This window comes from Zea mays, chromosome 2 (assembly GCF_902167145.1).
Source record: "Zea mays cultivar B73 chromosome 2, Zm-B73-REFERENCE-NAM-5.0, whole genome shotgun sequence".
Lineage (NCBI taxonomy): Eukaryota > Viridiplantae > Streptophyta > Magnoliopsida > Poales > Poaceae > Zea > Zea mays.
The window spans coordinates 213,293,424-213,363,625 of NC_050097.1; the positions used below are offsets into that span (position 1 = coordinate 213,293,424).

Sequence of the window (70,202 nt, forward strand, 5' to 3'; positions counted from 1 at the left end):
AAATAAAAACTAGTTTATACATTTAGCGTATCAATGGGCTCACATAATCAATGTTCGGACAACAGAACTGCTTGTCATAGTTTTCGTCGATGACAGCACGGTCTCCACAATCGCATCGAGGCGGTGAGTCCATCCGTCTTTCTGTTGCTACCTCCTTCTCCTCATCCGTTATTGGTGGAGGATTCGGGGGAGGAGGTACCCAACGCTTAAAACGCTCATGACTGGTCTTTCCACTCAACCAATTAACGAAAAGAAGATATCGAGGGTCAAATTTATCAGGACCATCGATCCACTGGAAAAAGAAACACCTCTCATGTCCCTAAAATAATGGAAAGATGCACTATTACATATCTACAAAAAAATGAATGCGAACAAAATTAAGTGATAAGTCATAAGCTACGTACGTCCAAAGTGCCACAAAGGTAGTAGCAGCGAGCAGCCGTGTCTGGATGTTGTGATTGATGTACCCAAGCCAGTCTGCCACAGTCACAGTTAGGCACGGGGAGTTCAGGAGGAACAGGAGCATCCTTACTAGATACGTCCGGATATAACTCCCGAGGACGACCTCTCTTCTGCCACAACGCCTCTCGGTACATGTCTTTCATCTAATAAACGATTATAATTATCACTTATACCTAATATGCTTTATAATAAGTTTACACAAACTAATAATCGAAATGATAATATAATAGGTGTATACAAATTATTAAACTAAAAACCTAATATACAAAACGAATCAGTTCGAAATCATACCTTGGTCTACGAAGTGAACCAACTCAAATCTTTGAATCCAGGAAATTTTTACGAAGTTTGGAAATGGGATGAAATGAGCTGCTCTCGGCCAGCCGCGCGGGCGTTTTTATAGGAATTCGTAGCTCGGCGCCAAGATCTGTGGCGCCGAGCTACGAGGCCGCGCCACCGCCACGTCAGCGCCAGGTCAGCCCTAGACGCAGCTAGCCGTTGCGGCCACGTCACATCTCGGCGCCTAGCTCGGCGCCACAGCCTATGGCGCCGAGCTAAGGGTCCAAAACTGCATTTAAAATTTTTTTAGGTTTAAACGTGAATTTATTTCTGTTTAAGGGCTAAAATACAAAAAATTCGGGCGCTTGTGCCGTCGCGGACTCGCGGCGTCGCCGTACAAGCTGGGGGATTCCGTACGGGGCGACATGTGCCGCCTGCACATGTCCGTCATTCGAGCCAGCAGATTAATATAAGCCGCTAGACTTGACTCCTTTACAAACTGGAGCTAATTCATTAAGCTCGTGAGTCATAATAAAAAACAATATACATATAATACAACAATATAATTAATTAATAACCAATTTAACAGTACAAAAGCGTAATAATACTTACAATTTCACGACATCGATTCTACACCAAATTAATATATAGGTTGTTCGCTTCGGATTGATGTCAGTTGTTTAGACTGTTGTAGTTATAATCTATATAAATAAAATGCTATAAAAGTAGTAGAAGCTGGTATAAAATAAAGCCCTTATAGTTCACCACTTTTTAGTTTATCCAACAAGAGACTGTTTTACTGACAAGCTGACTCGAGTTTAGCTCGAGCCAATAAATCAAAAGTAGAGGGCGTGTTCGGCTGGCTACAAGCCGACACTGTTGCAGCTGTTTGGATTGCTGCAGCTGCAATCCATAGAGAGAAAAATACTGTAGAAGCCGCAGCCGCAGCCGGATTGCAGCCGCAGCAAGCCGCAGCGAACAAGCTGAGAGACTAGAGACTGTTCTGTCCCCAGGCCTAGTGTGGCGTGAGCAGTGAGCTGCTGGTGTCGCTCACAGTTTACCTACCTACCACCGTTATTTTACCATCAGTCATCTCCTGCTCCTGTAGCAAGTTCCATCGACACTTTTGGCCGTCTGCTGTGGACTTGTGAGTCGTGTGATGACTGATGGGAGCGGTTGCTTACAAAGAATAGGTAGCAGAACCCTCTGAAAAAAATATGACCTCGCGTCCACAAGATCACGGACACGTCCTACTAGTACATGAAAACTTTTGCTGGTATCCAAACCCTAACGCATCCATTAAAAAGCACGATATGCCTTGCTTGTAGGCACAGACAGAGGCGGTTGCTATTGCAGTGTTTACTTGGAAAAGATCGTTTGGTTTCAATTCAGCTTTCAACATCTAGCACCGTGGAAGCAAGCCGGACGTTACGATCGATGACTTTCTGTTCACTAGCTTGATGGACGACGCTGGCCGCGCGCGAACGCGTTCGTATCCACCTACCGCCCGGAGTAAAATCCTTCAGATCTCCCTGTCGCACTCTGTTAAACGTGAGGATTAACAACAGATGACAAAACGGATATATAATATACGTTCTTTTTTATTTATCATGTTTTAGTGTAAGAATAAACTAGCAGACGACAAATATTTAAAAAAAATAGATGTAACATATATTAATAAATTAACGCTTGTTGTTCCTGTACAACCCTTGACGTGCTGAAACTACCTAGCATTATTTTATAACAAGAAAAGGCAGATGACAAAAATAGATGTATTTCTATGTGCACGCCAAAGAAAAATTTCATGACCGATTCTATTTATAAACTCTAATTAAGTAGTACTGCAGCATGCCATGTGAAGCAGGTCGGAGAACAAGGGACAACATGGCAAGTTGGCTCAGTCAAGTGATACATCAAACCTGTAAACAACTACTCCCTTGATTCACGTTTTGGGGTTTTATTTTTTATGGTAGTTTTTATTATACACATGGAAACACACAATATGTCTAGAGATATGAAGTAAAACAGTATATCAAAAAAAACTAAAACGTATTATTATAATTAGTAAAAGTGGGAGTATTTGTTTTCGTAGGGTCTCTCCTTGGATCAGTACTAGAGATGGCAATGGGTACCCGCTACCTGAAACCCGGTGAGTTTTTGCTCTATTAGGGTATGAGTTTGGATCAATTTCTCTATTCATGGGTTTGTTAATGAGTTCAAATGGAAACCCAACAGATACGTGAGCATGTGTTTGTTTTTCCACTACCCATACCAGCAAACTCATGGGTTTTTAAAACCCGCCTTAAAATCAATATTCCTTATAAATATGTCTCATAATATTATTAATTGAATATGTTCTAATTGAAATAAACTTCATGTAACAAATTTTAGGCTAAAACTAGTTATCACTTGTTCCTTTTATGCTAGCTTATTAATGTATTGATTGTCATTTACATGATGAATTATTTTTTATGTTGATGTTAGTGGATATGGGAAACTCGTTGGGTACCCGAAACCGCATGGGTATGGGTTTGGGCAAAATTTTATACCTGTCATGGGTATGGATTTTTTGCGGACGTATTTTTTCTTCACAGATATAGATTTGGGCAAGTAATATCTAACGGGTTTTTACACATTGCTATCTCTAATCAGTACTCTCTTTTAAGTCTTCATGCAGTGAGGGTAACGGATAGCAGTTTGCAGAAGAATCAGTACGTATGTCGGCATGTGATGCCATTTAGCACTGAGCATATTTCTAAATCGCCCATGCTATTTGGCTTATTTGCATTGTAAAAACCTTTCCATTAGTGTACATTATGCACACACACGTTTTTATATTTAATTAGCGCCGACTCATTGAAACTATACTATTTTCGTAAAGGTACTTGGAGTTTTTTTTACTAGTATATAAAGGTCTTTACATCTCTTCACTTGTGCCTATAATTGTGATTAAGCTACCACAGTTCCATGATTGCTTGGAGGTATCATCCAAAAGAATCTAAGAAGAAAAAAAATAATCAATTTGTAGAACATGCATGGGTCATGGCCTACCCATATGGCTAACACTAGTATTTTGCCTTTTCTTTCTATAGATATGAATGGAGTACCATGGCAACTAACTGGCCTAAGCCTGTCTCCAGCAACGTTCTCTATATGCATCATCTATATCTGTTCTTTACAGTATTCTCTAAAAGATTCTATCTCCTATATCTACTTTCTCTCCAACAACTGTCGGCGTTTCGAGACCGGGGGTCCCTGGGCCGACGAGTGAATGTCGCCGCGTGCCCCAGCCCAGATGGGTCGAGCGCGAGGGCGAGCGCGAAGGGGGGAGAGCGAGGCGGCCGGAGACCGGCGTGAGAGAGGTTGGAATCCCGCGGCCTTCGTGTTCGTCCCGCGCCCAGGTCGGGTGCGCTTGCAGTAGGGGGTTACAAGCGTCCACGCGGGAGAGGGAGCGGGCGGCCCCAAGCGAGCGCCTGTCTCGTCCTCGTCCCCGCGCGGCCAACCCTCTCTAAGAGGGCCCTGGTCCTTCCTTTTATAGGCGTAAGGAGAGGATCCAGATGTACAATGGGGGGTGTAGCAGAGTGCTACGTGTCTAGCGGAAGAGAGCTAGCGCCCTAAGTACATGCCGTTGTGGCAGCCGGAGAGATTTTGGCACCCAGCTGGTGTGATGTCGTGGCCGTCGGAGGAGCGATGGAGCCTGGCGGAGGGAAAGCTGTCGGAGCGGTTGAATCCTTGCTGACGTCCTCCTGCTTCCGTAAGGGGACTGAGAGCCGCCGTCGTCACGGAGTATGCGGGGCGCCATCATTGCCTATCTGGCGGAGCGAGCCAGATGGGACACCGGTCTTGTTTCCTGCGGCCTGAGTCAGCTCGGGGTAGGGTGATGATGGCGCCTCCTGTTGACGTGGCTGGTCTGCGCCCTAGGTTGGGCGATGTGGAAGCTCCTCCAAAGCCGAGGTCGAGTTTGTCTTCCGTGGCCGAGGTCGAGTCCGAGCCCCTGGGTTGGGCGAGGCGGAGGCCGTCGGCTGAGGCCAGGGCGGAGTCCGAGCCCTGGGGTCGGGCGAAGCGGAGTTCGTCGTCTTCTGGGGCTGAGCCCGAGTCCGAGCCCTGGGTCGGGCGGAGCGGAGTTCGCCGTCTTCCGGGACTTAGCCCGAGTCCGAGCCCTGGGTCGGGCGGAGCGGAGTTCGCCGTCTTACGGGACTTAGCCCGAGTCCGAGCCCTGGGTCGGGCGGAGCGGAGTTTCCTATGGTGCCTTCGGCCGGGCCTGACTGCCTGTCAGTCTCACTCTGTCAAGTGGCACCACAGTCGGAGTGGCGCAGGCGGCGCTGTCCTTCTGTCAGGCCGGTCAGTGGAGCGGCGAAGTGACGGCGGTCACTTCGGCTCTGCCGGCTGGGGGGCGCGCGTCAGGATAAAGGTGTCAGGCCACCTTTGCATTAAATGCTCCTGCGATTTGGTCGCTTGGTGCGGCGATTTGGTCAGGGTTGCTTCTTAGCGAAGGCAGGGCCTCGGGCGAGCCGGAAATATGTTCGCCGTTGGAGGGGGGCCTCGGGCGAGACGGAAATCCTCCGGGGTCGGCTGCCCTTGTCCGAGGCTAGGCTCGGGCGAGGCGTGATCGAGTCGCTCGAATGGACTGATCCCTGACTTAGTCGCACCCATCAGGCCTTTGCAGCTTTATGCTGATGGGGGTTACCACCTGAGAATTAGGAGCCTTGTGGGTACCCCTAATTATGGTCCCCGACAACAACGTCCTCTAAATCACGTCCTCTATATGTAAATACCTATATTAAAGACATTTTTTAATTTTTAATTTTTGTACATACGTATTTATCATACTCTTAAATGTATTGTACATATTTTAGTTTTACTAAACCAGTTGTTTAAAATATTTAAATAGATAGAGAACCGTTTAGAGAAACTCTATATATAGAGGATCCAACAGCGTCATCTAAATTTAGAGGATCGTTTAGAGGACGTTGCGGGAGGGAGTCCTCGTCCTCTAAATTTAGGGTACAAGACCCTTTAGAGCTCCTTGTTGGAGCTAGTCTAAATAATGTATTTGTCTGGGGAAGCATAGCATTTAGTTGGGTTTCACAAGGGGCGGACAAACAAGGGGGCCTCTGTCAGTCCTTTGCTTTCTCCCTTCTGAAGCAGATTTTGGTACAGAAAGCACAAAGGGTTAATAAGAAAAGTTCCAACGGTATTTAATATTTTAATATAGTTATTGTTAGACCACCGTTCTCGAAAAGTTGGTTGACAAAATTAAGAACGTAGCCATTCTTTTAACTACTTCCATAGCCCCCCATATATATATATATGTTTAAGTAAATACTCCCTCTGTTTCGTTTTAGTTGTCGCTGGATAGTGCAAAATTGAACTATTCGGTGACAACTAAAAATAAACGAAGGGAGTAATGTTTAATAGCGAGGCTATAGTTAAATTATAGTGGCTAACTTCAGCTGTTGGTACGGAATAAAGTAGTAGCAGAGCTCTCCGCTAATGCTACGACCGGCTTTTAAAACACAAAAAATATCATTCTTTAAATAATGGTACGGAATAAAGTAGTAGCCTGCTCAATGTCGGGCAAATATCATCTGAATATCTATCCGATGGGGGATAGAGAGGGTCTTGTTATTCTTATGTTCCGGGTTGGATATATATCCACATAAAAAGAATAAGTCACAAATGTCATTAATTAACTTAATATTTTTATTTAAGGAGTTACGAAATGTTGCCAAATGTAGAGAGAAAATGAGGTTAGATAAGAAATTGCTAAATTTAAAAATTTCGTTTAGAAAACTGTTGGAGAGGAATTTTTCTATTAACGACCTAAATTATTGATTTAGGAAGTCTTTTAAATAACTAATGGAGTTGCTCTTAAGCTATATGTACCGATGAACCACAAACGAGACGCTACACACATCGAGTAACATATGAAAAAAAATCCAACATCGACACACTATACAATGCTGTAAAGTTTAGATAGACTATGGAAACGTTATTATATTATATGCAGCGTCTGCTTCCGTGGTACTGGAAGGCCCAGAGGTGAGATCTGATGTGAGTGATAATAGATCATGATCCAAATACCTCTTCATAAAATAGTAAGGTTCTAAATAAATTTTAGTTTAAAATGAATAGGAATAGAACCCGATCATAATCTGATTCGATCATTAAATTATATAGCGTAAAATTTAAAGTCTATTGTCACCTATAAATGTGGAGTTGGAGGTAGATATAGTGGGAGGTGGGAAAGAGTGAGGTGAAAATAAATAATAGAATATATATTAGTTAGTATAGGTAGAAATTTAAGTTAAATATTATCGCACAAGATTGTGATATATAGTAGATAATCTCGCTAAGTAGGATAGAATATTTTTTAAGTGAAAATTTAGAGTTTCGTGGATAGCCATAGCCTTCTAGCCTCTAAGGCTGTGCGCAACGGCAGCCTCTACGCTGCCCCCTCCCCTTGCATGGCGCGTGCAGGGGGCGCTCCACGCGCGCAGCGGTGCCCCCTGCACCGCCCCCTAGCCCGCCGTCCTCCTCTCTCTCCCCCTCAATCTGGCGTGTCACTGTTCATCACCCTAAACACTGTGCTGTGGGTCCACGAGTAATTGTTAGTAGATAAAAAATTGATAGTTGGTATAGAAAATGATATTTTATAGTGGTAGTGGGGTATAGGGGGAGTATTTAGGGGGAACCGCTGCGGGAGATGAAAAAATAGGGGGAAAATAGGGGGGAAAAGTGATATAGGGGGAAAAATTTAGGGGTAACGGTTGCGGATAGTCTAAGACTGGTTGCAACGGTTCACTCTTGGACTCCCCTCCCCTAATCCTGTAGCTCGCGTAGAGGCTACAGAACAACTCTTCAACCCGCAACGACGTCCTCTACGGCGCCCCTAGGTGGCGCTCGTCTTCTCTCTCACGCCAGATCTGGAGGAGCACTGTTCTCCCCCCACGCTGCTTCGCGGCGACACCTCCGGTCGCGCGCGCCAGAAGAAATCACCGGCTCCGCTTCGCGGCAGTTGCTGGTGGGTGTGGATTCGTCGTCGATTCGAGTCTGCGATGGCGGCGGCGATGGCGGAGGACACCAACCTCAAGCCGGTGGTGCAGGTCGTCGACCTCCGGAGCATCGCGGTCACCGGGGCCCCGGGCTCCGGGCCCAGGTTCCGCGCCATCATCTCCGATGGCGTCGCCACGGGGCACACGCTCTTCGCCTCGCAGCTCTGCGACCTCGCGCGCTCCGGCGTCGTCCGCCGCGGCTCGGTCGTGCAGCTCCTCGACTACATCGTCAACAACGTCGGTCCGACCCGGAACAGAAAGTATCTCTCTCTCCCCTCTTCTCTCCTCTTCTGCCCCTCCCACCCGACTGGATCGATCTGTGTTCCATTTGGTTGCGCTCTTGTGGGTTTGGTTTATGGTTCAGGCCTACCAGGCTACCAGGCATACGAAATTGGGTCTAATCTGTTTGATTATGTGCTTGTTTGTTCGATCTAGTAGTTGCGTGAGAGTTGCATTCCGTTCAATTGGCCGTTGGCTTCGGATTTACCAGCGTATGTATTCATGCATTCCGTTAATGTTTGGTTCAGTGGATCTGTTCGCGCCATCATTTCAATCCGTCCCCGTGAACGGTGTTGCTGATTGAATTGAGTGTGTACTTGCCTCTTAATTTTTTTGTCAGAAATATACTAAACCATAATAAAAGTTATGTTCATAACCAAATTGAAACTCGCCAGCCATGAACGGATCAGAATTTTCATCTTCGTGGTGAAAACATAGCATGTCTGTGGTTTGGTATCTAGCTGTGCAGCCGATCAGTTTATACTTGCCTCTTAGTAATATAGTTTTACAGAATATGATAATTTGGGATAATGGATATGTTCCTAAGTAAATTGGTGTTCACTAGCCATGAATCTGTTAGAAATTTCCTCTTCATGATAAAATAGTGCTCACTAGCCAGGAATCGATTAGAAATTCCTTCTTCACAATAAAAAGCTGGTTTGTCTATGCTTTGGTATATGACCTTGCGACTAATGGTCGGTGTCCACTAAAAATCTTCTGTGACAGCATTTCAAGATCGTGGACAGGAGATACTTGGTTGCTCAGCTCGAGAGCTCAACATTTTTAAAGAGAACAAAGATCCTCGCTACACAGATGTCTTGAGCAATTGCTTGTATCAGAACTATTTGTTCAGGCTAAAAGTGAAAGAAGAACAATACGGCGATGTACGACAAGTGAAAAACACTGTGGCCAAGGTGGAGAGGGTGGATCCTTTGGCTGAGAGTAAAATTCTGCTTGATTCCATTTCAAGGTTTATACCATGAGAGTTTTGTTCTTACATCTATCAGCTGCTGGTAAGTGTGTTGCCCGCTTAGAAGTGGTAATTAATATGTAGCTTTCCCTACTCACACGCCCGGAGGTTTCTTTCTCGGATAGAATTCTATCATTCAACGATCACGGTAAGAGGAGCCCTGGTCCAGGAGGAGAACACACTTAAAATATCAAGCACTTCCATTTTTGTCCATACAAATGTATACACGAATTTGTCACTTCGATGTATGTATTTTGTTCAAATGTTTGGATGAGTGGACATAGTCAATGTTCCCAGCGTGCATAGTTCAAAACAAAGTAAAATGATTTTTAATAATTTTTTATAACGAAACAGTGGAGATCAACTTGAAAAAAAATTTCTAAACTTAATGCGTAGCCGGCCAAGCGTTTGAAAGAAGAGGAAAGAAAATAGAAAATAAAGTTAGTTATGTTAGTTATGTGGAAATGTATATTTAATGTGTAGAGGGATATATAGAGGAATTTATAGGGGGGACGGTTGCAGGACGGGTAAATATAGGGGAGAGAATCTTGCTGACGTGACTGCATAGTAACATTTAGGGGGAAAAATTTAGGGGGAACGGTTGCGGACAGTCTAAAAAGGTGTCTCTCTAGTACTGGATCAGTCCCTCTTCCTTTTCCCTCTCCTCAGTCCCTGTCTGCTGCTGCTAGACAGCACAAACTGCGGTCCGGTGCGCTCTCCTCGGCGGTGGAGTTGGAGCTGCAGTGCAGGGGAAGAACCGAAGAAGCGAGCTAGAGCCGCAAGAATGATAGGCGCCAAGGCCAACGCCGCCGGCCCGTGCCCGGAGTATGCGGAGGTCGACCCCACCGGCCGGTACGGACGGGTATGGAATCGCCGCTACCACTGTAGCTACTCCTACCACCGTTGTTTGACCCGTCTGCTCACCAATCCGCTGATCCGTTTCCCTGCATCTTTCCTCCTTGTTTAACGCAGTTCAGCGACGTTCTTGGCAAGGGCGCGTCCAAGATTGTGTAAGATCCGGCGCTGTTCTCGCCAAAGCTGCGTGCTTTCAATCTTGCTTGCCCACTGAGTCCCTGATCCGAGGTGCGTGTGCGGGGACTGCAGGTACCGGGCGTTCGACGAGTACCAGGGGATGGAGGTGGCGTGGAACCAGGTGAAGCTGCACGACTTCCTGCAGAGCCCCGAGGACCTGGAGCGGCTCTACTGCGAGATCCACCTTCTCAAGACGCTCAAGCACCGCAACATCATGAAGTTCTACACCTCCTGGGTCGACGTCTCCCGCCGCAACATCAACTTCATCACCGAGATGTTCACCTCCGGCACCCTCCGCCAGTAAGCGACCAACCTCCTCCGCACCTGTATCGCCTAAAAGTTGTTGCGGCCTTTTCAGATTATTTTCTCTCTCTCTCTCTCTCTCTCTCTCTCTCTCTCTCTCTCTCTCTCTCTCTCTCTCTCTCTCTCTCTCTCTCTCTCTCTCTCTCTGCTTGATTGCTTCTTGGACTGATTGGTCGTAGTTACGCGTCTATTGATGATTTAGGTACCGGCAGAGGCACCGGAGGGTGAACATATGGGCGGTGAAGCACTGGTGCAGGCAAATCCTCAGCGGCCTGCTGTACCTGCATAGCCACAATCCGCCCATCATCCACCGGGACCTCAAGTGTGACAACATCTTCGTGAACGGCAACCAGGGAGAGGTCAAGATTGGCGACCTCGGTCTCGCCGCCATCCTCCGCAAGTCCCACGCCGTCCACTGCGTAGGTAATCCATCTGATTCGCACACTAGCGAGAAATTATGTTGCCCGATCACTACTGGCAATAGCTGCGCGGTGATTTGATGGCGCTAGATGTGTCGGATCGGTTGGACAGGTACACCGGAGTTCATGGCGCCGGAGGTGTACGAGGAGGAGTACAACGAGCTGGTGGACATCTACTCGTTTGGAATGTGCGTGCTCGAGATGGTAACGTTTGAGTACCCGTACAGCGAGTGTACACACCCTGTGCAGATCTACAAGAAAGTGATCTCTGTAAGAAGGCCCCCTGGACCCTATGAGCAATTGTGATTCTGGTGTGCAGTTTGAAATGATCTTCCTGACTTCAGCTAGTTGTTTGATTTGGTAGGGTACTAAGCCAGAATCTCTGTACAAGGTGAAAGATCCAATGGTGAGGCACTTCGTCGAGAAGTGCCTAGCAACGGCATCTCAAAGACTGTCAGCAAGAGAACTGCTTGAGGATCCCTTCCTACAAAGTGATGACGTGGTTGCTTCTTTGGATGGTGGAAATTACCATGTGCCGGCCAATTATATACCTCAGCCTTCATATTTAGGGCATACCTACAGCAATGGCTCCATGATGAGTAATGGATTCTCAGAAAGCATTGATGAAGATGCTCTCAGTGAAGACTGCGAGGATGATGACATGAAAGGCCAAGATGGCATTGACCTGTTCAACGAGAATGAAGGTGAGCTTCTTGGCAATGTGGATATAACAATCAAAGGGAGAAAGAGTGAGGATGGAGGCATATTCCTTAGATTGCGGATTTCTGATGATGATGGTATGCACAATTTCTATGGCATAAACTTCTGAAGTTTTGAAAAATCGTTTTTGGTATCACTGAAAGTTGTTGTTTTTTTCATATGCAGGACGGGTACGCAACATCTATTTTCCTTTTGACGTTGAGGCTGATACCGCACTAAGTGTTGCTACTGAAATGGTAGCCGAACTCGATATAACTGACCATGAAGTTACTCGGATTGCTGACATGATTGATGGTGAGGTCAGTGCACTGGTACCAGATTGGAGGCCTGGTCCGGGCATAGAGGAGGCTCCTGACACTTCATACTGCCACGATTGTGGATCCATCGTGTCATCGTGTGGTTCACTTTACGCCTACATGTCATCAGGCCGTCGAGGTTGCCAATGTGCAGAGGTACATGGGCGGTTTGAGGAGATCACGTTCGAAGCTGATGGAGAGCAGTGTGATTTGCAGGAATCTGCAGGCAGCTCTGATGATGGAGGTGGCCCAACAGAGCACTATGTCAAAGGCAAGGAGTCCACTCATGTGAATGGCCTTCTACAGATGGGTAGAAGAGATCTTTCTAATCAGCTTTGCTTCAGTTCATTCCAAGAGCAATCATGTTCATCTAACCATTATGAGAACGAAACTAACCATCACACAAATGGGTTCGACATGAAGCATGAGGTAAAGATTGCCAAGTACAAAGCACGGAAAATGGCACAGTTAAAGAGGGCTATCCATCCATCTCTTGACTTCGACAATGCAAATGGAGTAAATAGGATGAAGCCTTCACTGAACAAGCTGCAATCTTTCCATATTGGAAAGAACCACAGTTTCCGGGTACCGACCGGTGACCGAAGCCCGGGTAAAGTAAGTACGGATTACCATTCTAATTTGAACAGCCAATTATCGCATAGCAGGCACCCCGATCCAGGAGCCCAAAGGGCCTGGCATTGTGAGGTCAATGCAGCTGGGAGCTCTGATTGTATGTTTACAGCAAGGCGCTACTATGCCGGAGCTCAGTTGCCACCAAATCTCCCGCGAACAAAATCTGTACCCCTACATGCTGTCGACGTCTGAAATGCTCTTGCCCTGTAAAGTTTATAGTGTACATCTGTTTTGGTTCTTTCTGTACCCATTATGAAACGTAGTTGCTGAGAGCAGGAGACTGAATGTGACGAGGTTGCATGTGGATTACGGCTGAGCTGTTTGTAAATTTCCATCTTGTGAATTCAGAGAGGTTAGATTGTTCGAGTCCAATCCACATCATTTGCCTCACTGGGGCAACCAGTTTTATCCTCTTTACTATAGGCAAGAGCCGATTTCCGAGATGCAAAATTGCTGTTAATCAGGCAGAAACAAGGCATGGGACTCTATCCTTGCGTTGGTACTAGATGCCACCTACCTCTCCTAGTTCCAGTTGAATATACATCAAATCTGCATTGCCAGCCTATGCATTTGCATTGCCAATGCCAACTGCTGCATGGACGCTGCACTAATCAATTGACGCTTCCATGACTCCATCCTGACCGTTCGGCATTTGGCAACCCCATGTTCCTTTGCCGCTTCTTTCATGACAGAGCTAATTTAGGAACTTCATTTTCTAAAAGATTTCTATTTTTCTAAGAAAAATGGACTAATTTTCTCTCTAATCCTATTCGGAATTGGAGATGATTGATATGAAAAATGAACTAATTTTCTCTCTAATCCTCTTCAACTCCGAAGGGGATTTGAGTTTCTAAACTAGCCCTTAAAGATATATCTTTCGCTTGAGACGTAAAAAGGGTGTATTAATGACAGATGTGTGAGCATCACTTACAGAAGTTGCTTATAGATTTTTCCTTTTTTATGGCCATGTACTTACTTCGTCCAGCAAGGGATGCCCACCACATGCTGCCTGATAATTCAGTTGCCTAGATCGAGATCGCTATACGATACGCAGCCATTGGTTCCAGATCCTGGGACAGGACAAATGTGTCCATATATATCGCCATAGATAATTTATGAGGAATTAGGAAAATAGGCGGTCTTGTTTGGAGTTCAAGGAGATCTTTTCATCGTCTTCTCTCTGTGTTTGCCCAGGTCATCAATTACTGTTTACGCCTGGATCACCAACAAGAGGCACGTTAGCATACCTAGTGCTAACAAAGCACAAGCGAAGAACTGGTCGTCGTTGGATTAGAAAACCGATATGAACTGGGAATGCTTTTACCAAATCGAAGGAATTATAGCTAGTCGTGAAGCTATAATTAATAGCGTTTCCATTTGATGTGGACAAGTTTGTGGTCATGAAAAGCGGTGATGTGAAGACGGGCCAAAAGTGACAGTTTTAAGGAACTCCAAAAGCTCTGATGAAGTGTTCCATAACAATAAGGGCTCCTGCAACTAACCAACCAACCTTCTGAAGGTAGTGCGGATGCTTAGATATATTCAGATAAGATAGAAACTGAAGCAGTCAAGCACCAAGTTAGGCTGAAGGTGGTAGGAAGTGAAAGGTGCAGCACTGCCTTCCTATCAATTGATTGGTTCAGAGGGGAACCAACGGCGGCTCTCCTGCCTTGCTGCTTCGGACGTTGCCCTGCAGCTTTGATTCAGAAACTTCAGCAATAACTGGCCATACAAATTTATTCACAAGATAACAGACCATTCAAAACTTTATGGTGTTGTCAATGTCTCCCAATATGTGACTTCATCGTGGTTCAGTTATTGGGCCACAGTCCCTGCAAGCCGGAGCTGCTTGATTGTCTGGAAAGAAAAGAAAATAAATGAAACAAACTACTAGAAGCATGATCTTGAAGAAACAACCCCACTTCTCTAATGCAGAATGACTGACTGATCTGGCTCCTCGGTGGCAAAAGCATGTGCAGGATAGGAGTAGCCGAGTAGGGCGTGGAAAGGCCATGGCCTTATCCAGAAATGCAGATGAGGAAGTTGCTCTCTTGGGAACCACCAATATTCCAAGAACCGGATTGTTAGGCAGTACTCCATCCGTTTCAAAATAGTAGTCGTTTTAGCTCTATATTTTTATGTTTATATTTATAAATATGGATGATTATAAATCTAGACATATATATATAACACATACTGATTGTATGAATCCAATAAAAAAAGTAAAATAAATTTTAATTTGGGACATAGGGAGTAGTAGATAGAACAGAGATGCAGTAGAGTCTATAGTTTGTTACCTACATATGTGTTGGACACCAAAATGAGCGGACGGTCCGGCCCAAGGGCCCGGACGGTCCGCGTGTCCCGAGATTAGATTAACTCGGATGTTTATCCTTATCTCGTGCGTGGTTATCCATCTAATCACGTGAGAGTTTGTTGGCTATCTCTTAGGAAAAGGTCCAGACCTCCTCCCCTATAAATATAAAGGGGTACGGCCGATTGAGAACCCCCGAACACATTTCAATCGAACCAATTACCTTATTTACTTTTCCTGCCCTAGGAGTAGATGTAGCATAGTTCTAGTTGTAGTCTTCCACATATCCACCTCCACCCCTATTCGACTCTACGTCGTCTAGATCCGTCTTGGGTGGCCTGCCGATCCCAAGACGACCCTAGGATCTCACCCCTCTCGGGGGGCAAGATCTAGTTGTCCATCCAAGACTTCTTCCTCGATTTGATCTCTTAATTCCTAGGCGACTCCACGTCGTCTTAGGACGCCCCGGGTGACCTGTCGACCCGGAGCACCTTAAGATCTTTCCCCCCAGGGGACGAGATCTAGATTCCAGCAAGGAGGAGGAAGACGACCCTGTTGCCAGGTCGCGGACCGTCCGGCCCAGAGCTGCGGACCGTCCGGTGTGACGCAGGGAAGACACCGCTTCTGCGCCTAGGTCGCGGACCGTCCGGCCCAAGATTGCGGACGTCCGCGCCTGACTAGAGGACACCGCCACGGTTCTTGTTGAGTGTTTCGCGCTCCAAAAAGACGTCAACAATATGTATTGTCTTCCCAACCTAACCAAGCATTTATATTCTTTTCTGATACGAAGGAAAGCTCTTCATGCCAGCCAATAGAGCTGCAGGTGCAAAGTGCAGTGTATGGGCCCTCCACGTTTTGTTTTGTCAAGAGACAAAATCAACACGAGTTTTTTTGGCTTCCTCAATGTGTTGTAGGCAAAACTGCCAGTCTGCCGCCGGACCTGATAAGTTGCGGGGCTGCTGCTTTTTGCAAAAGATGCCTGGTCACTCAAGTCACCACTTAATCATAAGCTGAAGAAGCCTGCACACTAGGTATCGCAACGGTGACAAATGATATCGACGTCTTGCCTAATCATGATCTTGTGCTGGTGTTTGTTTATGTTCTTGTGCACGTGGTCCGGATCGGATTCGGTGTGTAAAGTTCGATGGCGACGGCCAAAGATGGTTAACAGGAAAATTTCTGCATCCAGCAGCAAATTATACTGTCACTACTCCACCAACTGATGTTCACAGGCTAAAATTTGAAGAGACGATCTTATGATGTCATGAATCTTGATTTTTTTCCCTTTAAATCTGATCTTATCGGTTGCTATAGATTTTTATACCTACGTGAATAAAAATATAGAGCTCAATTTATCGGTTATTATTGCTTCTAAATGAGATATGTGACGGGACAATGGTGGTCAAGGGGGAGTTATATATTTTCATATGGCATTGGCAGGTATGTTTGTATGAAATATAACAAGGAAGAGGATATCGTGGATGATTTGGAATTAACCTGGACTACTTCTATTTAGTTGCATTAAGTGACAAATTATTATAAACAAATTCTAGTGGATGGTATATTATTCTAAAGATAGAAAGGCAGTTGGTTTATGATTATAAGATATATAGACAGATGACCTAATTGTTATTATTAACTACCGATTATTATTAGATTCTAACAAATTAAAGGTTAGATATTTATAAATATTAGAGCTAGTTTGGGAACTCCATTTTTCTAAACTTCCAAACGATTTATATTTTCTCAATAGAAATGAACTAACTTCTCTTGGTAAAATAAAAATCTATTAGAAAAATGGGATTCTCAAACTAACAAAATTTTTAGGATTTATATTTTTCCTAGCACATACCGTATTCAAGCCCTAAAGTTAGCGATAGTGAATTATTCAGTTGTTATATTGAGTTTCAGTGGACAAAAGTATTATCAGGTATCATAATTAGTGGTACCCAGACTATGCCCTTAAACATGCTTAACACCTAACTACCAAAAGATCATAAAACATGTTCCCCGAGGTCAAGCGAGAATGAATTACGATTCGCCCGAGACCCCGCTCGACGATCGCTCAAAACTCCGACTCGTCCGAGCTTGTCCTCGAGCAAAGGCAGCACTCGGGGAAATCTCTGTTTCGTCCAAGGTCCTCTCTTCACGGAGTGACAATTTCCACGTCGTCCGGGCCCGTCTCGGACAGGAGGACATCCCCGAGCCCAACCTCAGTCAAAGGTCACGGGAACCGTGGAGACATGTACATTTAATGTGACGATTCAAATACCTACCCGGTGTGACGCCATAGTCAAACAGGGAGCGACGGGACACTGGTCCCATCCACTTTCACCAACTACGATGACACACGCCCCAGAATAACGACCACTGTTTCCCTACGCCGACTAATGTGTTCAAACAACTCCGGATGGGACGTGCGCGTGTCTGAGCATGGTCTCACCCTCGGGAGGGAACCCTGCCTCGCCCGATGTCGGCCTCATGAGAAAACTCCGCCTCTCCCGAGCTCGGCTTCGGCCAACTACTTCAGCAACAACTCCCCGCGAATCCCGCAGGAGGCCACTCCGACGACTGTACTAACCCATCCATGATGACTGCATGCCCCGAGACAAGCTCGACCAAGGCCTCCGGAGGAACCTCCGTCTCGCCCGAGTCTGGCCTCGGCCTAGATAACATCGACCAAAGGACGCCACCAACTCCTTCGCGAAGGCTACTGACAACGAGATGGCTACATGACTGATGTCAAGTCTGCTTTACGCCATACGAGGAGAATTACTATGCGCTTTTCACCATACTTATCATTGTTTCAACAACAACGACTCAGACAACATCTCCATCAGACAAGCTCGGGTACGCGTCCGAGCCTCAGATCCTGGCATTAGCTCTCTGCTCCGTCAAGATGCAAATACAGGGACCAGACGTCCTTCTCCTGGTTCAAGTCAACGGCCAGTACGAATGCCATACCGTCTGCCATACCGGCTACAGGGACTTGGACTCGTCTCCTCTCCATATACGACAAACTGTGGCGCTCCTGGGATCCCTCCTAGAAGAGTCCATGGCTTCATTCGGGGAGGAGAACACTTAATGGGGTTTCACCTCTAAAACTGATATTGGCACTTGCCTCAATCACAGCCAGAAACTTGGGCTTCACTCTCTCTCGGCCAGCTTGTACCCGTACTACAAGCACTTAGGCAAAGATAATATAAGTCTCACCCCTCTGCTGGAAGTAAGACATTCTCTCGTCTGAACTAGGATAAAAAGCTTGTGTCTTCTTGCATCATCCATCTGGATCTGGATACGCAACACTAATTCACTAGTTGTTAGAATCCTTGGGTCAAAAACACTGACAAGTATTGTCGGGGACCATAATTAGGGGTACCCTCAAGGCTCCTAATTCTCAGCTGGTAACCCCCATCAGCATAAAGCTGCAAAGGCCTGATGGGTGCGATTAAGTCAGGGATGAGTCCATTCGAGGGACTCGATCACGCCTCGCCCGAGCCTAGCCTCGGACAAGGGCAGCCGACCCCGGAGGATTTCCGTCTCGCTTGAGGCCCCCCTCCAGCGGCGAATATATTTCCGGCTCGCCCGAGGCCCTGACTTCGCCAAGGAGCAACCTTGACCAAATCGCCGCACCGACCGACCAAATCGCAGGAGCATTTAATGCAAAGGTGGCCTGACACCTTTATCCTGACGCGCGCCCCCCAGCCGGCAGAGCCGAAGTGACCGCCGTCACTTCGCCGCTCCACTGACCAGCCTGACAGAAGGACAGCGCCGCCTGCGCCACTCCGACTGCGGTGCCACTTGACAGAGTGAGACTGACAGGCAGTCAGGTCCGGCCGAAGGCACCATAGGAAGCTCCGCCCGACCCAGGGCTCGGACTCGGGCTCAGCCCCAGAAGTCGACGAACTCCGCTCCGCCCGACCCAGGGCTCGGACTCGGGCTAAGTCCCGGAAGACGGCGAACTCCGCTCCGCCCGACCCAGGGCTCGGACTCGGGCTAAGTCCCGGAAGACGGCGAACTCCGCTCCGCCCGACCTAGGGCTCGGACTCGGGCTAAGTCCCGGAAGACGACGAACTCCGCTCCGCCCGACCCAAGGCTCGGACTCGGGCTCAGCCCCAGAAGACGACGAACTCCGCTCCGCCCGACCCCAGGGCTCGAACTCCGCCCTGGCCTCAGCCGACAGTCTCCGCCTCGCTTGAACCAGGGGCTCGGACTCGACCTCGACCACGGAAGACAGACTCGACCTCGGCCTCGGAGGAGCTTCCACATCGCCCAACCTAGGGCGCAGACCAGCCACGTCAACAGGAAGCGCCATCATCACCCTACCCCGAGCTGACTCGGGCCACGGGGAACAAGACCGGCGTCCCATCTGGCTCGCTCCACCAGATGGGCAATGATGGTGCCCCGCATATTCTGTGACGACGGCGGCTCTCAGCCCCCTTACGGAAGCAAGAGGACGTCAGCAAGGACCCGACAGCCCCGACAGCTGTCCCTCCGCCAGGCTCTAGCACTCCTCCGACGGCCACGACATCACACCAGCTGGGTGCCAAAATCTCTCCGGCTGCCACAACGGCATGTACTTAGGGCGCTAGCTCTCCTCCGCTAGGCACGTAGCACTCTGCTATACCCCCCATTGTACACCTGGATCCTCTCCTTACGCCTATAAAAGGAAGGACCATGGCCCTCTTAGAGAGGGTTGGCCGCGCGGGGACGAGGACGAGACAGGCGCTCGCTTGAAGCCGCTCGCTCCCTCTCCCGCGTGGACGCTTGTAACCCCCTACTGCAAGCGCACGCGACCTGGGCGCGGGACGAACACGAAGGCCGCGGGATTCCCACCTCTCTCACGCCAGTCTCCGGCCGCCTCGCTTTCCCCCCTTCGCGCTCGCCCTCGCGCTCGACCCATCTGGGCTGGGGCACGCGGCGACATTCACTCGTCGGCTCAGGGACCCCCCGGTCTCGAAACGCCGACAGTTGGCGCGCCAGGTAGGGGCCTGTTGCGTGTTGACGAACAGCTTCCCGTCAAGCTCCAGATGGGCAGTCTCCAGCGACCTCTCCAACCCGGGACGGTGCTCCGTTTCGGGAGTCTCGAGTTCATGTTGAAAGGAAAATGTGCCCTTGGGCCATTTCTAAAGTATTTTGGTGATTGAGTGCAAACACAAAGTGTTTAAATGAGAATCTATGCCCATGGATGAACAAAGTGAAAATCACAAGTAAAGGTATGTTTCTAAGCCTTAGTACATTGGTTTTGTGTACTAATGTATTTGTTGAAGTGTTAGAAACAGAGAGAAGAAGAAAAGGAGAATGTTGGCTGTGTACAGCCAACAGGCTGGTTCGGTCTGGGGCACCGGACTGTCCGGTGGTGCACCGGACAGTGTCCGGTGCGCCAGGCTGCCTCGACCTGAAGACGCCGCTCTCGGGAATTTGCCGACGGCGTACGGCTAAAATTCACCGGACTGTCCGGTGTGCACCGGACTGTCCGGTGAGCCAACGGTCGGCCGAGCCAACGGTCGGCCGCGGAATCTGCGCGCAACACGTGGTCTGGCCAACGGTCGGAAGGAGGCACCGGACTGTCCGGTGCGCCAGATCTGCAACGGTCGGCAACGGTCGGCTGCGCTGTTTAAGGAAATAAATCGGGCACCGGACAGTGTCCGGTGTGCACCGGACTGTCCGGTGCGCCCGACGACAGAAGGCAAGGATGGCCTTCCAGATTTGTTCTAAACGGCTCCTAGCTGCCTTGGGGCTATAAAAGGGACCCCTAGGCGCATGGAGGAGTACACCAAGCATTCCTACAAAATTCCTAAGCACCAAGACATCGATTCCACGCATTTGGTTCATTGTGATAGCACCTAGAGCTCTTGTTGAGTTGTGAACTCATTGAGTTGTGTTGCGAGCTCTTGTTGCGACTTGTGTGCGTGCTGTTGCTCTGATTTTGAGTCTTGTGTGCGTTGCTTGTTCCTCCCTCACTCCGTATTTCTTTGTGAATCTCAAGTGTAAGGGCGGGAGGCTCCAAGTTGTGGAGATTCCTCGCAAACGGGATATTGAAAGGCAAAGCAAAACACCGTGGTATTCAAGTTGGTCTTTGGACCGCTTGAGAGGGGTTGATTGCAACCCTCGTCCGTTGGGACGCCACAACGTGGAGTAGGCAAGCGTTGGTCTTGGCCGAACCACGGGATAAACCACTGTGTCATCTCTGTGTTTGATCTCTTGTGGTATTGTGTTTTGTTGAGACTCCTCTCTAGCCACTTGGCAATTATTGTGCTAACACTTAACAAGTTTTTGTGGCTATAAGTTTAAGTTTTACAGGATCACCTATTCACCCCCCCCTCTAGGTGCTCTCAATTGGTATCAAAGCCGTTCTCTTCAAGAAAGGGACTAACCGCCCGAAGAGATGGATCCTAAGGGGAAGGGAATCGTGATCAACGATAAGGAGAAGGAGTCCTTCGTCAACGAGCCCAGAGATGACAAGCCTACCGACTCCGGCTCGGGCCATAGACGGAAGGAAGGGAAGAAGAAGAAGACAAGGCGCATCAAGGAGATCGTCTACTACGACGACAGCGACGAATCTTCCTCTTCCCAAAAGGACAACGACGACAACGACTATGACAAACAAAAAACGGTTAACTCAAACTTTTCTTTTGATTATTCGCGCATTCCGCATAACTCAAATGCTCATTTGCTCCCCATTCCACTTGGCAAGCCTCCTCACTTTGATGGAGAGGACTACGGATTTTGGAGTCACAAAATGCGTACTCATCTATTTTCTCTCCATCCAAGCATTTGGGAGATTGTGGAAAGTGGAATGAAATTTGATAGTTCGGATAGCCCTTCGTTTATTAATGAACAGATCCATAAAAATGCACAAGCTACTACTGTGTTGCTAGCCTCTTTGTGCAGGGACGAGTATCACAAGGTGAGCGGCTTGGACAATGCCAAGCAGATTTGGGACACCCTCAAGATCTCTCATGAGGGGAATGATGTCACCTTACTCACCAAGATGGAATTGGTGGAAGGCGAGCTCGGACGATTCGCGATGATAAGGGGCGAGGAGCCGACACAAACATACAACCGGCTCAAGATCCTTATCAACAAAATAAGGAGCTACGGAAGCACGCGATGGACGGATCACGACGTCGTCCGCCTAATGCTAAGGTCATTTACCGTTCTTGATCCTCACTTGGTGAACAATATTCGTGAAAATCCTAGGTACATCAAGATGTCGCCCGAAGAAATTCTTGGAAAATTTGTAAGCGGGCGAATGATGATCAAGGAGGCAAGGTACGTGGACGACGCGTTGAATGGCCCAATCCATGAGCCTCAACCCATTGCTCTCAAGGCAACAAGGAGCAAGGAGGCGCTACCCAGCAAGGTGGCGCAAATTGAGGCGGCCGGTCTTAATGATGAAGAGATGGCTCTCATCATCAAAAGATTCAAGACGGCACTAAAGGGACGCAAGGGACAGCCAAGCAAGACTAAGACCAAGGGAAAGCGATCATGCTTCAAATGCGGTAAGCTTGGTCATTTTATTGCTAACTGTCCCGACAATGATAGTGACCAGGAACACGGGAGCAAGAGGGAAAAGAAGAAGCATTACAAGGCCAAGGGCGAGGCACATATCGGAAAGGAGTGGGATTCGGATTGCTCCTCCTCCGACTCCGACGACGAAGGACTCACCGCCACTGCCTTCAACAAGTCATCCCTCTTCCCCAACGAACGTCACACATGCCTTATGGCAAGGGAGAAGAAGGTAAGTAATCAAAACAATGTCACTTATGATTCTTCCAGTGATGATGAGTCTAGTGATGATGAAATAGATTACTCTAGCTTGTTCAAGGGATTGGATAGAACTAAAATAGATAAAATTAATGAATTGATTGATGCCTTGAATGAAAAAGATAGACTCTTAGAAAAACAAGAGGACCTTTTGTATGAAGAGCATGACAAATTTGTAGAGGCACAAAAGTCTTATGCCTTAGAAGTTAAAAGAAATGAAGTGCTTTCTAGTGAACTATCTTCTTGTCATGAAACCATTGCTACTTTAAAGAGTGTTAATGATGACTTAAATGCTAAAGTAGTTAGTAAATCTAATTCTTGTGTAGAACATGTTGAGATTTGCACTAGGTGTAAAGATTTCGATGTTGATGCTTGTAGTGATCATTTAGCTTCAATTTCTAAATTAACTGAGGAATTGGCTAGTCTTAATGCCCAACTTAAGACTAGCAAGAATGAATTTGATAAACTAAAATTTGCAAGGGATGCCTACACGATCGGTAGACACCCCTCAATTAAGGATGGACTTGGCTTCAAGAGGGAAGCCAAGAACTTAACAAGCCATAAGGCTCCCATTCCCACTAAGGAGAAAGGGAAGGCCCCTATGGCTACTAGTGCTAAAAGGAACCATGCCTATTTGTATCATGATAGGAGACAAACTAGAAATGCTTATAGGAGTTATAATGCGTACGATGATTTTACTCATGCTATGTTTGCCTCTAGTTCCTCATGTGTGCATGATAGAAATGTTGGTAGAAGGGATGTTGTTCATAATATGCCTAGGAGAAATGTTGTTAATATTCCTAGGAAAGTTAATGAGTCTTCTACAATATATCATGCTTTGAATGCTTCCTTTGCAATTTGTAGAAAGGATAGAAAGGTAATTGCTAGGAAGTTAGGGGCAAGATGCAAGGGAGACAAAACTTGCATTTGGGTCCCTAAGAATATTTGTGCTAACCTTGTAGGACCCAACATGAGTTGGGTACCTAAAACCCAAGCCTAAATTTGCCTTGCAGGTTTATGCATCCGGGGGTTCAAGCTGGATTATTGACAGCGGATGCACAAACCATATGACGGGGGAGAAGAAGATGTTCACCTCCTACGTCAAGAATAAGGATTCCCAAGATTCAATCATATTCGGTGATGGGAATCAAGGCAAGGTAAAAGGGTTAGGTAAAATTGCAATTTCTAATGAGCATTCTATCTCTAATGTGTTTTTAGTAGAGTCTCTAGGATATAATTTACTATCTGTTAGTCAATTATGCAATATGGGATATAACTGTCTATTTACAAATGTAGATGTGTCTGTCTTTAGAAGAAGTGATGGTTCACTAGCTTTTAAGGGTGTATTAGACGGCAAACTTTATTTAGTTGATTTTGCAAAAGAAGAAGCCGGTCTAGATGCATGCTTAATAGCTAAGACTAGCATGGACTGGCTGTGGCATCGCCGCTTAGCACATGTGGGGATGAAGAACCTTCACAAGCTTCTAAAGGGAGAACACGTGATAGGATTGACTAACGTTCAATTCGAAAAAGATAGACCTTGTGCAGCTTGTCAAGCAGGTAAACAGGTGGGAGGAGCGCATCACAGCAAGAATGTGATGACCACCTCAAGACCTCTGGAGCTGCTACATATGGACCTCTTCGGACCCGTCGCCTATCTGAGCATAGGAGGGAGTAAGTATGGTCTAGTTATTGTTGATGACTTTTCCCGCTTCACTTGGGTGTTCTTTTTGCAGGATAAGTCTGAAACCCAAGAGACCCTCAAGCGCTTCCTCAGGAGAGCTCAAAATGAGTTTGAGCTCAAGGTGAAGAAGATAAGGAGCGACAACGGGTCCGAGTTCAAGAACCTTCAAGTGGAGGAGTTCCTTGAAGAGGAAGGGATCAAGCACGAGTTCTCCGCTCCCTACACACCACAGCAAAATGGTGTGGTAGAGAGGAAGAACAGGACACTCATCGACATGGCGAGGACGATGCTTGGAGAATTCAAAACCCCCGAGCGTTTTTGGTCGGAAGCCGTGAACACGGCTTGCCACGCCATCAACAGGGTCTACCTTCATCGCCTCCTCAAGAAGACGTCGTATGAGCTACTAACCGGTAACAAACCCAATGTATCTTACTTTCGTGTATTTGGGAGTAAGTGCTACATTCTAGTGAAGAAGGGTAGAAATTCTAAGTTTGCTCCCAAAGCTGTAGAAGGGTTTTTGTTAGGTTATGACTCAAATACAAAGGCGTATAGAGTCTTCAACAAATCATCGGGTTTGGTTGAAGTCTCTAGCGACGTTGTATTTGATGAGACTAATGGCTCTCCAAGAGAGCAAGTTGTTGATTGTGATGATGTAGATGAAGATGTTCCGACGGCCGCTATACGAACCATGGCGATTGGAGGAGTTCGGCCACAGGAACAAGATGAACGAGATCAACCTTCTTCCTCAACAACGGTGCATCCCCCAACTCAAGATGATGAACAGGTTCATCAACAGGAGGCATGTGATCAAGGGGGAGCACAAGATGATCATGTGATGGAGGAAGAAGCGGAACCGACACCTCCAACCCAAGTTCGAGCGATGATTCAAAGGGATCATCCCGTCGACCAAATTCTGGGTGACATTAGCAAGGGAGTAACTACTCGGTCTCGATTAGTTAATTTTTGTGAACATTACTCCTTTGTCTCTTCTATTGAGCCTTTCAGGGTAGAGGAGGCCTTGCTAGATCCGGACTAGGTGTTGGCCATGCAGGAGGAGCTCAACAACTTCAAGAGGAATGAAGTTTGGACACTGGTGCCTCATCCGAAGCAAAATGTTGTGGGAACCAAGTGGGTGTTCCGCAACAAACAAGACGAGCACGGGGTGGTGACGAGAAACAAGGCTCGACTTGTGGCAAAAGGTTATGCCCAAGTCGCAGGTTTGGATTTCGAGGAGACTTTTGCTCCTGTGGCTAGGCTAGAATCAATTCGTATCTTGCTAGCATATGCCGCTCATCATTCTTTCAGGTTGTACCAAATGGATGTGAAGAGCGCTTTCCTCAACGGGCCAATCAAGGAGGAGGTGTACGTGGAGCAACCCCCTGGCTTCGAGGATGAACGATACCCCGACCATGTGTGTAAGCTCTCTAAGGCGCTCTATGGACTTAAGCAAGCCCCAAGAGCATGGTATGAATGCCTTAGAGACTTTCTAATTATTAATGCTTTCAAGGTTGGGAAAGCCGATCCAACTCTTTTTACAAAGACATGTGATGGTGATTTGTTTGTGTGCCAAATTTATGTCGATGACATAATATTTGGTTCTACTAACCAAAAGTCTTGTGAAGAGTTTAGCAGGGTGATGACGCAGAAACTCGAAATGTCGATGATGGGCGAGTTGAACTACTTCCTTGGGTTCCAAGTGAAGCAACTCAAGGACGGCACCTTCATCTCCCAAACGAAGTACACGCAAGATCTGCTAAAGCGGTTTGGGATGAAGGACGCCAAGCCCGCAAAGACTCCGATGGGAACCGACGGACACACCGACCTCAACAAAGGAGGTAAGTCCGTTGATCAAAAGGCATACCGGTCAATGATAGGTTCATTACTTTATTTATGTGCTAGTAGACCGGACATTATGCTTAGCGTATGCATGTGTGCTAGATTTCAATCCGATCCTAAGGAGTGTCACTTAGTGGCGGTGAAGCGAATCCTTAGATATTTAGTTGCTACGCCTTGCTTCGGGCTCTGGTATCCAAAGGGGTCTACCTTTGACTTGATTGGATATTCAGACTCCGACTATGCTGGATGTAAGGTCAATAGGAAGAGTACATTGGGGACGTGCCAATTCTTAGGAAGGTCCCTGGTGTCGTGGAACTCAAAAAAACAAATATCCGTTGCCCTATCCACCGCTGAGGCCGAGTACGTTGCCGCAGGACAGTGTTGCGCGCAACTACTTTGGATGAGGCAAACCCTCCGGGACTTTGGCTACAATCTGAGCAAAGTCCCACTCCTATGTGATAATGAAAGTGCTATCCGCATGGCGGAAAATCCTGTTGAGCACAGCCGCACAAAGCACATAGACATCCGGCATCACTTTTTGAGAGACCACCAGCAAAAGGGAGATATCGAAGTGTTTCATGTTAGCACCGAGAACCAGCTAGCCGATATCTTTACCAAGCCTCTAGATGAAAAGATCTTTTGCAGGTTGCGTAGTGAGCTAAATGTCTTAGATTCGCGGAACTTGGATTGAATTATAGCATACATGTGTTTATGCCTTTGATCATTCTGCATTTTGTTGCTTATTGTGGTGTTCAAGTTGTACAAACATTCCCTGGACCTCACAAGTCCTTGTGTAAGTGATGCACATATTTAGGGGGAGTTGTGTTACAACTTGACCCTTTGAGACTAACCATATGCTTGAGTTTGCTTGATTTAGTCTCGAAGGAGAATTGAAAGGGAAAAGGTGGACTTGGACCATGAAAGACTTCCACAGCACTCCGATGAGAGGGTAACTTATTCCAAGTTCATCTCATGAACTCTTATTGCCATTTGCTCTTAATTGAAGATTTTGGTGAGGCAATGGGGTTATAGGGCCAAGATTGATCCCGTTTTGGTGCTTGATGCCAAAGGGGGAGAAAATAAAGGCCAAAGCAATAAATGGATCAGCTACCACTTGAGAGATTTTGAAAATAGTAGACTAGAGCTTTTGGTTTATTCAAAACTCTTGCAGTGTCTCTTTCGTCAAAAGTTGGCTTTTGGTTTATTCAAAACTCTTGCAGTGTCTCTTTCGTCAAAAGTTGGCTTCTTGTGGGGAGAAGTTTTGATTATGGGAAATAGGGGGAGTTTTTGAAATCTTTGATCAATCTCTTTTGGAATGACTCTCTTTATGCTTCAACATGTGTGTTTGACTTAGAGATAGAGATTTGAGTTTGATTTGCAAAAACAAACCAAGTGGTGGCAAAGGATGATCCATATATGCTAAAAATGAATCAAAATAGATTTGAGTTCTATTTAAAGTGATTTTGCACTTGTTCTAGTTGCTTTATGTTGTGTTGGCATAAATCACCAAAAAGGGGGAGATTGAAAGGAAAATGTGCCCTTGGGCCATTTCTAAAGTATTTTGGTGATTGAGTGCAAACACAAAGTGTTTAAATGAGAATCTATGCCCATGGATGAACAAAGTGAAAATCACAAGTAAAGGTATGTTTCTAAGCCTTAGTACATTGGTTTTGTGTACTAATGTATTTGTTGAAGTGTTAGAAACAGAGAGAAGAAGAAAAGGAGAATGTTGGCTGTGTACAGCCAACAGGCTGGTTCGGTCTGGGGCACCGGACTGTCCGGTGGTGCACCGGACAGTGTCCGGTGCGCCAGGCTGCCTCGACCTGAAGACGCCGCTCTCGGGAATTTGCCGACGGCGTACGGCTAAAATTCACCGGACTGTCCGGTGTGCACCGGACTGTCCGGTGAGCCAACGGTCGGCCGAGCCAACGGTCGGCCGCGGAATCTGCGCGCGACACGTGGTCTGGCCAACGGTCGGAAGGAGGCACCGGACTGTCCGGTGTGCACCGGACTGTCCGGTGTGCACCGGACTGTCCGGTGCGCCAGATCTGCAACGGTCGGCAACGGTCAGCTGCGCTGTTTAAGGAAATAAATCGGGCACCGGACAGTGTCCGGTGTGCACCGGACTGTCCGGTGTGCACCGGACTGTCCGGTGCGCCCGACGACAGAAGGCAAGGATGGCCTTCCAGATTTGTTCTAAACGGCTCCTAGCTGCCTTGGGGCTATAAAAGGGACCCCTAGGCGCATGGAGGAGTACACCAAGCATTCCTACAAAATTCCTAAGCACCAAGACATCGATTCCACGCATTTGGTTCATTGTGATAGCACCTAGAGCTCTTGTTGAGTTGTGAACTCATTGAGTTGTGTTGCGAGCTCTTGTTGCGACTTGTGTGCATGATGTTGCTCTGATTTTGAGTCTTGTGTGCGTTGCTTGTTCCTCCCTCACTCCGTATTTCTTTGTGAATCTCAAGTGTAAGGGCGAGAGGCTCCAAGTTGTGGAGATTCCTCGCAAACGGGATATTGAAAGGCAAAGCAAAACACCGTGGTATTCAAGTTGGTCTTTGGACCGCTTGAGAGGGGTTGATTGCAACCCTCGTCCGTTGGGACGCCACAACGTGGAGTAGGCAAGCGTTGGTCTTGGCCGAACCACGGGATAAACTACTGTGTCATCTCTGTGTTTGATCTCTTGTGGTATTGTGTTTTGTTGAGACTCCTCTCTAGCCACTTGGCAATTATTGTGCTAACACTTAACAAGTTTTTGTGGCTATAAGTTTAAGTTTTACAGGATCACCTATTCACCCCCCCTCTAGGTGCTCTCACATGTCCCTCGACGGCAGCTACGACATGATACTCATTCTACCGCCGGGCGGCAGCGGCAACGGCGGCCGATAGCCCGCCCGCCAGCAGCGGAATCGACGACGTCTTCCCTGCGTGGTGGAAGAACAACCTTCGAGCTCATCCCGCCCTCTTCCCCGCCGACGGAGGGGAAGGTGGGGCAACCAAGGCCAAGCAGGAGGCAGTGTCTCGTCGGCTGTCGAGCGAGTCGATAGCGCCGGCACCCCAACGGGGGGCGCACCGGGTATCGACCTCGCGCTTGAGACGAAGACGAGCGCCGTCTCCCCGCGACACGCCAATCCTGAGCAAGCGGACGACGCCAGCACGCTCGCGAAAAGCTTGCTGGATGTCACCCTCGTACCTAAGACGACGGTGCATTCAGTCCCCGACATGACTTCATCACCGCCCGTTGACCAAGAGGTACCGACCGATTCTCATCCCACGTCATTTGGGTTCAGCCTCAACCCGCCTAGCGGCTTCGCTTTGGCGGGTGCTCTCGTAGAGGCGAGCCCAAACCCTTCGGGGTTTCGTATGCGGTCACCTTGGGACCGGCTGACGGACGTCTCGACCTACGGGCCCTCTGGGTCCGAGGAAGACGACGAGCCCAGCTTTTGTTGGGATTCCTCTGGACTTGGCAACCCCAGCGCCATGCGGGACTTCATGACCGCATGCGACTACTGCCTCTCCGACTGTTCCGACGGTAGCCATAGCCTCGGCGACGAGGACTGCGGCCCAAGTCGCGAATGCTTCCACGTCGATCTAGGGGGTCCCTCCGAAGGCAACCATCTCGGCATGCCGGAGGACGGTGATCTCCCTAGGCCGGTGCCTCGCGTTGACATCCCACGGGAGCTAGCTGTGGTCCCCGTTCAGGCGGGGGGCCATGACCCACAGCTCGAGCAAATCCGCGGGGTGCAGGCCAGGCTCGACGAGGGGGCAGGAGCGCTTGAGCCGATCCACCGGGACGTCGGGCAGGCATGGGCGGGCCAACCTCTGGCCGGAGAAATACGTCATCTACCCCAGGGCTTCCAGCACCGCATCGCCGACGATGTCAGGGTCAGGCCGCCACCCGCATCCAGTGGGGTTGGCCAGAACCTGGCTGCAGCGGCAATGCTCCTCCGCGCGATGCCGGAGCCATCAACCACCGAGGGGCGGCGAATCCAGGGAGAGCTCAAAAATCTCCTGGAAGGCGTCGCGGTCTGACGGGCCGAGAGCTCCGCCTCCCGAAGGCAGGGGTACCCCTCGGAACCTCATGCCGCGACTTCCCGATTCATGCGGGAAGCCTCGATCTACACCGGGCGCACGCGCAACACCGCGCCTGCGGCCCCATGTCGCCTCGGCAACGAGCACCATCACCGCGACCGTCGGGCCCACCTCGACGAGAGGGTGCGCCGAGGCTACCACCCCAGGCGTGGGGGACGCTACGACAGCGGGGAGGATCAGAGTCCCTCGCCCGAACCACCCGGTCCGCAGGCCTTCAGCCGGGCCATCCGACGGGCGCCGTTCCCGACCCGGTTCTGACCCCCGACTACTATCACAAAGTACTCGGGGGAGACGAGACCGGAATTGTGGCTCGCGGACTACCGTCTGGCCTGCCAGCTGGGTGGGACGGACGATGATAACCTCATCATCCGCAACCTCCCCCTGTTTCTCTCCGACACCGCTCGCGCCTGGTTGGAGCACCTGCCTCCGGGGCAGATCTCCAACTGGGACGACCTAGTCCAAGCTTTCGCCGGCAATTTCTAGGGCACATACGTGCGCCCCGGGAATTCCTGGGACCTCCGGAGCTGCCGACAGCAGTCGGAAGAGTCTCTCCGGGACTACATCCGGCGATTCTCGAAGCAGCGCACCGAGCTGCCCAACATCACCGACTCGGATGTCATCGGCGCGTTCCTCGCTAGCACCACCTGCCGCGACCTGGTGAGCAAGCTGGGTCGCAAGACCCCCACCAGGGCGAGCGAGCTGATGGACATCGCCACCAAGTTCGCCTCCGGCCAGGAGGCGGTCGAGGCTATCTTCCGAAAGGACAAGCAGCCCCAGGGCCGCCCATCGGAAGATGCCCCCGACGCGTCAACTCAGCGCGGCGCCAAGAAGAAGGGCAAGAAGAAGTCGCAAGCGAAACGCGACGCCGCCGACGCGGACCTTGTCGCCGCCGCCGAGTACAAAAACCCTCGGAAACCCCCCGGAGGTGCCAACCTCTTCGACAAGATGCTCAAGGAGCCGTGCCCCTATCACCAGGGGCCCGTCAAGCACACCCTTGAGGAGTGCGTCATGCTTCGGCGCCACTTCCACAGGGTCGGGCCACCCGCAGAGGGTGGCAGGGCCCACGACGCCGATAAGAAGGAAGATCACCAAGCAGGAGAGTTTCCCGAGGTCCGCGACTGCTTCATGATCTACGGTGGGCAAGCGGCGAATGCCTCGGCTCGGCACCTCAAGCAAGAGCGCGCGGGAGGTCTGCTCGGTGAAGGTGGCGGCGCCAGTCTATCTAGACTGGTCCGACAAGCCCATCACTTTCGACCGAGCCGACCACCCCGACCATGTGCCGAGCCCAGGGAAATACCCGCTCGTCGTCGACCCCGTCATCGGCGACGTCAGGCTCACCAAAGTCCTCATGGACGGAGGCAGCAGCCTCAACATCATCTACGCCGAGACCCTCGGGCTCCTGCGAGTCGATCTGTCCTCTGTCCGGGCAGGCGCTGCGCCCTTCCATGGGATCATTCCCGGGAAGCGCGTCCAGCCCCTCGGACAACTCGACCTTCCTGTCTGCTTCGGAACACCCTCCAACTTCCGAAGGGAGACCCTGACGTTCGAGGTGGTCGGGTTCCGAGGAACCTACCACATGGTGCTGGGAAGACCATGCTACGCGAAGTTCATGGCCGTCCCCAACTACACCTACCTGAAGCTCAAGATGCCGGGCCCCAACGGGGTCATCACCGTCGGCCCCACGTACAAACACGTGTTCGAATGCAACGTGGAGTGCGTGGAGTACGCTGAGGCCCTCGCCGCCGACCTGGAGAGCCTCTCTAAGGAGGTGCCAGACGTGAAGCAACATGCCGGCAACTTTGAGCCAGCGGAGACGGTTAAGTCTGTCCCCCTCGACCTCAGCGGCGACGCCTCCAAGTAGATCCGGATCGGCTCCGGGCTCGAACCCAAATAGGAAGCAGTGCTCGTCGACTTTCTCCGCGCGAACGCCGACGTCTTCGCGTGGAGTCCCTCGGACATGCCCGGCATACCGAGGGATGTCGCCGAGCACTCGCTGGACATCCGAGCCGGAGCCCGACCCATCAAGCAGCCTCTGCGCCGATTCGACGAGGAGAAGCGCGGAGCCATAGGCGAGGAGATCCACAAGCTAATGGCGGCAGGGTTCATCAAAGAGGTATTCCATCCCGAATGGCTTGCCAACCCTGTGCTTGTGAGAAAGAAAGGGGGGAAATGGCGGATGTGTGTAGACTACACTGGTCTAAACAAGGCATGTCCGAAGGTTCCCTACCCTCTGCCTCGCATCGATCAAATCGTGGATTCCACTACTGGGTGCGAAACCCTGTCTTTCCTCGATGCCTACTCAGGGTATCAGCAAATCAGGATGAAAGAGTCCAACCAGCTCGCGACTTCTTTCATCACACCCTTCGGCATGTACTGCTATGTCACCATGCCGTTCGGCTTGAGGAATGCGGGCGCGACGTACCAGCGGTGCATGAACCATGTGTTCGGCGAACACATTGGCCGCACGGTCGAGGCCTACATCGATGACATCGTAGTCAAGACGAGGAAAGCCTCTGACCTCCTTTCCGACCTTGAAGTGACATTCCGATGTCTCAAGGCGAAAGGCGTCAAACTCAATCCCGAGAAGTGTGTCTTCGGGGTGCCCCGAGGCATGCTCTTGGGGTTCATCGTCTCCGAGCGGGGCATCGAAGCCAACCCGGAGAAGATCGCAGCCATCACCAGCATGGGGCCCATCAAGGACTTGAAAGGCGTACAGAGGGTCATGGGATGTCTCGCGGCTCTGAGCCGCTTCATCTCACGCCTCGGCGAAAGAGGTCTACCTCTGTACCGCCTCTTGAGGAAGGCCGAGTGCTTCACTTGGACCCCTGAGGCCGAGGAAGCCCTCGGGAACCTGAAGGCGCTCCTCACGAAGGCGCCTATCTTGGTGCCCCCAGCTGCCGGAGAAGCCCTCTTGGTCTACGTCGCCGCGACCACTCAGGTGGTTAGCGCCGCGATTGTGGTCGAGAGGCAAGAAGAGGGGCAGGCATTGCCCGTTCAGAGGCCAGTCTACTTCGTCAGCGAGGTACTGTCTGAAACCAAGATCCGCTACCCACAAGTTCAGAAGCTGCTGTATGCGGTGATCCTGACACGGCGGAAGTTGCGACACTACTTCGAGTCTCATCCGGTAACTATGGTGTCATCCTTCCCCCTGGGGGAGATCATCCAGTGCCGAGAGGCCTCGGGTAGGATTGCAAAGTGGGCGGTGGAAATCATGGGCGAGACAATCTTGTTTGCCCCTCGGAAGGCCATCAAGTCCCAGGTCTTGGCGGACTTCGTGGCCGAATGGGTCGACACCCAGCTACCGACGGCTCCGATCCAACCGGAGCTCTGGACCATGTTTTTCGATGGGTCGTTGATGAAGACGGGAGCCGACGCGGGCCTACTCTTCATCTCGCCCCTCGGGAAGCACATACGCTATGTGCTACGCCTCCATTTCCCGGCATCCAACAATGTGGCTGAGTACGAAGCTCTGGTCAACGAATTGCGGATCGCGATCGAGCTAGGGGTCCGACGCCTCGACGCTCGCGGTGACTCGCAGCTCGTCATTGACCAAGTCATGAAGAACTCCCACTGCCGCGACCCGAAGATGGAGGCCTACTGCGATGAGGTTCGGCGCCTGGAAGACAAGTTCTATGGGCTCGAGCTCAACCACATCGCTCGGCGCTACAACGAGACTGCGAACGAGCTAGCTAAAATAGCCTCGGGGCGAACAACAGTTCCCCCGGACGTCTTCTCCCGAGATCTGCATCAACCCTCCATCAAGATCGACGACACGCCCGAGCCGGAGGCACCCTCGGCCCAGCCCGAGGCACCCTCGGCCCAGCCCGAGGTACCCTCGGCCCCCAAGGGTGAGACGCTGCACGTCGAGGGGGAGCAAAGATGGGTCACGCCTGATCGAAACTGGCAGACCCCGTACCTGCAATATCTCCACCGAGGAGAGCTACCCCTCGACCGAGCCGAGGCCCGGCGGGTGGCGCGGCGCGCCAAGTCGTTCGTCTTGCTGGGTGATGAGAAGGAGCTCTACCACCGTAGTCCCTCTGGCATCCTCCAGCGATGCATCTCCGTCGCCGAAGGTCAGGAACTCCTGCGAGAGATAGACTCGGGGGCTTGCGGCCATCACGCAGCGCCTCGAGCCCTTGTCGGGAATGCTTTCCGACAAGGCTTCTACTGGCCCACGGTGGTGGCTGACGCTACCAGAATTGTCCGCACCTGCGAAGGGTGTCAATTCTACGCAAGGCAGACCCACCTGTCCGCTCAGGCTCTGAAGACGATACCCATCACCTGGCCTTTTGCTGTGTGGGGTCTGGACCTCGTCGGCCCCTTGCAGAAGGCACCCGGGGGCTACACGCACCTGTTGGTCACCATCGACAAATTCTCCAAGTGGATCGAGCCAACGACCTCAACAAGTTCGGCAAGCGATGGATGAAGGAACTCCCCTCGGTGGTCTGGAGTCTGAGGACAACGCCGAGCCGAGCCACGGGCTTCACGCCGTTCTTCCTGGTCTACGGGGCCGAGGCCGTCTTGCCCACAGACCTGGAATACGGCTTCCCGAGGACGAGGGCCTACATCAACCAAAGCAACCAAGCTAGCCGAGAAGACTCGCTGGACCAGCTGGAGGAGGCTCGGAATAGGGCCTTACTACACTCGGCGCGGTACCAGCAGTCCCTGCGACGCTACCATGCCCGAGGGGTCCGGTCCCGAGACCTCCAGGTGGGCGACCTGGTGCTTCGGCTGCGACAAGACGCCCGAGGGCGGCACAAGCTCACGCCCCCCTGGGAGGGGCCGTTCGTCATTGCCAAAGTCCTGAAGCGCGGAACGTACAAGCTGGCCAACAGCCAAGGCGAGGTCTACGGCAACGCTTGGAACATCCAACAGCTACGTCGCTTCTACCCTTAAGATGTTTTCAAGTTGTTCATATACCTCGCTCCCACGCAAAGTTTAGTCATCAAGGAAGGGTCGGCCTCGCCTCGGCAAAGCCCGACCCTCCCTCGGGGGCTAAAAGGGGGGGAACCCCCTCTGCGTCGAAATTTTCCTCGAAAAAAGATCTTTTCTGCCAGAATGTCTTTCGTGCTTTTTGACTACTTCGAAAGTGGATCCTGAAAACGACGGAGTACACGTAAGCAGCCAAGGCTGACCGAGCCGAGGGACTCCTACACCTCCGGGATACGGATACCTCACTCATCACCTTCTGCGATAAGTAACTCACGTTCGGATAAGTGATTCCGCGGACCGAACAAGTCTTCACGTTCGGAAGCTCTTCTGCCGAAGCGATTCTTCGAGCCTTCTCGACTGCGTCGGTGACAGAGCCCCATGGACGGGTAAGAGTGCGTGTAAGCGGCAAGGCCGACCGAGCCGAGGGACTCCTACGCCTCCGGGATACGGATACCTCACTCATCACCTTCCGCGAGAAGCAACTCTCGCTCGCACAAACATTTCTGTTACCGACAAAAAAGTCCAGATACTCGAAACAAGAGGAAAAGAGACGCAGCTTTACAACACGGCGAGGGTGTGTTTTGGCCTCGGCGGCCGCAGGAAACACACGCTACAAGACAATCTGATCCTGCAGGCTCGGATCCTGACGCTTGAAGGGAGCAGTAGCACCCTCGGCGTCAACAACACCTTCGGCGAGGTCCGACCTAGCCTCGGACGGCGAAGCGGTCCGAAGATCTCCACTCTGAAGGACGACGTCATCATCAAGCCCGGGCCATCGCCGCCAGGGTCTTCTCCGAGAATCCGGCTCGGGCAGGCGGCTCGGCTGGTCACCCCGAGGCCTCGGCCAGCTGTCCTCCAAGGACTTCAGCCCAACCCGAGGCCTCGGCTGGTCAATTCCGGCGTCGGTCCCGCTAACGGACGACCCGGCCAGGCTCCGGTCGACCAGGTCTTCTTTTCAAGCCAACTCTACCTCTGTTCGCGCTGACACCGCTACCCCTGGCCTCGGCTCATCGAAGGGCGGCCGAGGGGTTCCTTTAACTGAGCAAGAGAAGCCTCGGGCAACAAGGCCGACCGAGCCGAGGGACTCCTACGCCTCCGGGATACGGATACCTCACTCGTCACCTTTGCACGGGGCGACTCACACTTGGTGAAGCGGTTCAGACAACCAACAGGCGAGTCTTAATGCTCGAAAATGAGGAAAAAACATGGCTCCATGCCGAAACTACATACATGTTCAGGCCTCGATAGCCACAATGAACAAAAACATTGGCATTCAAAGTGCCATTACAAACGGAACTCCGGTTCCACCTCCGCAGATACGAACAACCCCACTCGATGGGGGGGCTGCGGAGCAACAGAAGACCGATGAACGGCACGCCATCGCCCGCTCCAGCAGCGACGACGACGATGACTTCTGCTCCGGGGGGCCGAACAGCGGCAGCGATGACCTCAGGTCGGATGCTGCTGCCAGGAGGCCCCCGCCCATGCCCAAACTCGTGAGGCAAGGACGGGCAGAAGGCCGTAGAGTTGGAGGTCGGTCCGTGGGCGGCCCTGGCTGTCTCGCTGGCGGGAGAACCTCTTCCAGCTGCCGTGGCAGAAGACGGCGCCGAGAGCGGCTCCGAAGCCACTCGCGTCCGAAGGCCAGGCACGCGGCAGCTGCCGGTGCCACGGACAACAACCGCCCTTCCCCCCGATCACTGAGGGAAGGAGCGGGCCGCCGCCCACGCAGGGGCCGACCCCAACTCGGCACACTCCCCTCCCCAGCCCTGGTGATGAAAATCCTTGAGGCTGAGGGAGGGGCAGAGGCCGCAGCCCGGCTCGCTTTCCCCCACCATCAAACTGGAGGTCACCGTCTCGGGTGACCGCCGGCGGAGGGGTGCAGCCGGGCTGCATGATGAAAATCCTTGAAGCCAAACGATGGCTGAAAGGTACCAACTCCTACAGAGTTGCGTTCCTCCAACGACAAGGCGGAAAGACGGCGGGTATCCCCCATCCGGGGGCTTGGAAGGTGGAAAGACACGATGCATAAGGGAGCGCGAAGACATGGTCACCTTCCAAGGGGGTCACCCTCCTTTTAAAGGCGACTCTCCCTACTTGCGTCTCCAGCCGTTGCGGGCTGAGTCTTCTCCAACACGCTCCAAGGTCCTCCCCTGCGGCGCGGGGGTTGGGTCCCACACGTCATGCAAGCCGGCTCAGAGCAGAAGAAGCCAAACCGCCGTGCGCGGTGCGCACAACCGCCCAGCGGTTACAAGCGACTCTCCGCTTTTGCCCAGACTAACGGGCGAAAGGGGCGGGCGGCCATGCAGGCGGCATGCAACCGCGCTAAGTGGGCGCGCTTCTCCGGCTCCCAACACTCCCAGCATGGAGGCCCAGGCCCACGCGTCATGCAACCGGCGCGCCGAATGCTTCGTACATGCAACTGCACCGCCACTTGCGCCACCACCGCGCCTCCTCGACTGCGGAACCAATACCGCGACTCGAGGCGACCCAGCGCATGACCCAGCAGCGCCAGCCTGGCGCGACGGTCAATGCGGCCAAAAACGGGCCGGCAGTAATGGCGGTGGCAGGCGGGCGGGAGCAGCGGTCACGTCGCCAGCCAAGCCTACGTCCCATCCAGGGCAACGAGAGAACCCTCTCTCACGGCGTGAAGACAACGCGCTCGTGTTCCGTTCCTCGAACGGCTCGCGCACGCGCAACGACCGCCCCGCCAACCACTCGCCCCGTCGCATTAACTCCGCGGCGGGACAGGCGGCGCCTCTGGCAGGAGAAGCGGGCGACGCTTCGCCTTCACCATAATGACCGCGCCAGAAAAGGTACGCCACGTCGTTCGATTTCATATCCTTTTCCTTTTTTCCTCTTTCTCTCTCTTGCAACAGGGACCGGGAAAGGGGGATACCCCGAAAAGGATCCTTCCCCGTGAAGGAACCAGGCTCCGAGCCTCCCTACTGATCAGAGGTTCGAAGGCTGGCCCCTCGAAAGGGTTCGACAGCCGCCTCAGATCACGTGGGCCCTACACCCACTACTGGTCAGAGGTTCGAAGGCCGGCCCCTCGGAAGGGTTCAACGACCGCCTCAGGCTACTCGGGCTCCGCGCCCACTACTGATCAGGGGTTCGAAGGCTGGCCCCCGAAGGGTTCACAGCCGCCTCAGACACAGAGCGAGGGATGACCATGGGTATGTTCGATACATAACCAAGGCTCGGGTTGCGCTCCCGAGGTACCCTAGGACATTTCCGAGACCAGCGGGAACGATCTTGTAACGGAATCCCATCAGAGGGAGGCATCGAGCCCTCGGACCCCGTCGCCAGGGGACCAGGTCCGGCAGATCACCCGCAGGTACTTTTGGGCGTGCCTCTGGGCCCCTAGCCGACCCCTAACGAACGGGGCACGGACGTCCACTCGGATTACCCGCCTGCAGCTCACCGGAGACACCATGTTCGGCGCCCATCGAGGGCAACATGGCGCTTTCCCCCCCTCCTCCTTGCGGAAAGGCGACGCAAGGGCGAATATAAAAAAATCGAGTCTGTCCCTGATCGCCCTCTCGCCCTGTGCAGAGGCTCGGGGGCTGCTCTCGCAAACCCGGCTCCGGCCGAACCGTTGACAGCGTCAACATACCAGCCCGAGAACTTGGAACCCGACCGTACACCCGGGCTACGACCAGCTCGCATGAGGGAACGATCAGACCAGACGAAGCGTTACGCGAGGCATTAAGACCTCGAAGGAGTGAAACCACTCCTCCGAGGCCTCGGGGGCTACACCCGGCGGGTGCGCTCGCGCGCACCCACCGGAACAAAACGCAACCGAGAAAGACTGGTCCCCTTGCAAAAAAGTGCGATGAAAGCCTCCAAGCGAGTGCTAACACTCCCTTCGAGGCTCGGGGGCTACTGCCGGGGACCATAATTAGGGGTACCCTCAAGGCTCCTAATTCTCAGCTGGTAACCCCCATCAGCATAAAGCTGCAAAGGCCTGATGGGTGCGATTAAGTCAGAGATCAGTCCATTCGAGGGACTCGATCACGCCTCGCCCGAGCCTAGCCTCGGACAAGGGCAGCCGAACTTGGAGGATTTCCGTCTCGCCTGAGGGCTCCCTCCAGCGGCGAATATATTTCCGGCTCGCCCGAGGCCCTGTCTTCGCCAAGGAGCAACCCTGACCAAATCGCCGTACCGACCGACCAAATCGCAGGAGCATTTAATGCAAAGGTGGCCTGACACCTTTATCCTGACGCGCGCCCCCAGCCGGCAGAGCCGAAGTGACCGCCGTCACTTCGCCGCTCCACTGACCGGCCTGACAGAAGGACAGCGCCACTTGCGCCGCTCCGACTGCGGTGCCACTTGACAGAGTGAGGCTGACAGGCAGTCAGGCCCGGCCGAAGGCACCATAGGAAGCTCCGCTCTGCCCGACCCAGGGCTCGGACTCGGGCTAAGTCCCGGAAGACGACGAACTCCGCTCCGCCCGACCCAGGGCTCGGACTCGGGCTAAGTCCCGGAAGACGACGAACTCCGCTCCGCCCAACCCAGGGCTCGGACTCGGGCTCAGCCCCAGAAGACGACGAACTCCGCTCCGCCCGACCCAGGGCTCGGACTCGGGCTAAGTCCCGGAAGACGACGAACTCCGCTCCGCCCGACCCAGGGCTCGGACTCGGGCTAAGTCCCGGAAGACGGCAAACTCCGCTCCGCCCGACCCAGGGCTCGGACTCGGGCTCAGCCCCAGAAGACGACGAACTCCGCTCCGCCCGACCCCAGGGCTCGGACTCCGCCCTGGCCTCAGCCGACGGTCTCCGCCTCGCTTGAACCAGGGGCTCGGACTCGACCTCGACCTCGACCACGGAAGACAGACTCGACCTCGGCCTTGGAGGAGCTTCCACATCGCCCAACCTAGGGCGCAGACCAGCCACGTCAACAGGAAGCGCCATCATCACCCTACCCCGAGCTGACTCGGGCCACGGGGAACAAGACCGGCGTCCCATCTGGCTCGCTCCACCAGATGGGCAATGATGGCGCCCCGCATATTCTGTGACGACGGCGGCTCTCAGCCCCCTTACGGAAGCAAGAGGACGTCAGCAAGGACCCGACAGCCCCGACAGCTGTCCCTCCGCCAGGCTCCAACACTCCTCCGACGGCCACGACATCACACCAGCTGGGTGCCAAAATCTCTCCGGCTGCCACGACGGCATGTACTTAGGGCGCTAGCTCTCCTCCGCTAGACACGTAGCACTCTGCTATACCCCCCATTGTACACCTGGATCCTCTCCTTACGCCTATAAAAGGAAGGACCAGGGCCCTCTTAGAGAGGGTTGGCCGCGCGGGGACGAGGACGAGACAGGCGCTCGCTTGAAGCCGCTCGCTCCCTCTCCCGCGTGGACGCTTGTAACCCCCTACTGCAAGCGCACCCGACCTGGGCGCGGGACGAACACGAAGGCCGCAGGATTCCCACCTCTCTCACGCCGGTCTCCGGCCGCCTCGCTTTCCCCCCTTCGCGCTCGCCCTCGCGCTCGACCCATCTGGGCTGGGGCACGCGGCGACATTCACTCGTCGGCTCAGGGACCCTCGGTCTCGAAACGCCGACAAGTATAATAACACTCTAGCACTCTCTTTTCTTCTAAGTTGTAAGGTGATTTTATTTTTAAAATATAATGTTTTGTTGCATATCTAGACACAGTGTATGTCTAAATATATAGGAAAAACATTTATTAGCAATCTAAAATATCTTATAACTTGAAATGAAGGTAGTAGTTATTAGGATCTACCTTTGCATACGTGTTGGTCAGAATGAGAATACTGAGGCTCAGTTTGAATATAGAGACTAAATTTTAGTCTTTATCCGATATTAATTAAAAGCATTAGATATAGTATAGTTATAAAACTAATTATATATATTAGGACTAAACCACAAGACAAATCTATTAAATTGAATTAGTTTATAATTCACTTATGTGATGTTGAGTTCGATAGATTCTTTTCGTCGTTCAGTATCCGTCTCTATAATTAATTTTATAATTAAATTATATCAACATAGATGAAGAATCAGATCATCCATATAATATTTTGAGGAAGAATACTGAAGCTTTTAGTTTGGCCCTACTCAAATATGACGACGGGATCCTGTACACTTTCTTAGCAGGTAACTGCAGACGGTCACTGACGTGTGGGCATTATCTAGGCTTGGTCCCTAATGTCAGTGACGGAGCAGGTTCCAAATATGAAGCTTCAGTAGTGTATCGTGAGAACACGTCGGTGCCAGGCTGCCAGCAGCAACGAAGCCGCACCAGGCCCCGCACTGCCCATGGACGCACGCCTCCCGGGGCTCTCGTGTCCCTGTCCGTCTCCCGTTTGCCGCCTCCACCGCAACGCGGCGCGCGGGGTGGCGGTGCTCTCGCGATCCTCGTGTCGATTCCAGCGGCGGGGGTGCCATTCCCTCCCCTGGCCGTTGCCCGCGCCTCGCGGTCGCGCACCGGAACCGGAGCCCCGCCGCGAATCTAGGGTTGCCTCCGCCTCGCCCCCTCCTCCCGAGACTCCTAGCGGCAGGAATTAGGACGAGGGTAACAGGCGACAGAGGCTGCGAAGGACGCCCCCTCGTCGAATGCGCCGGCGACCGATCCGTGGAGGAGCAGCCGGAGCACGCAGGAGGTTAGTCTAGGCACGTATCGCCTCTCAATCCCTCTTCACCCTAGACGGTTCGATCCAATGTACTTGCTAATTGCTGATCGGGTTACGCGGATGCGTGTAGATTGAGCGGAATTCCAGATGTACTCCCATTTCTACGGAGTAGCAGACCTCATAATCATATCTCCTTGTCTTCCGCGATTTTCTGCACTTGATCGTCTTTAGTTGGTGGCGAAATGCTTATTCTGGGTTTCTACCTTTACCTCGAGCGCGACGGTGGTGGACATTTTTATGCGGTCTTGAGGAGGACCAAGGAGGTGCCCTATAGCTTCCACGGGGCCAAATGTGCGAGAGTGACACGGTGATGGGTGGCGGGGAGAAGGTTTTGTCCGGGTGCCTGACTCATCAAGGATCTAGAGAAAGGGAAGCAGGATTGGAGAGATTGTTTGGATAATTCGAGTGCGACGTGAGTGAGGAACTGAGGATAGCCGGCCAGTTCATTTCTAAACTGGTTTAGGGGGTGTTTGAATGCACTGAAATTAATAGTTAGTTGGCTAAAAATTGTTAGTGGAATTAGCTAGCTAACAAATAACTACCTATTCATGATTATTAAAACGTCGTTTAAACGACGATTAAGCGTCGTTTAAACGCTAAAACGCGATTAGTAGATAAAACGTCCGCACATTTTACCAAAACTGCGTAGAACGTCCGTTCTGGACGTTTAAACGACGTTTACACGTCGGAACGCACGTTCTGGACGTTCTATGCGCTATATGGACGTTCTATGCTCATAGCGTTCGTGGGCCAGCCGCTGATCCAACGCGCGCAGCCATTGATCCATCGCCGCCAGACGCCATCGCGCCCAGCCGCCCAGACGCCTGTGCTCCAGCCGCCGTCGTGCGCGCCCAGGAGCTGCCAGCCGCCATCGCGCGCGCCCAGGAGCCGCCAGAGCCAGACGCCGTCGGCCGTCCTCCACCGCCCTCCAGGTACGCCGCCGGCCCCCTCCTCCCTCCTCCCTCCACCGCCACCCCCAAAGCCGCCACCGCCGCCAGCTACTGCCTCTCCCGTACCGCCGCCGCCATCGTACGAGCAGGCCGTAGGGGTGGGTGGTGGCCGAAGGGAGGAGGATGACGACGAGGGCGCCGGGGCGGTGATACGGGCACACCTGCTCTCTGACTTCAAGGCCGCGGTGCGTGCAGGAAAAGTACTGGTGTCCGACCCGTCGTCTGGAAAGGTCCCCACTCGCATCCTCTTCTGATTCTATAGCGAATTTTGGTTGAGAGTTCGGAGTTCTGCACTTCCTACTTGCCCTGCAAGAGTTTAGTGTTGATATTTCATTGGGATAGTTGGTCATTTTTCCATTCTTTCTAGCTGACTTATGTATGTCCTCATTATTTTTCTGGTTGTATTCTTGTATTGACTATTGAGACATGGAGATAAAAGTTATGTAGTGTATAATTTTTTTATATCTGCAGCGCTGGTGGTTTGTTTGGTAAATGGGGAATGGACAATACTCTGTTGGTTCCCTGTTAAGTGTTACATTTTCAATGCGGTCATGGAAATGGAATTAGATGTTGCTGTTGTGAAGAGAGATGACCTTGGAAATGCTCATGGTCTTAATCTTGATGAGTTCGATGATGGTTACTAATCATACATGAAAGTTGTAACTTGTGTTGTGTGGTTGAACTTATGCTAATGCTATTTGGTTTGTGAACTCAACTTATGTATGAACTTATTCTATATTTGAAATTCTATGTCAAGTCTGAAAAGACGTTTCAACGTTCGTTTAAACGTTGAAAAGTTGGTTCATAACTATTAACTAATTTACGAAAAATAGCTACTATTAGCTATGGTGTTTGGATGTTTCAGCTAATTTTAGCCACTAACTATTAGCTCTAGTGCATTCAAATACCCCCTAGATCTGTTTATCTGATTACTGACCTAATAACCCCATGCTTCCTACTCCTATTTACTATTGTGACTTTTTACAAGAGGAGTTTGAAAGCACATCCCAATTTGTTTGTGCAGATTGTTCATTAGTGTTATTGTTTATAAAATGGTCAATAAAGAGTTGCTATTAATTGAGAAGAGAATCTACTAATGGATGGGCCATGAAATTGCATGGTTTTTATTTGCCTGAAAAGAATGGAGCCTTTCTTGTTGTTTTCTGAATGATATAACTGGACACTGTAGTTGAAGGGCAAGCTTTGAAAATGTCATCCACTGTGCCGAAGTCATCAAATATCTTCTGGCATGATTGCCTAGTTGGCAAGACTGATCGCCAGAAGCTACTCAACCAGAAAGGCTGTGTTGTCTGGATCACAGGCCTTAGTGGCTCAGGTAAGCAAACCTTGTTTTCTCTCGAACTGGTTTGTTGTGTGCTTCTTGCATTGTTGATGCAATTGTTAAAAAATTTTAAGCTAAAACTAAGATAACGTCAACTGCAGTTGGTAAGATAATGTCAACTGCAGTTGGTGTCTCTTTCTGCTTCGTATATATATTATATCTTCTTTGTTTGCCTCTTGTTGGATAATTTCATCTGTCATTTATATGTACATGGACAGATTTCTATACTGCACTGTTTTGCTTGAATTATTGAATTCTATTAAAGTCATTTTGGCCCAATGAAGGATTACTGTTTTATTCATTTTAGAGTACAGAAAATTGATGCTTTCACAGTTTTGTTACTGAACGGCTTTCTAGTTTTCCTTTGTCTCTGCATCCATTCAATTCCATCTTCTTCACGAATTTGGCAAAAAAAAAATTATATATTTTTTTTCAGAAAATAAGTTCAACTCTGTTCTAGATTTATCAATAAGCAACCTATTCGTTTTGGCTTTGATAAATTACATACCTTGCCTTAAATATATAGTTTGCTGACATGTACTGACACTCTTCTGGGCGGTTACTATGCTGGTTTCTCGAAGTTTGGTTTTATTTAGTTGAGGGAAGTGCCTTGGGCACCTTGATGAATATCTTGTAAGCTGGTGACTCCAGCAGAACTAAACTTTGTTTTCTATAAGTTGGGATCAATGGTCTTTGGTCTAAAAAAGGTAAATACGCAAAGTTTCCAAAAGAACTCTAATATTTTTTTTTTCAATTTGTATGGCATATGCCTACTCTGTTTACTGTCACTGCATTCCCTCTTCACAGTTCTTCATGACCTGCATTGCAATTTTTTTAGAATAAATCAGGATCTATTTTCTGTTCATTCAAAGGATAGTTACATTTAAATGATAAATCTCCAATATCATTTGTCCTTCAAATTGAATCTTTTAGTTTTTTTAAATGGTATTCTTTTAATCTAATTTCTTTTCAATTTTTTCATCTTGCTAAGGTAAAAGTACCTTGGCATGTACATTAGGCCGGGAGCTCCACACAAGAGGGAAGCTTGCATATGTTCTTGACGGTGATAACTTAAGACATGGTCTGAACAAGGATCTTGGCTTTAAAGCTGAAGATCGTGCTGAAAATATAAGGAGAGTTGGTAAGTGTCTCACCAATATAGATAAAAAAGGACAGACCTAGTGCTGGTGGGGAAGGAATAAGACAAGCCTTACCCTGCATTGCATCGAACCCGAACCTTTGGCTCAGTGGAAAGGCTTCCCATCACTTCGCTAGGCCTGTTCTTCTGTCTCGCCAATATAGATGTCTATTATATTTCAAGGAACTCCCACGAAAGTAAAAGCATGATAAACAAGTCTTGCTTCTGCCATTATTTTATCTTTCCAGCATTCTGCAGTTCACATTTTTCCTTGAATACACGGGAGAGCTGTGTATCTTTGTATTAGGAGTGAAAAAAGGGGGTCCAATACAGACTACAGAACTTCGCCTCCTGTTCTGGACCAAGCAGAGAGGACTGCCAAAACAAACACGACTACTGAGACTAACTAATCAGACAATAACTGTAGGACCTAAGTACCTAACCAACACTGTGAAAACTACTAACTAGCCCACCCCTCGAACTGGACTCAGTTCTTTAAGATGTTTGGCCCCGGCAAAACACCAAAGATGGTGTTCTTTAGCAAAATTGTGCAGAGGCCTTCTGCATGTTGGGCTGAACAACGGCATTCCTATGCTTTCAAAGAGACCAAGCTCCTAGAATGATGGCCGAGATAACTCCTTGCTGGACCAGTTTTGAGAGGTGTTCAATGCTCTCCTTCAATCAGCAAAAGAGGATTCAGCTTGACTTGGCTCTTGAGGCAAAGCCCAAGTTTGAAAGAATTTTAAACCAGAATTCTCTAGTGAAAACACAAGTGGTAATAATATGCTGGACATTCTCCTCTTCTTGGTCACAAACACACATTATTGAGGGCGGGGGAGGCCTTTTTTTGCTAACCGGTCAGCCATCCAGCACCTATTTCTAATTGCTAGCTAGGATGATCTTGCACTTTGCTGGAGCACAGGTTTTCCAAATCCGCCTCCATGCCTCAAAGGTCACAGATCCTTGGAAGATTTTGCACTTAGCAGTTCACATTTTGTTTCAACTATTTTGAACAGGTGAAGTAGCAAAGTTATTTTCAGACGCTGGCCTTGTATGTATTGCAAGTTTGATATCTCCATATAGGAGAGACCGTGAATCTTGCCGTGCACTGTTGTCGGATGGTAGCTTTATTGAAGTAAGTGGTCCATTTTATTTGTTTTGTATTTAGTGAACTTAGTGGTCTCATGGGTTTACCTTCAAACACTTGTGAACTTTTGCAGGTTTTCTTGAATATGTCCTTGGAATTATGTGAAGCAAGGGACCCAAAGGGCCTCTATAAGCTTGCTCGTGCTGGGAAAATAAAGGGTAAGGTTCATATGATGCTTGGTGTCCAAAATGGAAATAGTTTAGAGTGTTTAGTGCTTCCCGCAGAGCAAAACTGGATTAAACTGAAATATTTTAAAATATGGGTCACATTTCGAGCTTGTTTTGTAATATTAGGTTCACTTCCTAATGAATAATTTAAAATACTAAATGAGTTGAATTATGCTTTCTTTGGGAAGCAGCTCCTTAGTTTTGATTTGATTTTGCAGCGAGAGTCAAATTTTGATTATGCATGTATTGTCAATGTGAAAATAATTTTATTTTCTCGAACACTGAAGTCTGGAGAGCTGTGTATCATTACATGAAGATGAAAAAGGATATAAAAAGCCAGTACAACAGCCACTAACACTAGACTAAGACAAAAACGACCTTGACCTGGACTTGATAATACACTACAAATGTAGCCTTGGGGCAATCAGATTTTAGGCCACATGCTATGTTTAAATTCTTCCATTTGGTTCCTTGGCTATACGGTAGTGACCAATGGTGTTGCAGCCAGAAAATGTGTAAGCTTACTTGTATATTCTATTTTGTTACGATGCTCTTCTTTCACATTTGCTCACCCATTGATCATGTTACTTCTGAATGCTGAATTTAAATAAATTGAACTGATTTGTTTTGAATCTGGACCAGACCTGGACCATGGAATTTGAGTTAGAGGCCAGTGCATGGTAGGGCCCTTAAATATTTTCTTTTCAGGTGTCAGAACGGCAATTTGTAGGTTAGCTCAAAGTGTTCTCTAGTCGAGAAATGGAAAAGCAGAAAATGAGTAAGCCTTAAAGTTTTAACCATTAATCATGTACTGTAAAATGTAATTATATAAACAGAAACATGTTCACTGCAAAAAAAAAAAAAATCGCTGTGAGCTTTTTAACTACTCATATAGAGTTTAGTCACACTTCAAGTTTTAAACATGGTTTATTGCAGGTTTTACAGGAATAGATGACCCTTATGAAGCACCACTGAATTGTGAGGTACATGATTATATTAGATTTGCTGTCATCTTCACATGTTGAAGTGTGTATTACTAAGGTGTTAATGTACCTGTTGCTTTTGGCCCCATATCAAAAATTGATAAACTCTAGATTCCATGGTCGGACTAAGAGAAGAGAGTGTGCTTCATCATTTTCTTTTATTGCAACATGGTGAATTGTGTAGGTTTAACAGGCTGTTTAGCTGTTTGCATAGGACAGTTGTGGGTAGCAAACGTTGGGTACACCACGACACTAAGGGGGTGTTTGGGAACAAAGTTTTTCTGCAGTTTTGGAAGAATACTGCAGTATTCTCAAATACTGCAGTATTATATACATAATGGTGTTTGGCAAGCTGGGTCAAATCTCTGTTTTCAAAACTGAAGTATTGCAAATACTATAGTTGTTTTAAGGCATTCTAAACTTAGCTCTGGACCTCAGTTTTCAAAACTGCGGTATTATAAACTACGGTATTGTCATAACTAAAGTATAGTATAGTATTTCAAAAACTGTAGTTTTCAAAAACTTTGTTCCCAAACAGGGCCTAAGTATATATGAGGATCTTTACAAGACATTCTAAAAGTATCATATTTATAGCTGAAAAAGATGGTTAAATTGCTTTCTTGGCATAAGAAGTTAAGAACGAAATCATGTTTGATTCTTTTGTATGCTGTCATCGAGTTAATAATTTTTGTTTGTGATCTATACACGTTAACCTTCTTGCTTTACTTGCAGATTGAGATCAAGGAAATAGATGGTGTATGCCCTTCGCCTTCTGACATGGCGGGGCAAGTGGTTACTTACCTTGAGGAGAAAGGCTTCCTGCACGAGTAGGCTGACGCTGAATCGAAGCTACATCCGGGGAAGGTTTCAATCAGACAAGCGCAGAATAAGTCAAAAGCGCTGCCAGTTACCGTATGGTTACATAGATTGATCTGGATGCCTAGTATTTTTCTTTCCGCGCTTGCTCTACCACAAGTTCCATTCAGTTTCATTCAGATGAGCCTAGATGGTTCCTAATTTCTTTGACCTCTGGAATAGATTACCTGTAATGCAATTCTGATAACAGCTTGGGGCAGTATCGATTTGTCACGGGAAGGTACGCCTAATGTTGAGAGAAACTGTATTCTTGTGCTCCACTTTCTGCAGTGCCGACGTGTACCCTTTCCGTTTTACTAAATTATAATTAGCTTCCCTTCATTTATAAGTTTATTTATTTTTTATACACTATTCTTGTTACATATCTAAGTATGTCTGGATATATAGCAAAAAAAAAAAAAACTAAAACGGATTAAATTTTGAAACTTCGAACCGAGATAGTACAGTTTAGACACGCTGGAACATGCGGGTGTAGTGTAATTGAAATTTTGAAACTTTGAAAGATGGTATTTATAAGATGGTTTCTTTACTAGTGGCATATAGCAGTTTACGAGGACGTCAACCATAAGTTAGCCCTCAAATTCTTGCCAGTTATAATGAAAATCTCTTCGTAAGGTACCCTGTGTATTTTTCTTGCCAAGTGTAATGCAGATCTCTTCGCAAAGGTACCCTGTGTATTTTTCTTCGGTCAACTTGTTGAACTGAACCTTGGTCATGCAGAATTTCACGGGAGTAACGCGGTCGGTGCTCTCCGCGTCCGCGGACAGGTTAGACCCGGTAGACCGGTACCCTGGTCCACTGCAACGTGCGTTTTTTTTTTACCATGGTCTACTGTTCTATGCATCTCGGCACGACACTACGACAGTCATGACGAGAAAATGACCCAAGAGATAGGTCGTCTCGTGACGAGATCCACGAAGCACGCTTCCCGTTACTCAGCTGAACAACGAAGGTACGTAGACGTAGTAGCTCAGTAGCTGCGTACAGCCGGACACAGCACACAGCAGCACAGGGAAACTTATTGTTCAACACAAAACCGCCAGCCCGTGTGCCTTCCGCGCGGCGGCGGGGACTCCTGGGCGCCGGGCCGCTGGATGGCCCATGGCCCTCGTGTTCCCCTGCCTCACGGCACGGCACCCTCGCCCGCACCGCCCACGTAAAACTCCTGCGCGCTCGCTTCGGCTCTCCCACTCCACGCAACCAGAACCCGCGCGCGGCAACGCGACGCGACGCGACACAAAACCCCACGAGCCACGAAGCCAAACCGAGCAAGCAAAGCAAGCATCTGAGTCCTGTCCTGACCAACCCCGGGCGCGCGAGGAGGCTTGGCCAACGAGAAATGGTGTTCAGCGCCTCGTTCGTGGCGGCAGCGGCGCGCGTGCCGGCGGAGCTGTGCCAGCGGCCGCCGCGCCCGGGGCGGTGGCGGCGGCGGCTGAGCGCGGACGACGTCCTGCGCGCCCTGTTCCTGCCACCGGTGCGGGAGCTCGGGCGCCTGGGCGACTTCCTCTTCGCCTTCTTCTGCCTGCCGCTGCCGGAGTACTACCTGCCGGGGTCCGGCCGCGGCGGAGGCTGGGTGGCGCGGGTGCCCGACGCGGTTCTGTACACCTACCGGAGGTCGCTCTCGGTCAGCTCGTCGTCCTCGTCCTCGTCCTTCTCCTCCTCCTCGTCGGAGGAGGACGAGTCACTGATTGCCGACGAGGAATAATGAAGTGTACACCATAGGTCCCTCTCGGTCAGCTCGTCGTCGTCGTTCTTCTCCTCGCCGGAGGAGGACGACTGATTCCCGACGAGGAATAAATAAAGTGTACAGGTTGCTGAATGCAACAGCCTTTGTGCAGGAGAATCGATTAGGTGTGTGTGGTTTGTACGCCAATTCTTTTTGTGACCTCTGTATATATCCAATCATTGCATTGCATATATCCAATCATTTGATATAAGTAGATCGGGTGTACACTTCATTTTGCTGAGCCGCAAAATCTAAATGATTTTCTAGGCTTTGTTTAGTCAATCTCCCGCTCGGGCCTCCGTTATGTTACTAACTAAACTTTAGGACTTGTTTGGAAAAATAGATCGGAGGGAACTATTCAACAAAATGTATTTTTATAATAATATTTTTTTCGAAAGGGCTTCTAGCGTAATATAGTTAAGGGTTATGATTAGCATCTCCAGATCACAGGTTCGATCCCATCGAGACGAATTTCGGATTTGTTAAAAAAGTCCCCTCATTATGTCTGACCCACTTCTGAGTTATGTCTTACACGCCACCCTTCTGCTGGGCTATTATAGAGTGGGCGGTGACGACCTGCTAGTAATAGGGCCAGAGTTCAGAGATTTTATCGATTGAGACCATGTTTCAGTCTCTTTTTAATCTCTACAACTATTAAGACCCAAATGTAGACTGCCCCCGCCCGCTCCCGCACGGCTCCCGCGTGAAACGCCCGCAGCGCACGCTACGCGAATCCCGCCGCGAAACGCTCGCCTGCCTACGCCGCGAATCCTGCCGCTACCGCACGCCCGCCCGCGAGAACCGCCTCCGCAACACCCTTCCCCAAACCCATTCTCCCCACGCGCGGCGCCTCCGCAACAGCAACCGCCGCGCCCGAGCCCCTCCACCATGTCCCATTCCCACCGCTACCAATGGCGCCCGAGCCCGAGCCCAAACCCACGCGCTGCGGCGGCCGAGATCCTGCCTTCAACGACGCGAACCCCATCCCCCACGCGCCGCGGCGGCCGAGATCCCGCCTTCAACGACGCGAACGCCAACGGAGCCCGAGCCCACCTCGCCTTCAACGCCCCTGCCTCCCTCTTTCTCCTCCTCCCCCGCATGCTTCCACTGCTTCTCTCCAGCGGCGCCGCCACCGTCCCTCTCGCTCCAGCGAGATCCAGATCCGGCGCGGCTCAGAGTGGCAACGCGCCGCAACCGCGGCCGCGCCCCACACGTGCCCTATCCAACCACCATGGAGCTCTTCCCCATCCATCCACCACGCCGAGCGGGAGGTCGAAGTGCGAGCGCTGGCCGACCAGGCGGCCCACATAGAGGCCGAGGCGCGGGCCGTCGCGTGCAAGAAGGTCTTCCGCTCCTACCAGGCGCTTGGCGGACACCGCGCCAGCAACGTGCGCGGCGGCAGAGGCGGCTGCTGCGCGCCTCCCGTGGCTCCTCCGGCCCCACCCCCGCAGCCCCAGCCGCCGCTGTCGCCATTGCCGGAGCACCGTGACGGAGGCGAGGACGATGACATGAACGCAAAGCAGCAGCCGCGCGAGTGTCCCCACTGCGGCCGCGTGTTCTTGGGGCAGGCTCTCGGGGAGCACATCATGCAGTCCCATGTGTGCGCCTCGTCGCCGCTTGCCGGCACCGCCACCGCCTCCACCACCTCAGCCGCCACTCCTGCGTCACCGACCAACAGTCCCTCCATGATCGATCTGAACGTGGCGCCGCAGTCCGAGGAGGTGGAGCACTCTGCCGTGTCAGATCCCCGCTTCAATCCAGGTGCCTGAAGCTGAAGCAGGCAGATCAGCGCCCTCATTCTGGATAGTTCCGTTGCTCGGAGGTGATTCTAGGTGAGCATCGTCAGGGGGAGATAAAGGTAAAAAAATAATAAGAAGAAAACAGAGTTGAAGAGAAGAAGCATCTTTTGTAGGTTATAAATGTAGCTTCCTTAAGTTTTCCAATTCCATTGATCAGTGATTACAATGTTCTGCCGTTGCTGTTAATTTCGTTTTCTGTTCGAAGCTACTGGATTATATGGAATACATATATTATATAGATTGTTAGTACGAGCAGCTGGCAAAGCTGGCTCCGGTTCTTGGAAACAAATCAGCAATGGGGGAAAGAGGTAGCTTAGCCATAGCTTTCTGTTGCATTCTCGGAGTGCTATTGCCATCCATCCTGACCAGAGTCCCATGGAATATCCATGGCATTCGCTGCATTGAACGCTACTTCGCTAGCATCAGCAGAAGCAAAAAGCTCCGTGGATTATAGCAATGTAGACGAAGAGGAGGAGCAAGCAGCTAGCTGCTTGCTTTTCCACTGAAAGAGCCACAGAAGTACGTTATGCACTTATTATTTTTTTATATTTCTGTCCTTTTGGTTATGCACTTATGCATGCTTAAAGCAACAGAAGTACGTTACATTGAGATAATATGTTTGTTTGAATATTTCACTGACCTGCATCATATATGTATCCTATGTGTTATTGTATCTTACCTTGTACTTGCATGGATCGATCTGATTGTTTACCGTTTTGATATAGCATATGGTCAGTTAATAGCGAGCTTAAGCTTGTTCCAATTCCAATCATTTTCATTTTCTTTTCCAGGTTGAGCTTTCTCTTGAAGCTGCAAATTTAGCACAGGGAAATGCAACTCTAGGAATAAGTGACTCTTCAGCAGGCAAGTTGACGATAATTTGTTTCTTATAATGTCCTTGCATTTTTATGAACATTTGCTGAGAATTGTGCTGATGTACAGTATCTGCAACAAGAGCCAGGGCACTGGCTGAGGATGCATTTTTCCATCCATCCATTATGTCAATCAGTTATGCTTCAGTAGAGCACTATTTCGCCATTTACATGGTCAGTACACTATTGCAGACTTGCATCAGTTTCCAAAATTTTAAAATGGCGCTCATAATTTTGTTTCCATGTGCATGTTAATCAGTACAGTACTACATTAAAAACTCCATACTTCCTGCAGCCATTTTTCGCACCAGTTTCCTTGCATGTGCTGCTGGCGGCAATCAAAGAGCTGAAACGTTACAAGGCAGAGCGAGCAAAATATTCGGCATTTCTTGCTTCCCAGGCGACATCCTCCTGATCTGGTGGTGATTAGGGTTTAGGGTTTAGGGTTTAGGGTTTAGGCAAGTACTACGAGAAGAAGGGGCTCATCGCTGAAGCTTGGGAATCCTTCAATCGACCCAGACCATGCCATGAGTCATCTTTGTTGACCTTACCCCCACCTCTTAGCGAGAGAATTCTTGTGATTTTCTTGATTTTTGTTGTTCATGTTTGATGTCACTAATTTTATTTGTTGTTGTTGTTGTGCAGATTTGAGATCGAGCGAAGCTAAGCTTTTCATCAAGATGGCGCTTGTAAGTGTTTATTCAATTAGTAGTTGTTTAAGTAGCCTCTATCTCTTACTTTTTTATATGCTAGAGGTGTGTTTAAGTTGATTGCATTGGTGAGATTATTTTATTGTAGTTTCGACTTGTGGTGTGGCATGTCATGATGGCCTCAAATCATCAGGTAAATTACTTCTCTACTGTTGTAATGGAAAACCTGGGCCAAGGGAGTAATTTCGACTTGCGTAGTAATGGAAAAAATTACCTTCTCTCTTTGAGGGTTCCAATCCATTTCGTTCTCTATGATTGTCACCTACCTTTCCTGAGCCTACTTTTGTTGCTACTATAAGAATAAGTCAATGAAAAAAATCTTCATCTCTATTTGTTTCCGCTATGTATTGTGTAGCTTAGAGTTGTCTCTCTTAGAGGTTAATTTGTCATCATGCTAATATTTGGTTTGAAATCTATGTATTTCTGCAGTGTTACAGGTGGCCACCACAAGCGAGGGGTCTGCTTCAACTTCTTGACAGAGACAGATCGGAGGCTTTCTTGGCAATGGAAAGTTTTGTTGGTAGTAGTATTAGCTTTATAGGGGGACATGTCATTAGGGTTGATCTTGTGCTTTTGAGGCCTTGCTTACAGGCACGGTACTACTGAAATAGTTAGCAAAAGATGGCAATACTGATGTAATCCAGAATGTAGCAGTACATATCAACTGCCGTCTTAGTTTCAGTTCATGAAGTGAATAATGCATACCAAACTATGTCCCAGTTCAAAGCATCTAGAACAGTGAAGTATTATGTCTGTCGCGTTTTCTCATTCTGATAATTCATATCAACTGCTTGTGATGCTTTGCCATTATGGAATTGAGTATGCTGTGAGTTCAGATCACTTTACAGGATCATTATGGAATTGAATTAATTTGTTTTTACCCTGAGCATTAATTTTAGGAGTTGCTGGCCTGACAATGTGATCTCTGTGACCTTAGGTGCTCTTTCTTCAGACAAATTATTACATACTATTTTTACTGCTTAATATACGCAGATGGAATTGAATTAATTTGTTTTTACCCTGAGCATTAATCTTAGGAGTTGCTGGCCTGACAATGTGATCTCTGTGACCTTAGGTGCTCTTTCTTCAGACAAATTATTACATACTATTTTTACTGCTTAATATACGCAGAGAGTTAAGTCCTTAGCCACGGCTATATATATCATGTGTTGATACCAATTGATGAAAACAACATAGCATTTAAAGTGGATCTAAACTTAGCCTATGTGTGATCACTATTCACTAATTCAACTTAGTGGAGCAGTTAGACTTTAAATACTAACCAGAGTTTTAATATGTCAGGCCTGTTTGATTTCCTACCTAAAACACCACAATGTACCTATGCATAAATAGTGCAAAAATATATTAAGGGTGCGAAAATAGTGCGAAACCATGAACAATAAAGAGACTAGATCTCAGTTTGTGCGTGCGTAAATAGATTAAGAGTGTGAAAATATAGTTCATTAAGAGAGACAATACAATATTAGGGAAGTTAAAAAAAGGGAAATGTATCCAACTTGCATCATTAAAAACGTAATAATCCTACTACTAATTAAGAGTGGAGCGTGGGCGCCCTGGCGCGGCCATGTCCTCGCCTATCTCTAACTGACATGCTAGCCCCACAAGACACCCGTCTCCACCTTGCAGATGCGTGAGTCAATGGGCCACCCACACCTCGCCTCGCATCCCGCACGGGCTGCGACGCCGCGCTGGCCTGGAAGTCCGCTGGGCCCTGGCTGATCTCGGCCGAGACCTCCTCTACCGTCTTCCGGGACAGCGGCGACGACAGCGCGAACGACCCCTGCCGAACCGGTCCCCTCCCTCCTCCTCCTCCTCCGTTCTCACCTGTGCCCGTCGTCATCGCCACGGGCACCGGCTCCCGATACACGCCCTCCTTGTTCTAGCCGGCCGTGGCGGCCTGGAACTCCTCGACGTTCCATATGTTGGCCATGAACTCGTCCATGTTCATGGACCCGAAGTTGCGGCCCGACTCGCACAACGAGTTCTGCAGCTCCTCCAGCGTCAGCGACATGATGGACGACTGTCACGCCAGCGGATCCAGCGCCTGCTACTGCTGTTATTGCTCCTCGGCGACATCGCTGGTCTGGGCGCGCGAGTGCTGCAAGGAGACCTCCTGCTCGTCAAGGGCCTTCACGTTCTTGCTCATCTCCGACGCCATATCTCACTCGACCTGCGAGACTGGCTCCTTTTTAGCACACTCTCTGCTGATGCGTTGTTGAACGCGACGCGACACGTGGTCCTTATATGAAAAAAATTCTGTACATACCGGATGTAAACACCACATATTTCTACATAAGTTATCGTAGTATTCTATGTTCCCGTTGCAACGCACGGGCACCCACCTAGTATAATATCAGGATGATATTTTTCCCTCTCTGGACAAGTTTTTCTAATAAACTTATTTCAGAAAAATATAAATGTTTAATTATTTTTTCTGCATACCTAATCAAAGTTTATAGAGTTTAAATTGTCAAGAAACATAACGTGCATTTATTTTGATAGAGGGAGTACATCGTTAACCAATGCTTCTATAATAAAACTAGGGGGTTCAACGACCCATACACAAGAATGCTTGAACAAAAATTGTTACACCGACACACAAAGAATCTCCCACATTACAGGAGTAGAGATGGGGGCGCATTTGGTTCACTACAAGAAATGTGACAGGATTTTGTTTCTTTATTGGTGTGTCCTATACAGTGGTGGCCCTGAAGGTGGGACAGAGGGGCGGTCGCTCCGGGCCCCCAAATTCATAGGACCTAATTCTAGTCATGTAATCCAATAACTCATCAACAAAATAATGAATATCTAAACATGTTAGAAAAAAATTTAAAGGTGATACTATAATATATATTCTTTTATTTACTTATTATTTGATATAAATATTTTTAGATGTATTTTGAGTGTTTAATTAGTAACATTTATATATTAAAAATAACTTAAAGGACCTCTATTTGAAACCTTATCCTGGGCCCCTAAAATGTTAGGACCGCCACTGGTCCTATATACTCTTCTGCCAAAGCATGATTAAATTGTGGATGGCCAATTCAGAAGCAAATTTGGTTTTCCATATTTTGTTAAGTTCTGATAGGGAAAAAGTAGGCACTAAAGCACCAAAGAGGTCAGCACAAGAAGCACTAAAGCTGTGATATGCTTCAGGATGTTTTACTAATCTACCTTTCATGCCATTTTATATCAAGAACTAAATTAATAAAGTTGCTAATGAGAAGTAAATTGCACATCATTTTGGTTATTCACTAGGCTAATGAAAATTAGATAATCGTAAAGCTGCAATAATATATAATTTGTTTTAAGATATCTATGATTCTAACAAAATTGTATTGTGATTAGGAGGAAATGGAAAAAACCAAAAGTCTTCACCTACTTCTTCCTTTCCATCTCTTTTACAAGGTCAAATCACATAGCTTAGACTACCTCCAGCAAGAGACGGTAAACCGTCCGGTACCTTTGATTTATTAGCGGATCTCGGTTTACCTTTTCTCCCCAGCAACGTCGCGTACAACCTCCTGTACAATATAGATTCCGCCGTTCATCCGCCAAATGTGGTGCTTCCTCTATCCTCTACCGCCCACGTTTGATCGTTGATTGGCTGGCTGGCTGCGTCCTATCGTCAATGTACAACGCCACATCCTAACCAATCACGATATAATTAACGGATGAAAAAATATGTTAGATTTTTTTATTAATCTGGTTGGGAAAAGAAATAGAATATGAGATGTAGAGTACGAAATTTAGAGAATGTTGTTAAAGACGTTAAATATATAGATGATATAATATTTTAGAGGGTATTGTAAAGTACGAAGTATATTCTTTTAGATAATAAAATTTAGAGGCCGACGACAGAGACAATCTACGAGCCACTCAGAATTTGTGAATTCTCTGTTTGAAAAGGTCCAGCATCTGGTACCAGAATGAGGGAAGTCGCGTGCCCTACCTGCACGGTTCATCTACAGGTATGCCAAAAAGTTACTGTCGCCGCATAACACAGTTTCCTTTGTGCTCCTAGTAATATCCATTCAGTATGTCCTAACTACTGTGGTTGTGGAATTGCAGGTTCAGGTTCCAACATCTGGCTCAGAGACAGTAGAGTGTGGAGTGTGCCTGCATGCCTTCCTTGTCAGCGTCGATTGATACACATACACCAGGGAAACATGCATGCTATAAAAATTATTCTTTTGATAAGTATTCTGTTTTTTATTATGCTGCATACATAATAAGTGTGTGCTCTGTCATCCTGTACATGTTTCCTTGATTGTGTTGGTGATCACCGTTAGACCTTGTTTGGTTAGAAGAGAATTGAAGGAGATTGATGAGAATTAAATCTCTTCCTAATCAAAATTAATTTAAAAGAGATTTAATCTCTTCAATCTTTTCTGATCTCTATGCAAGACCTTGCAACGCTGAATGTACGCAGAGAATAACATTAGATTATGCTCGGTGGAGACTGAAGAGTGAAGTCTGCTCACGTACGCGTATGACGTCCACGTGTGTTTGGTTTAAGGTCAAAGTGATATGGGACGGGGATGACATCGTTCACTCGATTTTTTGGATCACGCCGCTACAAAAAAACTATTTCAGTGTTTATCTCGTTCCTACGTAATTGTCATCCAAACACTATAAAAACTATGGCCACCCCCTCCCATTCCACTATGTACATTCAACCAAACACACACTAAGTCTGCTTGAGGTTCTATCATGCTTCTCCTAGGTTATTATTTGTGAGGCGCCATACAAACTGTTTGATTTTTGGAGGACAAGCCAAACTCAAAATTCTCTTCCATTAAGACTATCTTCATCTCTCATCTCATCTATTATTTTAAACTTCATTATAAAAACAATATAGTCTATAGTATAAAACAACATGTATAAATAATCTGTTAGACATGGTCTAAAAGCTTCCCTGATTGGACTCGCCATGCTGACGAGGTGCACCGATGAGAAAATGTCCCTTTTTATCAAAATGACAAGCAACAAAATCCCCTTGACCCAGTCCTCGGTGGAATAGCCACGATGTCTCCCTAACATCCTTCTCCCTAAAAAATACAGTATCATTTAGCAATTGGACATCCCATGTACCAGTGCCACTGTGCCAGGTCAATGAGCATAAAAACTTTAGACTAGGATTGATAGTGGGTAAGGTATACAATATACACACAAAGCCATAGTCATACCCTCTAAAAAAAGCTTCATTCCCGTACCCACTACACATCATGAATATAAAATTATGCCATACCTATACCTACCACAGGTAGCGGGTACCTATCGGGTACCCATATCCACTAACATTAAAGTAGACACATTATCATTTGAATCACAAAAGTAAGTACTAAATATAAAATGTTGAAACCTCATACCTCATCAATATTGAAAGATGCTAAAATAACATATTATCTTTATACCAACATAGCAAATTCATTGAACCCAACATAATTTTACCACAAGGTCAACAACATTCAACATTAAATAGCAACACCATATAAGCCCATACATAAGAGAGAATAAGCTCCTGAATCCGAACTCACATGTCATATGTTAGCGGGTTTCCTATCGGGTAGCGGGTATGGAGCAAGAGAGAACGTACCCATGCCCACCATACCCAATGGATATAACAAATAACCCAACAAAAACCCATACACTTGTCTACCATACTCGATGAGTATAACAAATAACTCAATAAAATACCCATGTGTATCAAAATTCGTCATATTTGTACCTTAATAGAGTTTTTACCAATCGAGAATCAGATTTCGGGTACCTATTGTCATCCTACTTTAGACAGAACATAGAAATATACTCCCTCCGTTTCTTTTTATTAGTCGCTGGATAGTACAAATTTGCACTATCCAGCGACTAATAAAAAGAAACGGAGGGAGTACCTACAACACCCCTCGATGTTAGGGGCCGACGAGAGCGAGACAATCCTCTCGGTAAGGGTCTTTCCAATTACAAATGTCTCCAAGCCGCCAAATAATACATTTCCTCAAGACCTGAATTCCTCGCGATGCTTCTCCATTACCCGTCCTTGGGCCTAAGGCCCACACAATTCAAGACAGCCCAAGCTCCGGGCTGCACGCTGCCAGGTGCCAGCAACGCCCCAAGCCATAAACACGAGAATATCAGTTATCAGCGAGGGCCTGTTTGCAACCGAATTGTTAGCAATACTCCAGCTCAACGCTATGCTTACTCAATACCACCATTTATAATCTGGTCATCAAGATTTTCTTACTCTACATTACAATTATCCGCACTCATATCCTTCTATATATCCTCTCTATATCAACTACTACATATTCTATTCATTCTAATCCAACTACTATATTTTATCTCTCTATATAATACCTGATTTTATCCCTCTATATATAATACCTAATTTTACTCCAATAGTTTCTTCAAATAAAAGCTAAAAAACTGGAAACCGAGCCGAAATGAAAAAAAAACCACGTTGGACGTACGGGGCTCGGTTCCATTTCTGCATGCCGCCTGCGGCTGCTGTCCCATCCGATGGGCACAGAAAAGAGGGATTGGGGATGGGGAGGGCTGGAAACGTCAAAATATGACGGAGATAGACTGTCAACCTTTTTTTTCATTTTGGCTCTTTCTTGGAAAAAAATCACGTTTGGAGTCTAAAAAATTTTAAAATTATTTTTGAATCATTTGCTCGGCGCCATAGGCTATAATGCCGAGATACGTGCTGCGCTGGCACAAACGGATGTCGTGATGCCGACGTGGCACCGAGCTCGGTGCCATATATCTTGGCGTCGAGCTCAGTTATGTACACAAAGCCCGTATGGCGCCGAGCTTGGTGCCACGTCAGCGCCACGACGTTCGTTTATGCCAGCGCATCACGTACCTCGGCGCCATAGTCTATGGCGCCGAGCTATGTTATCTCGGCGCTATAGGCTATGGCGCCGAGCAAAGGGTCCAAAAATGACATTAAAATATTATATGGTCTAAACGTGATTTTTTCCGAGAAAGAGCCAAAATGCAAAAAATTCGGGACTGTCGACGAGGGACGCAAAATTTTGAGCCATTGGAAGAAGAAACATCACTATTTTTTATTAATATTTGTTTTAGATTGTTTTTTTCTTTTGGACTTACTCTAAGTTTCTAGTCCGGAATGGTGCATGCATGTGCTTCTCTTCTTTGTTTGGCGCAGCCCTTTAAAAAGATAAGTTTACACCCATAAAAAATCGGCAAGTAGCACATCAATTGAATCATGGACATTCGCGATATAAAACACCTGTACATCAATTGAATCATGGACATTCGCGATATAAAACACCTCACGCGTTAAATGTATACATTATGCTAACACGATTAGAAGTACCTTGTATAACTGAAACAAACAGTTACGCGATAATATGCACCCGTCAGGGCCAAATCTAGATTGTCCAATTATGTTACCTCGGGGCATATACTCACTCCATTATAATTTATAATTCATTTGACTTTTTATCCTAAATTTGACTTACTCGTTTTATAAAAAAATATAATTATAATTTTTTTACGGTAACATTGTTTGGCACATAATATATTTTTGAATTTTTCATTTTTTCTAAAAAATAAATAAAATGAGCCAATCAAACTTGATAAAAAAATGTCAAACGAAAATTAAGATGAAAGTAGTATGTCAAAATCATGCTACCAAATTAGCTATCAAGTGTATGGTACTCAAAGTATCCTAATCATTGGCATGCCCAAAATTAGAAGAAAAAAATCACAATACCGTACGCATGCATCAATCAGATCTAGAAAAAATATATCTATAATTTTCTTTATTTATTCTATTCGACCAAAGAGAAAAAAATAATAAATAACTATTACTAATGCACACGATCGTACCCTAATGCTCGCCTGAATGATCTCCTAATGAGACATATATACATGCAAATTATTCCAATAACTAATACTACCTTATTATTTTATTAATCTATCCAAAACGTCTACTACTAGAACTGTCCAAAGGTTGCTGTCTGATCAAGTCCTCCTTGGAACGAGGCGCGGGCGCAGCGGCTTCTTCATGACGGTGGTGAACTCGCTCTTCTCTCGGAACTCCACCTCGTGGCCGGGCGCCTCTCTCCACTCGAACTCCCTCACCATATTGGCCACAGGGCCGGTCCTGACATTTCGGGGACCCTAAGCAAAAATTTATATAGAGGCCCCATATAACTAGATATATGTATATATCATCTACACATTTACTAAATACATATCAGTAAAGAAACTGTATATAAGTTACTGTAATATAGAATATTACACATTATTGTTTATAAAATAACATTGGCTGAAATAATAAAAATTTACTTGTCACTTCTCATCTTATAAAATCTCTTCTAACATTTTTTGATACAAAATCATCGATTATACTATTGATATCGATATCATTCAATAGCTTCTTCTCGATCATAAAGGCGTCAAACCATTCAACCTTTCTTGACTCATTGCTGATCTTAAATAATTATTCAGTAACTTCAATTTTGAGAAGCTTCTTTCAGCAGATGCAACAGTAACAAACACAGTAAATAATATTCTATAAGCAATAGAGGCATTAGGATAACAATCCATAACTCTAATATGCTCAAAAATCTCCACAACAGATAATGTGTCGTTAGGCAAAGTAAACTTTAGAATATTCAATTTAGAAATCAAATCATTTAACTCAACATCACATGAACCATCATGAGAGAAAGTGTTTGCAAATTTAGTGCAAAACTCTTCAAGTTCTCTATCATTTAGTGAGCTTAGTGTGCTTGAGCTCAATAAAAACCCAAATATACCTAAACATGGAGAGTTCTTCAAATCTGGTCCTCAAAGAAGTGCTCGCCATGTCAACTAATACTAAAAAATAGTTGACTTGAAAAGCTCTCTCATTTTCTAGAATTTCTTCATGGCACCTACTTTCATCAAATTGTTTCTTTCTCACCGCTTTACGCTTTATTGGAAATGATGTATTTACACTAAAATCATTTGCAATATCTTTAACAATGGTTAGCAGCGAGTAGCGGCTAGAGATTTTAGGAATAGAATAAATATATACCATACATATATATAAGAGTATATATCTATTTAGGTCGGACTGGAGGCCCTACTAACTTTGGGGGCCCTGAGCGGCGGCATACCCTGCCTACCCTCAGGGCCGGGCCTGATTGGCCACGAAGTACTGGAGGTGCAGCATGGCGATGGACAGCCCGGCGCAGATCCTCCGCCCCCACGCCGAACGGCATCATCCTGATCCCTCTGGTGCCCGTCATGTCCACGCCCGCGCTGTCGCCGTCCTCCAGGAACCGTTCCGGGGTGAATTCCATCGGCCTCTCCCACTCCTGCTCGTCCCAGCCCATCTCGGCCACCATGAAGTTAACCGTCGCGCCCTTGGGAATCAGGTAGCCGCCGAGTTCCATGTCGTCGGCGGCCTTGTGCGGCAGCACGAAGTGGCCCGGCGGGTGCTTGCGCAGGCCCTCCAGGATCACCACCTTGAGGTACGGCATCCCGTGCACGGCCTCCTAAAGTTTCCTCGTCCTCTTCCTTGGGTCGAAACCTATCCTTATCCATGTCCAATGATTGAATGATCATGGTTTTTAGAGGACGGTACTCGCTCATATTGAACTTTTCAAGTACTCTATTTATATAGGTATAGGTATAATCATGTACAAACACTCATTCGAGGAGGTGTTTGAGCTATAGGTCGAAACAAAACTTGGTTTTACCCAAGTTTTGAAGTAATTCATTGCCAGCTCAATGTCGCTTGTGGTTTCGATGCTTCAAATCTTCAACATAAACTAAGATGATTCAAAATCCATTATTGAATTTCTTAATGAATACATATGGACAATCATCATTGTTTGAGTAACTTCTGTGTTGGAGAAAGTTATTCAACCGAGTAAACTAGGTCCTTCCGAATTGTTTCAACCCGTCAATCAATGCATCTGAATGACCATCTCCAACAAGATTTTCTATATCCTTCCTTCATATCCCTTATTTAGAGTCTTCTCAAAGATTCATTTCTCTATATCTTATTCATCTCTAGCAATTAATGTCCTCTACATCTTGTCATCCATACGTTAAATATCCATATTAGATATATATTTTGCTTTAGATTTTTCTACGTATGTATTTGTCATACCCTTAGAGCATCTCCAAATGGGTCCTAAACAAGATTGTATTTCAAAATATAGGACTCAGGACCATAAAACGTCCTCCAACAGTGGTCCTATTTCAGAAAAAATCATCTATCGATTATAAGGCTAGGAGCCATATCCTTGTTTTCTTTTAATCTACAATTATTTATTTTCTAATAACATGATTAATTCCCCAAATGGCACCTAAATGTTGGAGTAGAGATTTTTTAAGGCCCTAAATACTCCAAATACGATCCTATTTTAATTTTTAGGGCTATATTTTAGAGCTCTTTGTTGGAGATGCTCTTAAATGTCTTATACTTAGTTTAGTTTTGCTTAATCTTTTGTTTAAAATATAAAAATAGATAGAGAAGATGAGAGGGAGAGTGTATATATAGAGAGAAGATGGAGGAACCTCCTCTAACCTCTATATTTGGGGTAGGACACCTCTAGAGCGTATAGAGGAGGAATCTTCTCTAAATAATATAGGGTTGGAGATGGTTTAGAACATCTCCAATAAGGTGACTCAAAATAATACTAAAAATTAAAATATTACATAATTTAAATAGTTTAGAGCAACTCCAACATATTGCTAAAAATTTGTTGCCAAAAACATCATTTTGAGGGATGTTATAATTTTTTTCCTAAAAACATCCAAACCCACAACAGACTACTAAAACATTGATATTTAAAATTTTCAAACAGCCAAATGTGGGCCTACGTAACCATAATCGGGCCTGTTTTGTAGCCCAAAAGCATTTGCTGCTCTTCTATTTTCTTGACGTCGAACAAAACTGCGCGCATCTGAAAAAAATTGGCGGGAAGCTACTTGATTGTGCGCTCTCGGTTCGATTGGAGAAAGTATTGCTCGCGCATATATGCGGGATCCATCGTTGCTATTGGGGACTTGTTATCAAATGCTATAAATTGAGAACAAGGCAACACAAAAAACAGGTTACTTGTTAATGTCCTTCGCCCTTCGGAACATTATTTCCTTAAGGATATAATGATCTTCGGACGAAGGTCATGAAGGACATACCTTCATCATTTCAATATATATATATATATATATATATATATATATAGATATAGTATTTAGAGCCCTGGGCTCTTTTTAACTACAGGAAGCCCCAACCACCCGCTCGGTTGACCAGGCGACCATCCGGTCCACCCACTATAATGTTTACGCTTAGTTATACACAAGTTTACGCTCATGTACCATTGTATAAAACCAACCGCTCTACCTGGCCTTCCGCGCGATGGCTGAGACTAGGGTTTCAGTGGCGGCTGTTGCGCGACACGAGCGAGCACGGCGGACAAGCATCCCATAGACGAGATCCATGGCGATCGCCTCCCTGTCATCGTTCCAGAGGTGCCTCCTAGCCCAGATCTGTTCGCCCCTCGCCCTCTCCAGACTCGGTGATTCACAGACTCGGCCAGCTGCCTAGGCACCGGCCACCGGCGTCCGGATCTCCTGCTCTGCTGCTCGCCACCACGGGGGCTCTCCGGCGTTGGCTCGACGCGGCAGTGCCCCCCGGTTACTCTGCCTCCTCGTCCGACCCCAGCGCCAGCCCCAATATCTCCTCCGTGATGCCATCTCCGACACCCTCTCCTGCTCCCGCGCCATCACCGACCAAGAATCCAGCTCCGGGCATCTCTGCGTCACCGCCTGCACCGAGCTCCATTGGCCAGATGCCGACTGCCGCGTGCACCGAGGTCCATTGGCAATTCTCTGTGATTCCTCTTTCTTGTCTCTCTAGTGACGGGTGTGGATTTTGTGGAATCTACGATTGATGGGGTTACGATTTGGGGGTTTTCTGCGCTTAATGCAGCTGGCGGGGTTCAGGAGCTTCGGATCTGGTTTGTGGATTTCCATCCGCAAGGGCTGTTTGGGGTTCCGAGGTTGTGGGTTTCTGCTGGAATATATTTTCTAACCATAGAATTTGTTTAGAGGAGTTCAGATCCGTTCGTATTTGAGTCTGGATGTTTAACATCCGATACCGCATCCATATCAGAACAAATAAATCTGTTTATGATGTCGATATCCATTTGTATCCTATCCGACATAGCTAGTTGATATTATCCATATTCAAATCCGAATAGAAATCTGGAAACAAATGTAATATTAGTGATATACGATTGTGTCTGATCCATGTGCACCCTTAGCTTTATGATTTCACTGGGTTATTTGTGGGTATAGTTTCACTTATTTTTTTTTGCCTGGCTCCAGTTTTCTTCATTTAAGAGCAGTGCACGTATTCAGAAGCTGACTATGTAATTTCTTATATGTTGCTTTGAGGCAAATTGAACAGGGATTTGTTTGGCTTCCAAATGGTTTGTTGGTCCTAAAATAGTCAGAATAACATGACATTTGTGCTATAGGTAATATGATCTTCTAACTCAAGTTTGCATTCAGTTTAGACTTTAGGTTATGTTAGTCATAACAAGCTTGAAAAGACATATTAACAATGAAAGATCATATTAACAGTTCATGTTACGTTTGCAGATATGGACCTCAGTGGTTTTCTCCACATTAGGAAAGCTGGAAGAGCCTTTTGAACTCAGTTTTTTGCTAACAGTGGTGTTATAGTGAAACTGAGTTTTGTGTGTATATACCAACAGCTAAAATGTAAACACGACATTATCATAGCTGAGTACAGGAATAATTATCTTTTATATCTTATTGTAAAATCTGAAACAGTTCTCCTGTAGATGGTTAGCTTGCATTTTACGCTACAATTACCTCAGATCACTTCTTGTTGTATCTTACACCAATTTACGAAATTTCTTGATGCATTTTATGACAATCTCATGCGCTGAGAGATACATTCGATCTACATTCGTTATTATGAAACAGATGGACGATTTACGCTAAAATTCATACTCATTTACGTTGTTTTGGTTCACGATTTACGCTTAAATCCGTCCGAGCCAGAACCCGCACACGACCGGTGGCGCACGATTTTGGAGCCGTAAATTTGGGCTCCATTCGCCATTACGAAACAGATATACGATTTATGGTAAAATTTGTGCTAATTTACAATATTTTGGTTCACGTTTTACGCTGAAATCCATTCGAGCCAGAACCCGCGCTCAATCGGCCGCACGCGATTTTCACGCCGTAATTCAGGCCTCATTTGCTGTTACGAAACATGTATACGATTTACGCTAAATTGTGTACTCATTTACACTGTTTTAGCTCACGTTTTACGCTAAAATCTATTTGAGCCAAAACCCGCGCACGATCGGACGCACGCGATTATTACGCCGTAATTTTCGGGACCCATTTATGGTTTCGAATCAGATATACGATTTACGCTAAATTTCGTACTCGTTTACGCTGTTTTGGTTCATGTTTTACGCTAAAATCTTTCTGAGTCAGAACCCGATCACGATGGGACGCGCGAGATTTTTACGCCGTAATTTTCGGGCCGCATTCGCAGTTTCAAAACAGATCTACGATTTACGCTAAAATTCGTAATCATTTACGCTGTTTTTGTTTACGTTTTACGCTAAAATCTGTCCGAGTCAGAACCCGTGCCCGATGGGACGCCCGCTGGTACGGGACGTGGCTATACCTGGCTGGGGCTTCCTGGTACTAATGGAAGCCCAGGGCTTCCATTACCTCGTCCCTATATATATATATATATATATATTGTCGGGGACCATAATTAGGGGTACCCTCAATGCTCCTAATTCTCAGCTGGTAACCCCCATCAGCATAAAGCTGCAAAGGCCTGATGGGTGCGATTAAGTCAAGGACCAGTCCATTCGAGGGACTCGATCACGCCTCGCCCGAGCCCAGCCTCGGACAAGGGCAGCCGACCCCGGAGGATCTCCGCCTCGCCCGAGGCCCCCCTCCAGCGGCGAACATATTTTCGGCTCGCCCGAGGCCCTGTCTTCGCCAAGAAGCAACCCTGACCAAATCGCCGCACTGACCGACCAAATCGCAGGAGCATTTAATGCAAAGGTGGTCTGACACCTTTACCCTGACGCGCGCCCCTCAGCCGACAGAGCCGAAGTGACCGCCGTCACTTCGCCGCTCCACTGACCGGTCTGATAGAAAGACAGCGCCGCCTGCGCCGCTCCGACTGCGGTGCCACTTGGCAGAGTGAGGCTGGCAGGCAGTCAGGCCCGGCCGCATGCACCATAGGAAGCTCCGCTCCGCCCGACCCAGGGCTCGGACTCGGGCTAAGCCCCGAAAGACGGCGAACTCCGCTCCGCCCGATCCAGGGCTCGGACTCGGGCTAAGCCCCGGAAGACGGCGAACTCCGCTCCGCCCGACCCAGGACTCGGACTCGGGCTAAGCCCCGGAAGACGGCGAACTCCGCTCCGCCCGACCCAGGGCTCGGACTTGGGCTCAGCCCCAGAAGACGACGAACTCCGCTTCGCCCGACCCCAGGACTCAAATTCCGCCCTGGCCTCAGCCAACGGCCTCCGCCTTGCCCGACCTAGGGGCTCGGACTCGACCTCTGCCACGGAAGACGGACTCGACCCCGACCTCGGAGGAGCCTCCACATCGCCCCAACCTAGGGCGCAGGCCGGCCACGTCAACAGGAGGCACCATCATTACCCTACTCCAAGCCGACTCAGGCTACGGGGAACAAGACCGACGTCCCATCTCGCTCGCTCCGCCAGATAGGCAATGATGGCGCCCCGCACGCTCCCTGACGATGGCGGCTCTCGGCCCCCTTACGAAAGCAAGAGGACGTCAGTAAGGACTCGACGGCCCCGACAGCTGTCCCTCCGCCAGGCTCCAGCGCTCCTCCGACGGCCACAACATCACACAAACCGGGCGCCAAAATCTCTTCGGTCGCCACGATGGCGTGTACTTAGGGCACTAGCTCTCCTCCGCTAGACACGTAGCACTCTGCTACACCCCCCATTGTACACCTGGATCCTCTCCTTACGACTATAAAAGGAAGGACCAGGGCCCTCTTAGAGAGGGTTGGCCGCGCGGGGACGAGGACGAGACATGCGCTCGTGTGAGGCCGCTCGCTCCCTCTCCCGTGTGGACGCTTGTAACCCCCTACTGCAAGCGCACCCGACCTGGGCGCGGGACGAACACAAAGGCCGCGGGATTTCCACCTCTCTCTCTCCCATCTCCGGCCACCTCACTTTCCCCCCTTCGCGCTCGGCCTCGCGCCGACCCATCTGGGCTGGGGCACGCAGCGACACTTCACTCGTCGGCTTAGGGACCCCCCGGTCTCGAAACGCCGACAGTTGGCGCGCCAGGTAGGGGCATGCTGCGTGTTGACGAATAGCTTCCCGTCAAGCTCCAGATGGGTAGTCTCCAGCAACCTCTCCGGCCCGGGACGGTGCTCCGTTTCGGGAGCCTTGAGTTCATGTTCCTCGACGGCAGCTACGACATGATACTCTTTCTACCGCCGCGCGACAGCGACAATGGCAGCCGACAGTCCGCCCGCCGGCGGCGGGATCGACGACGTCTTCCCCGCGTGGTGGAAGAACAACCTTCGAGCTTGCCCCGTCCTCTTCCCCGCAAACGGAGGAGGAGGCGGGGCAACCAAGGCCAAGCAGGAGGCGGCGCCTCGTCGACCGTCGAGCGAGTCGACAACGCCAGCACTCCAACGGGGGGCGCGCCGGGCATCGACCTCGTGCTTGAGACGAAGACGAGCGCTGTCTCCCCGCGACACGCCAATCCCGAGCAAACGGACGACGCCAGCACGCTCGCGAAAGGCTTGCTGGGTGTCACCTTCGTACCTGAGACGACGGTGTAGTCAGTCCCCGACGTGGCTTCATCACCGCCCGTCGACCAAGAGGTACCGACCGATTCCCATCCCACGCCTTTCGGATTCAGCCTCGACCCGCCTAGAGGCTCCGCTTTGGCGGACGCTCTCGCAGAGGCGAATCCGAACCCTCTGGGGTTTCGTATGCGGTCACCTTAGGACCGACTGACGGACGTCTCAACCCACGGGCCCTCTGGGTCCGAGGAAGACGACGAGCCCAACTTCTGTTGGGATTTCTCCGGACTTGGCAACCCCAGTGCCATGCGGGGCTTCATGACCGCATGCGACTACTGCCTTTCCGACTGTTCCGACGGTAGCCGTAGCCTCGGCGACGAGGACTGCGGCCCGAGCCGCGAATGTTTCCACGTTGATCTAGGGGGTCCCCCGAAGGCAACCATCTCGGTATGCTGGAGGACAGTGATCTCCCTAGGCCGGTGCCTCGCGTTGACATCCCACGGGAGCTAGCTGTGGTCCCCGTTCCGGCGGGGGGGTCACGACCCACAGCTTGAGCAAATCCGCGGGGCACAGGCCAGGCTCGACGAGGGAGCAGGAGCGCTTGAGCCAATCCGCCAGGACATCGGGCCGGCATGGGCGGGCCAACCTCCGGCCGGAGAAATGCGTCATCTACCCCAGGGCTTCCAGCACCGCATCGCCGACGATGTCAGGGTCAGGTCGCCACCCGCATCCAGTGGGGTCGGCCAGAACCTGGCTGCAGCAGCAATGCTCCTCCGCGCGATGCCGGAGCCATCAACCACAGAGGGGCGGCGAATCCAGGGAGAGCTCAAGGTTCTCCTGGAAGGCGCCGCGGTCCGACGGGTCGAGAGCTCCGCCTCCCGAAGGCAGGGGTACCCCTCG

General features: G+C 48.8%; 5 protein-coding genes and 1 pseudogene across 16 annotated transcripts; 4 read left to right on the forward strand and 2 right to left on the reverse strand.

Annotated features, from left to right (window-relative positions):
- The first annotated feature begins 9,662 nt into the window (after positions 1-9,662).
- LOC100273552 (uncharacterized) lies at positions 9,663-12,856 on the forward strand. Of its 2 annotated transcripts, none has more exons than XM_008669304.3 (7): positions 9,663-9,907; positions 10,018-10,055; positions 10,150-10,377; positions 10,583-10,803; positions 10,912-11,069; positions 11,164-11,596; positions 11,685-12,856. In XM_008669304.3, the coding sequence occupies exons 1-7, from the start codon at positions 9,830-9,832 to the stop codon at positions 12,638-12,640; spliced, it is 2,112 nt and encodes a 703-aa protein (XP_008667526.1). In that variant the 5' UTR covers positions 9,663-9,829; the 3' UTR covers positions 12,641-12,856. The 2 variants fall into 2 exon arrangements, with proteins under 2 accessions (XP_008667526.1, NP_001141442.1); NM_001147970.1 differs by having other exon boundaries at positions 9,757-9,907; positions 10,583-10,799; positions 11,685-12,823.
- Positions 12,857-41,277: 28,421 nt separating this feature from the next.
- Positions 41,278-48,661, forward strand: LOC100217102 (adenylyl-sulfate kinase). Of its 9 annotated transcripts, none has more exons than XM_008669149.4 (8): positions 41,307-41,703; positions 42,509-42,913; positions 43,873-44,019; positions 45,017-45,166; positions 46,180-46,298; positions 46,384-46,468; positions 47,414-47,460; positions 48,193-48,661. In XM_008669149.4, the coding sequence occupies exons 3-8, from the start codon at positions 43,893-43,895 to the stop codon at positions 48,289-48,291; spliced, it is 627 nt and encodes a 208-aa protein (XP_008667371.1). In that variant the 5' UTR covers positions 41,307-41,703; positions 42,509-42,913; positions 43,873-43,892; the 3' UTR covers positions 48,292-48,661. The 9 variants fall into 9 exon arrangements, with proteins under 9 accessions (XP_035820488.1, XP_008667374.1, XP_035820490.1 ...); XM_008669148.3 differs by having other exon boundaries at positions 41,362-41,703; positions 42,488-42,913; XM_008669152.4 differs by lacking the exon at positions 42,509-42,913 and having other exon boundaries at positions 41,299-41,713.
- LOC111590836 (uncharacterized) lies at positions 41,875-43,140 on the reverse strand. Its single transcript, XM_023301700.1, has one exon. The coding sequence runs from the start codon at positions 43,031-43,033 to the stop codon at positions 42,449-42,451; it is 585 nt and encodes a 194-aa protein (XP_023157468.1). The 5' UTR covers positions 43,034-43,140; the 3' UTR covers positions 41,875-42,448.
- A 286-nt stretch (positions 48,662-48,947) lies between the features above and the next one.
- On the forward strand, positions 48,948-50,294 carry LOC103647767 (uncharacterized). Its single transcript, XM_008672280.4, has one exon. It carries the CDS (start codon positions 49,676-49,678, stop codon positions 50,039-50,041), a length of 366 nt encoding a protein of 121 aa, XP_008670502.1. The 5' UTR covers positions 48,948-49,675; the 3' UTR covers positions 50,042-50,294.
- A 486-nt stretch (positions 50,295-50,780) lies between these two features.
- On the forward strand, positions 50,781-54,253 carry LOC100381448 (zinc finger protein ZAT2). 3 transcript variants are annotated; one of them, XM_035965472.1, is made up of 4 exons: positions 50,781-52,725; positions 52,804-52,907; positions 53,379-53,576; positions 53,873-54,253. In XM_035965472.1, the coding sequence occupies exon 1, from the start codon at positions 50,974-50,976 to the stop codon at positions 51,829-51,831; it is 858 nt and encodes a 285-aa protein (XP_035821365.1). In that variant the 5' UTR covers positions 50,781-50,973; the 3' UTR covers positions 51,832-52,725; positions 52,804-52,907; positions 53,379-53,576; positions 53,873-54,253. The 3 variants fall into 3 exon arrangements, with proteins under 3 accessions (XP_035821365.1, XP_035821366.1, XP_020404175.1); XM_035965473.1 differs by having other exon boundaries at positions 53,379-53,422; XM_020548586.2 differs by having other exon boundaries at positions 53,029-53,576; positions 53,873-54,211.
- Positions 54,254-62,492: 8,239 nt separating this feature from the next.
- Positions 62,493-63,210, reverse strand: LOC103649266 (cytochrome P450 89A2-like; annotated as a pseudogene).
- Between the last annotated feature and the right edge of the window lie 6,992 nt (positions 63,211-70,202).

Coding starts and splice junctions, on each gene's coding strand:
- LOC100273552 (XM_008669304.3), top strand. CDS start 9,830: ATGATAGGCGCCAAGGCCAACGCCGCCGGCCCGTGCCCGGAGTATGCG. Junction 9,908..10,017: donor CCACCGGCCGGTACGGACGG/GTATGGAATCGC, acceptor TGTTTAACGCAG/TTCAGCGACGTTCTTGGCAA. Junction 10,804..10,911: donor CCACGCCGTCCACTGCGTAG/GTAATCCATCTG, acceptor TCGGTTGGACAG/GTACACCGGAGTTCATGGCG.
- LOC111590836 (XM_023301700.1), bottom strand. CDS start 43,033: ATGACCAACTATCCCAATGAAATATCAACACTAAACTCTTGCAGGGCA.
- LOC100217102 (XM_008669152.4), top strand. CDS start 43,893: ATGTCATCCACTGTGCCGAAGTCATCAAATATCTTCTGGCATGATTGC. Junction 44,020..45,016: donor CACAGGCCTTAGTGGCTCAG/GTAAGCAAACCT, acceptor CATCTTGCTAAG/GTAAAAGTACCTTGGCATGT. Junction 46,469..47,413: donor TCGTGCTGGGAAAATAAAGG/GTAAGGTTCATA, acceptor GGTTTATTGCAG/GTTTTACAGGAATAGATGAC.
- LOC103647767 (XM_008672280.4), top strand. CDS start 49,676: ATGGTGTTCAGCGCCTCGTTCGTGGCGGCAGCGGCGCGCGTGCCGGCG.
- LOC100381448 (XM_035965472.1), top strand. CDS start 50,974: ATGGCGCCCGAGCCCGAGCCCAAACCCACGCGCTGCGGCGGCCGAGAT.